Source organism: Crocodylus siamensis, chromosome 1 (assembly GCF_052110815.1).
Source record: "Crocodylus siamensis isolate JL-2025a chromosome 1, ASM5211081v1, whole genome shotgun sequence".
Classification (NCBI taxonomy): Eukaryota; Metazoa; Chordata; order Crocodylia; family Crocodylidae; genus Crocodylus; species Crocodylus siamensis.
In genome coordinates this window covers 252,654,972-252,724,470 of record NC_143395.1, presented here as the reverse complement: position 1 = coordinate 252,724,470, position 69,499 = coordinate 252,654,972, and the positions used below count along the sequence as shown (strand labels likewise).

Sequence of the window (69,499 nt, the reverse complement as noted above, 5' to 3'; positions counted from 1 at the left end):
GCCTTGGTGAATAAATACTCACCAATTCCCTTCTGTGCCCCCCTGACGAACTTATAGGCAGCCACCAGGTCGCCTCTCAACCTTCTCTTGCGGAGGCTGAAAAGGTCCAGTTTCTCTAATCTCTCCTCGTAGGGCTTGGCCTGCAGGCCCTTAACCATACGAGTGGCCCTTCTCTGGACCCTCTCCAGGTTATCCGCATCCTTCTTGAAGTGCGGCGCCCAGAATTGCACGCAGTACTCCAGCTGCGGTCTGACCAGCGCCCGATAGAGGGGAAGTATCACCTCCTTGGACCTATTTGTCATGCATCTGCTGATGCACGATAAAGTGCCATTGGCTTTTCTGATGGTTTCGTCACACTGCCGACTCATGTTCATCTTGGAGTCCACTAGGACTCCAAGATCCCTTTCCACTTCCGTGCCACCCAGCAGGTCATTTCCTAGGCTGTAGGTGTGCTGGACATTTTTCCTCCCTAGATGCAGCACTTTGCATTTCTCCTTGTTGAACTGCATTCTGTTGTTTTCTGCCCACTTGTCTAACCTGTCCAGGTCTGCTTGCAGCTGTTCCCTGCCCTCCGGCGTGTCCACTTCGCCCCATAGCTTAGTGTCATCTGCAAACTTGGACAGAGTACATTTCACCCCCTCGTCCAAGTCGCTGATGAAGACATTAAAGAGTATCGGTCCAAGCACCGAGCCCTGCGGGACCCCACTGCCCACACTCTTCCAGGTTGAAACCGACCCATCCACCACAACTCTCTGGGTTCGACCCTCCAGCCAATTCTCCACCCACCAGACTGTGCAGTAATCCAAGTCACAGCCCCTTAACTTGTTCACCAGTATGGGGTGGGATACCGTATCAAAGGCCTTCCTGAAGTCCAAGTATACGACATCCACCCCTCCTCCTGCGTCGAGGCGTTTTGTGACCTGGTCATAAAAAGAGACTAGATTGGTCAGGCACGATCTACCTGCCACGAACCCGTGCTGGTTTCCCCTCAGCATAATTTGTCCTGCCGGGCTCTCACAAATGTGAGCCTTGATGATTTTCTCAAAGATTTTGCCAAGGATGGAGGTGAGACTGACTGGCCTATAGTTACCCGGGTCCTCCTTCCTCCCCTTCTTGAAAATGGGAACCACATTGGCCCTTTTCCAGTCCTCCGGGACTTGACCCGTGCGCCACGAGCATTCAAATATTCCCGCCAGTGGCTCTGCAATGATGTCGGCCAGTGCCTTCAGTACCCTCGGATGGAGCTCATCCGGGCCTGCCGACTTAAAGGCATCCAGTTCCTCCAAGTGACCCTGCACCACCTCAGGGTCCACGCATGGAAGTCTGGTGCCTTGCTGCTGCCTCCCTACACTCCCAGTGAGAGACTTGTCATGCCTCTCACTTAGGAACACTGAGGCGAAGAACTCGTTGAGGAGTTCAGCCTTGTCCCCTCTGTCCGTCACCAATTGTTTCTGCCCATTTAGCAGGGGTCCTATTCCTCCCTGGGCCTTCCTTTTACTCCCTATATATCTAAAAAACAATTTCTTATTGTCTTTTACTTGGGTTGCCATCCTCAGCTCCATGGTAGCTTTGGCCTGTCTAACTGCCTCCCTACAAGCACGAGCAGAAGAGGTATATTCCTCTTTGGTGATCTCTCCCTGTTTCCACTTTTTATGTGCTCCCCTTTTGGCCCTTAGTCTGCCCTGGATTTCTCTGGTCAGCCAGGGAAGCCTCCTGGCCCCTTTCCCTCTTTTACCTCGCACGGGGATCGTCTCGCTTTGTGCGAGAAGGATAGCTTCCTTAAGGCACAGCCACCCTTCTTGGGCTCCCATCATTTCAAAACTACTACTCTGCAGTGCATCCTTCACTAATCGCCTGAGTTCGCTGAAATCAGCTTTCCTAAAGTCCAGCACGTTCACCCTACTGGTTACCTTACCCACTCGACGCCTTATGTTGAATTGTACTTTTAGGTGATCACTGTCCCCCAGATGGCTACCGATCTGTAGGTCCCCTACTATGTCATCCCCCGTTGCCAATACCAGATCCAGTAAGGCATTCCCCCTAGTGGGACCATGTACCTCCTGCGTCAGGTGGAGGTCCTGTACACAGGTTAGAAACCTGCGTGAGCGGTGGGACTTTGCTGTCTGTGTCTCCCAGCAGATGTCCGGGTAGTTTAGGTCCCCCATGACCACCGCCTCTTTAGCTTTTATGGTCTCTGAGAGTTGCCTCAGGAGCCCCAAATCTATTTCTTCCCCTTGATGTGGGGGTCTGTAGCAGACCCCTACCACCAAATCCTTTTCTCCTTGCCCTCCATGTAGCCTAACCCACAGTCCTTCTACTTCCTCATCCTTTGATTCTGTCTTGATGAGGGTTGATGTATATTGCTCCTTAACATAGAGCGCAACCCCTCCCCCCCTTTTCCCCACTCTGTCCTTTCTGTACAATCTATAGCCCTCAATATGTACCGCCCAGTCGTGGGATGGATCCCACCAGGTTTCCGTCAGCCCCACTAAGTCGTAGTCATTTAGTGCAACCAGGAGCGCTAGTTCATCCTGCTTGTTCCCCATGCTCCTAGCATTAGTATATAGGCACTTGAGCCCTGTGACTGGTGCTTTTGCTACCCCCTCGCTCCAAGTCCTAAAGGGCTTTTTGTCTCTAACCTTCCCGTTCCTTACCTGTGCCGTATTGCTGTCCACCCCCTGTCTTTCACGTTCCCAAAGCTCTCTTTCTTCAGGCTGGGCTGTCCTTGTGGGTGCCACCTGGTTTGGTGGTCCACAGCCTCCCCCACCCTCATCTTCCCCTCCCCCCGACGAGCCTAGTTTAAAGCCCGCCGGAGGAGATCCGCCAACCTGGAAGAAAACACACGCTTACCTTTGGGGGACAGGTGAAGCCCATCCCAGCTGAGCATGTCCCTCGTTGTAATGTGTTCCTGATATCATGATCATCAATGACATGATTTCAGAGATATCTGAAGACAATGCAAGAAGATTGTATCTGGTGTTGAGTATCATCATTTAAGTTTATTTTTTGGGAAAGGTGGTTACCCAGGTAGGAAAAATGCTTAACATTCTCCAAGGATTGCCCTCTAAAATATGTGATGGAGCAGTTGGTTGGTTTGGGGTGGGTTAGTAAAGGATCTTGTTTTTGTGAAGTTGACAGTGAGTCCAAGTATTCTGTGAGCTTGGCAGAAGCAATAAAGAGTGACCAGGAGCTCATCAATTGAGTAAACACACAAATGCAATCATTAGCTTAATGAAGATCAGTAATGGGGACATTAGTTATCTTGGATTTGTAACCGATATGCATGCTGACTCCAGATGGAGGTCTATCAGCAATGAGATGCAGAGTAGCTATGATATAAGTGGAAAAAGAGCACTGGTGCAGTCATGCATCCTTGCTTACATGTTTGCCTATGTTGGCACATCAAGTGGAGTCCAGAAGAACCTCTCTCCTGTTTCTTGATCCAAGGAGGTCCTTGAAAGAAGTATTTACAAGTTTATTAGAAAATGTTAAAAATGATGGTTATGTACATAGCTTTGAAGAGTTGGAAGGCAATATAGGACCCTACGCATAGGAAGACAATATCGGACCCTACACAGGTACATATCTGGTGATATAATTTTGGAAATGCAGATGGTAAAGTGGGTAGGAAATTTTAACACAACGTTTTAGAAAGAAGAGACAAGATGCTGGGAACAGTAGCTGCATTGGTACAAAGTTGTCAGGTCATAAGATATTCTCAGACAATGGTTTTAGTATGCAATGTACAGTTGTTGGAACGGTGAGTATTCAAATGCATTAACAATCTTTGTAGGTCTAAGGCATGCATGTGTGTGTGGGTGGTGTTCAGTCTGTCTGCTCACTCTCTCTTTTGGCGGGTGGTCTTGGCTAGCTGTCTTCATATTGGTGATGGTCTGTGATGTGTTCAATGCAGATGTCTCTCAACCATCAAATGATATTGGACACCATGATGTGCCTCATCACCTTTGAACAATGGGAAGAATACTTTAAAGCAGGGGAGGGAAATGATTTTGTCTGGTGGGCCTCTTGATGAATTTTGGTGAACTGTTGAGGGCTGTGGGGGTAGTCCCACCCCTTGACAGGTGCCCTGTCCCCTGGTCAGCATCTTGGGACTGGAAGTTCTGCCCCTAACCCCTGATCTTTGCCACTGAAAATCCCTCCCCTTGTGCCCTCTCCCACCTCCCCTAGAAGTACTTCTTTTGGGAGGAGGGTTTGCCATCTTGGAAACAGGAAAAAACCCCCCAGATCATATACTAAAAACCAAACCTCTACTATAACATATTTTAATTTTATTTCAAAATATATTTTTGGCCTGATTTATGTGTGCGTGTAGTGTATATAGAGGTGATTGCATAATAGCTCAAAATGAAGTCTTACTCTTGTATATTGTGTGTGTGGGGAGTGTGGGGTATGGCTGGGATGTGTGTGTGTGTGTGTGTGTGTTGGGGTGTGGATGTGGGGTTTGGGGTGTGGTGTGAGATTTGTGGGGGAGTGTAGGGGGTGTGGTGGTATGGGGTGTGTGAGGTGTGGGATGTGTGTATTGGGGGCCCCCACATGCCCCTGTCATGGTGCACAGCCCCCACCACGGGTGGCAGCAGCAGCAGGTGGTGATTCCTCAGGGTGCTCATAGCCTATAGCAGGTGGAGCCCCCTGGTGGCACACGGCTCTGGCCAAATCCAGGACCTGCACGTGGTGACAGGGAGTGAGGCCAGGCTGGCCCAGCTCCATTGTGCAGGGTTCCCTGTGGCTCACATGCACCTCCCAGGACTCAGTCAGAGCCTCACGCTGGTGGGGGAGCCCCAAATGATGGAGCTGGTGGCTTGGCCCTGCTCTCTGCTGCTACATGAAGCTTCTAGGACTTGGCTGGGGTGGCAGGGAGTGATGCCAAGCTGTCTGGGCTTCATTGCATGGGCCTTCTTGCCACTCTCAGCCAAGTCCTGGGAGCTGCATATGGTGGCAGGGAGCAGGGCCAGGCTGCTTGTTCTATTGCATTGGATCCAGCCAAGTCCCACCCAGAAGCTGTGCACGCTGGCTAGGCTGGGGCTGTGGCCCTCCCATGGGCGAGGGTGAGATCTTAGCCCACTGCCATGGTGGGAGTGGGTTAGGCTGAACCCCACATGGAGCACAGCAGGGGCAGCTATGGGCTGAGCTGGGTGCAGTTAATTGGTGGGTGTCTGTCCACAGTCTGGATGAAATCACCTGGCAGGCCAGATGAATTCTATGCCATATTTTGCCTGTCCCCGCTCTGAAGGCTTGCAGGACACTTTCATTCCTTAGGAACTATGGTCCAAGTGCCCCAGTGATCTGTCCTTTCATTGTCACATTGTGCCCCTTTTCTTTCCTTTGACCCTAGCTGACTTCCTGCCCCTGGGGCAGGGGGCTGAACTTGATGATCTTTAAGGTCCCTTACAGCTCTGATGTCTATGAAATCTATGAACTCTTTCAGGGTATAAGTCAATGTTCTGAATTTGGACATCTTCGGAGAAAGCCTGCCACCGGTTCCCAAATGGTGTCTCATTGAACATGAGGATCTTTTTATTATCCTCATCTGTTACAACAGTGTCTGGATGCAGCTAGCTGTCACAGCTCTGGGCAGTGTGGGTCATGGCTGCCATCCAAACTGATACTGAGATGGTCTTCACGAGGCAGCCCTGTACTGTGTTGTGTTGGAGTTGACATGCTCTCTGTAGGGCTTGTAGGTGCACAGGATGTGGGGCAAAGTCTCATTTATGTACCCATACCTCCAGTACTTCTTGTCTCAGTGTCCAGAGTGGATGGTGCTATTGAGCAAGTGGCAGTTTGAGATGGCCCTATGGATGAAGTGCCAGTCTGCAAAGCGTAAGAAATTCCTGCTGGGCTTGAAGTCGTAGCTGGTGTCTCACTTTGAGATGACCTTGAAGACTTTCCCCTGGTCACATTTCACCTTCAGGTAACGGATCTGGTTGGCCCACACAGTATCTAGGCAGGTCCTGGCCCGGGATGAAAGGGGCAACAGTAGTGCAGTTGCCGATGGAGAGTGTGAGATGCCTAGAGACAAGGGGGAGGAGATAGATAGATAGGCGGAACAAGAACAGGCTGATTGTCTTGATAGAGAGCAGCTGGGGTGGCTTTTCCTGACAGAAACGTCTTTGGTTTTGCAGGCAGAAAAACTTTGTCTGCTGTATTGTCCTGGACAAATAAATGTGGTTTTGTTTTACAGCTGGCTGTTTTGCTGTTTATGAATTTGTGTGTGTGTTGTATCCTCAAAGAGATAAAGTCTGTCTCCAGAAGCTGAATCAGAAGGTAGCCCTCTGACAGGGCCAACCAAGGACCAAAAGGCCAGGTCTTAGGGTCCAAAGAACCAGACTCACCTACTCTGGAAGCTACTTTGGAACTGGCTTTAGAGGGGAAGAGACTATACAAGGTTGGGGTCCCAAGTATATGCTTGCCTGGAGAATTTATAGTAGGAGGTGGCATTCCAGAACGTAACACAGTGGGGCTTTTAAATAGCTATTGTACCCAGAGAGCCACACTTGGCCAAAGTCACAACAGAGGAGTCAATGTACCACTGCCACTCTAAGGAGAGGCTTAGAGCATTATGCCAAGAGAAAGTTTCAGTTTTGGGGAGCAAAAAGAAGACAGGGCTGATCAGCCTTCTAGGACAGAGTGAGCAAGCACAGAACCTTGAAACAAGTACAGAGCAGGTACCAGGACAGCAGCCCAATATGCCCACGCAGAAGATGGTAGCATCCAAGGAGGGCAGTGCGGCTGGAGACCAAAGGAGCTGGAACATTAGGAGTATCAAGTGGTCAACAGTTAAGTCTTGACCCTACAAACCCAAGGGATCAAGGACAGACAAGCTCAGGAAAGCAAGGGTCCCAATTAGTCAGGTGATCAGGAGCAGATGAGTCAGAAGGCTGAGGTTCCTAAGGAAGTGGACATAAGTGGGAGAAACACACTTTTGGGAGAAACACAAGCCACAGGGGTTCAGGAACAGGAATCAGTGATCCAGACCAAAGTCACCAGCCAGGAGGTCCAGAGCAGGCAGCTACAGTTATACAGGAGAAACAGACATGCCAAACCACAAGCCAGGAGCTGGCCATTAGAGGACAGAGATCTAGATTGGAATGTGGAAGCACAAGGGATCAAGGAGCCATCAATGCAGTCTGCAACCACAAGGCACCTGGGCTGGAGTCTGGAACAAGGAGTCAATGGGTAGAAACCAGGAACGAGGATGAAGCCAACAAGCAGGACCCAGGGAAAAAAAAAGAAAAAGAAACCAGGATCAAACAAGCAGGACTTAGAGTCTGGGAATCTATGAGCTTGAATCAAAGGTAAGAACCAGAAAACTAAGACCAAGTAATAAGAAAACCAAGGCTGGATAGAGAGGCATCTGTTCTAGTAAGTTGCCTCTTAGGCATTAAAAGATCTCTTGCTTAGTGGCTCTGTGAGGAGGGGGCCTTCTTACTCATTCCACTGGGGAAGGAGGTACTTGGGCATCAAAGCTTGACTCCATAGCTGAGTCTTGGAATCTAAAGAGGCCGGGACTCACCCAGTCTAGAAACTGGGCCTGAGACATTACGCCAGGCTCCCAAGCAAGTGCTCCCTGGGAGAATCTGAGACACCAAGTGAACACAGAAGTTAGTGATAGAGGAGATTCCCAGATTTTTATTGTTAACAGTTTAGTTCATGTTCCTCTGAAGATGGAAAACTCTCTCTCACTGAATGGTCATTCATTGTAACTGTCAGTGTTTTCTAATTTTACTTTTAAAAAGGTGGATTTAGGTATAACAGTATGTCCACAGTAAACCCACATGTTTTAGCTTCTGAAGGAGTTAATGTCAAAACAAAAGTTTGATGGTATTCTCATTACAATTTCTTTCCAATCTGGCTGAAGATTTGTCATCATCAGCAAAATTGTAATAAACCAATCTAAGCTGTTCAAACACATTTATTTTTCATGAGGACACCATTTAGACTGGTTCAAGTCTTATTTTTGTGGGGTAAAATTTTTTGAGAAGCTTGTGGTGAAAGATCTCCATTTAGTAAATGCAAAGTAAAGCTAGAATGGTGACTGCTGTTTTTTGCAGCAACCATTTAAAATTCAACGTAGACCAAGACCTTTGACATAGTTACACATCTTTGTAAACTCAGGGTTGGATATATGTGATGTGTTAAATCTTAAAACCATTCAAAAATTGTAGTTGCTGCAGAATGCAGTTTTCTGCTTATTCAGCGAGACTGCATGTAGGAAGAAACTTGCTGTCCTTCACTTCAATAGTTATGAATGCATTTTTGGAGGAGGTAAAGGTTTTGTACTTGACCTATGTAGCCTTCAGGGGGCTTGATGGCCCATTTTAGCTATGTTTTTTTTTCTGGGCTGGTTCTCTTGGTGCTTTCTGAGGCTGCATGTGCATTTGACCCCTGCTTCAAAAAGAGGGGTTGCTACCTTTGCTTAGGAATTTTATGCCCTCTCTATAAGGGTCTGGAACTGGTTACTCAGCCCATCAGCCCAACAGCTTACACAGTAGCTTGCTTTAGGATAGGGTGTTGTAATTCCCAAATAATTCTTTCTCACGCTCAGCTCCTGCTTATATTGCAAATATTGCCTCATATCAAGCCATCCTTGGTCAATATAAACATGATGAACAGCTGTTATGAACACGTGGAAATGCCAAGAATTTAGAAGCTGGCACAAAAGAGTTACGCCTGCCTGAATGACGCACCCTCTGGCCCTGTGGGCCCCTCAGCAACCCTTGTATATCAAAGTTATGTGACTAAATTTAAAGATCCTCCTCTCCCTCCCCCTACATGAGGATAAAAGGGGCTGCTTGGATGGCACAATTATGTGTGCTTCACTTGACTGGTTAAAAGTGACTCCTTCCTTTTTCCCACCCATGGGGTAGGAATTGAGAGAAAGGGAGAAGTGAAAGTGGGAACATTTGCTGGGCAGAAATTCACAAGCCACTTCTGATATATTCACATGCTTCTGCTCCCAAAATGAGCCCTGATTTCATTGCTGTTTCAAAACGTTGAGACACAGCATGGCAATGCAGTGATGTTGTCTCATGGCATAAAGACAAATATGTGGCACAGTGCGAAGCCTTACACGTAGCAGTGGGATGATGCAATGCTAGGAGGTCTTTTAACTGTTTTATACATTGATGAGGCCTTTTGAATTTACTCTGAAGTGGCAGGCACACTAAGTCTAGAGTCAGAGAGGAAACAAAAACTGGATTAGAGGGAGAAGGGGGAAGGTCAGGCAGAATGCCTGCATTTCGGGGCTTGGTGTCTTAGGGCTGGAAGTGGCTTGGATCAGATTTTAGACCTCACCGGATAAGACCTCCTCTCCACGGGCCCCTCTGCTCAACCTCTCTGGCCTGCAAGCCAGAACCTGTGCATGGGGGTTAATTAGCAGGCCAAATCCAGCACAGACATGTGCAGGTATAATCTGGCTGTGCAGTAACCCTGTCTCCCCATCTTGGAGTGCCCATGTAGTATGAGGCAGGGCCACATCCTGGGCTCCACCCGACTCCCCATGGGTCTGAAAACTGGACAGCCGCCAGCACACACCACCAAAGCTGTGGCCCTGGGTCAGCCACAGCCGTGCCCCACCAGGGTGGCATCAGACAACTGTCCCACAAAGCATGCTACTCTCATGCCGTGTCAGTGTTGCCAACTCTCATGATTTTTGGCGTTGTTCTACACTCTGGGAATGTGAAAAACGTAGCTTACTTCCATATATATTTATATTTGTGTGTGTTCGTATGCACACACACATATGTAAAAGAAAGAAGCTAGAATGGTGTAAAAGAAAGAACTAAGGTTTTCACAATCCCGAAACACAGACTTTAAGAACAACCCGAAAAATCACGAGCGTTGCCAATACTACTGATTGGACGCAGCACCTCACGTCCCAGGCTCTGCCGCCGGGGACAAAGAGGCGGGGCTCAGTGCCATGCCAGAGCCGTGACGCAGGCGCTGGCCAAGACCCCAGGGGAGGGGACAACGTAACCGGCAAAACGCCGCTGGAGCCTGCCCTCCCATCACGTCAGGGCGGGGCCCGCAGCGCGCGGGCGGTGACGTAGCAGTCCCCAGCTGGCGAGGCCGGAACTCGTGCGCCACCAGCGTTTCCGGGGTTGCGGAGGCAGCTGCGCCGCCCGGAAGCACCGGCTGAGCCATGGCGGCGCGCTGGGCGCTTTGCAGTCTGGCGGCGGCGCGCGGCAGTGGCTGCAGTGAGTGGGACCCCCCCCGTCCCCGGTCCTGCGCCCTGGGGCGGGGGGTGTAGCGCATGCGCCCCTTCCATTCCCCCCGGGAGTGTCTCGTCCACGTGTGTAGAGCAGCGTGTGCGGGGGGGGGCGGGTAGGGACGTGCGTGGGTGTGTAGGGGGGTACGGGGTAGCGTCGATGGGAGTGCAGGCGTAGGTGGGGCGTGTGTGGGTGTCCATAGGGGTTGGGTATGTGTTTGCACAGGGGCGTGTGTATGTGTGCATGTTTGCCTGCGCCTCACACTGTAGGGTAGTTTGAAAAACAACTGCTTAAAACTTAATTGAGTGAGTTTTAGTGACTCCTTACTTAACACATTTTTTTACTAGCTATTCTCATTACATTCCCCTCCATGCTCCCGTCTCATCTTTTGACTACAGCTATCTGCATCCCTTTCCCCCCCCACCTGTCTTTCACCCACTGACCACCTCAATTTACATTTTAACTGAGCGGCTTTCTTGCCTTGGCACTGGCCTCTGGCTGCTTTACTGCTTCATCCAGGAACAGCACAGAGCATCTGCAGATGCTTCCTCAGCCTGACAAAGGGTGTTTCGGCCTCAAAGCTTGCTAAGAAGATTTTTTTCCAACTATTTCAGTTGGTCTAATAAAAGATATCAGATTTACTCAAAGAACCTTGTCTGCCTGCATTTAAAACTAGGCAGGCAAGGTTTGTTGGATAGATGTGATCTCTTTTCTTGGACCAATTGAGTCGTTAAAACAAAGCTCTTGGCAAGCTTTTGGGCACAAACACCCTTCTTCAGGCATGTTTAAAACTAAGGAGATGAGTAAGAAAACTAAGAAAAAAAATAAAGACTCCAACTGTCTTTGCTGCCGATTGATGGTGACTTGCGGCATTCCTCCCCTATGAGAGGAATAATTTGTTGTGTTTTTATTTTTTTCACCTTTCAAAGCCAAGGCAATGCAGGGGTGCTGGCTAAGGGGTGTGTCGAGTTGGTTTTTCCAAAAAATACCCAGTAATTTCTATGGTGGCTTGGGAAGGTGGCAGTAATGCAGTTTTCTGGACTCACCTGGAGCATGTAATAGCATAAGCAGAGATGCTTGGTTCTGTAGATCTCAGAGTGTTGGGGTTGGCTTCCTAGTTTTGCTAATTGGTTAAACAGTGTGGCTGAATAGTATGGTTTGGATAGGGGTGATCGGGCCTCATGCCGGAGGTTGGACCGAATCAGCATTTCCTAACCCATGGGTCACAGGAATATATGAAAGCGTCATGAACAAACTTTAAAATTGGATTCTCCTTTAAACGAGAACAGTATGGGAAACCGTGGCTTTTCCCTTGCAGGCTGGCAGAGTTCCAGCCTGTGAAGGGCTGCTTGGGACCCCCTATGCCCAACACACATTCACCTCTGTCCCACACACTGGGGAGCCGGGGGGGGGTGGGGGATGGCAGTGCAGGAAGCAGGTCATGACTGGCTATCAACATTTACAAATGGGTCCTGGTACAAAAGTTGAGAACAACTGGACTAGATGACCTCTGGAGATCCCTTCCTACCCTGTGTCTCTGATGGTATAATTCAAAGGGAGAAATGGTGCTGGCTGGCAGTGGGCAGTAAATTGTATTGACCTACAAGTAATCAGACTTCATGGTGTAAGGTAGGTTGAGCACCAATCGCTATCTGGCTTTGCTGGCTGGGTAGGCAGCGTGTGCCTGGGCTGTAGGCCAGACTCTGTGCATGGGGTTGGTTTGCAGGTTGGATCTAGCACAGAGTTAATGTGTGGGTGTGATCTGACTGCAGAGCGACCTACATTTCAGCCCAAGCCCCACAGGTTCAGAAATATGGCAGCAGTATGTGTCAGAGTGACTATTAATGCTGCTCCTGGTCCCTGGCCACCAAATTTCTGGACCATGGGAGATGCAGTTCCCAGGGTCAACAGTTGAGCACCACTGGAAACATGGAGAAATACTTTCTTATGCACATCATTGTGTAGTTAAGCAAATGGTGCTTGGGATCTTGTTCTCTTTCAAGCAAGTCATTAGCTCTGTGGTAAACCTTTGCATTTAAAGAATACAAAACACATTCTTTAAATGTTTGAACTTTTGAATATTCACCTGGGGCATTTTGCAATACAGTATAACCCCATAGATTTGGCGTGCTCGCGACCGAGTGCTTGCTGGAAATTTGAAAATGCTGTATTTTTTAAACTGGTGCAGCAGCGCAGGGTGGTGAATGGTGGTTGCAGTGCAATCTTCCCCCTCCATGTCCAGCAGGGTGTCGGGGGGAGTGGCGGCTGATCCCAGAGTGGCAGGGGGGATGTGCCAGATTTTGATAATTCCGGATTTTTGGTATCTGGATTTATGAGGTTATCCTGTACAAGGAATTGCTATAAATGGTAAAAGCAAGCTGAAAATGAGTGCCATTGCAGTATAAATAGATAAAAGTTCGTTGGATTTATAGCTCAAGCTCGTAGATTTGTTTTTGGGGTTTTTTTATTGAGGAAGCTAATTACCTTATAATCCATTTATAAGAAATCTTGGGAAGCCTTATATTACTTAACCAATTAACTTGTTTTGCCAGGGTTTGCTTCAACGATGCCTGTTCCTCTATTGTCTTCTGCCAAGATTTTTCAGATGCGCAATGAACTGTTTAACAAAGAGAAAGAGAGACAGTTGGCTCTGTATCCACGAATTGAGAAGATTGAAGTAAAATGTGTTGGAGACTCTCACACTGGCACTTTGTTTGTAATGAACAAGGGTTTGTCCACACCATACAATTGTGCTATGCGTAAGTAAATTAAATAAAAAGCTATGGTTGTTTCCGTGGGTATCAGAATTACACCATTGGTAAATGTACTTACTGTTCAATTTGAGAGGTATTAAAACTCACTGAAGCTGTTATAAAAGTACAGATAATAATATTGGCCTGAGGTGTTCAAAAGGGCTGTGCAAAGCTTTGGTAGCTGATTCGATTCAGAGGAATTTGGCCCAATTTGGGAACTGAATCTCTGAACCGAATCTGGAGATCAAGTAAAAGCTCTGAATCTATTCGAAGCATCTGAAAAGATTCGGCCACTTTGCAGATTCAGCCATAGACTAAACAGGCAGCTGATAGTTGCCTCCAGCTGGTAAGTTTGTTGGAGTTGGGGGAAAGGGGAAGTAAGGAATGTTGGGGAGGTAGGGATTGGGGCTGGGACAAGGATTGGGGCTGGGGGAGGGGGACGTGGCAGTGTTGGGAGCAGGGCCTAAATTGTGCCTCTTCTGCGCTGGTCGGACAAGTGACAGCAAAACAGAGCCCCTGTGGCTCTCCCCACTGGTGCAGAGGTAGGCACAGCTGGAGGAGCCGTGGGAGAAGCCCTCATGGCTGCCCTGCCTGGCCCCAGCCTCCTGGCACTTAAAAATACCCAAACAAAAAACCCAGTTCTGCCAGAGCTGGTGACTGCAGGGCTACTGGGGCTTCTGAGGGCTTGTGGCAGAACTCCCCCAAGCAGAGGGGGGCAGCGGGGATTGCCCCCCCCACTTGGGATCTGCATGGCAGCTGCCCCATGGCACAGGTACAGCGTGGCTTGGCAGGGTCCTGCATGCTGTCTTGGAGCTGGGGCAGCTCTACGTGTCAGCCGGAGCTCAGCCGCGTGTAACCCCAACCCCCTGCCGAGCTGGGCTGCACCTGTGGCATGGGGCAGCTGCTGCACTGGTGCCAGGCAGGGGGGGCTCAGCCACAAGCACCTATTGGCCCCAGTCACTGTTGCCTGAGCCAGGGAGTGTGGGGCACCTTTATTTATTTATTTTTTAAAGTGCCAGTATGCTGGGGTGGGGTGGGGATTGGATAGCGGAGGCTATGTTGGGGGAGCTCTGCCACGTGGCCCCAGAGCCCCCACTGCTACTGCCGGTGAGTGTGTTGTTCTTTCTGGGGTTTTCTGTGTTCCCGCACTGCTGGGGCTGGGCAGGAGGGGGGCAGTCGGGGAGCGGGGGATGCATGGGGGGTTCTGCCAGGAGGCCCCAGAGCCCCTGCTACAGCTGGTGAGTGTGGGGGTTTTTTTGTTTTGTTTTTTGTTGTTGTTGGGGTTTTTTTGAGTGCTGGGTGTAGGCTGGACTGGGTGAGGGATACGGCTGAGCAGGGCAGCCGTGGGGGCTTCTCCCACAGCTCCCCCCACTCGGGGAAGGGCAGGCACAGCTGGAGGAGCTGCTGGAGAAGCTGTAGCCTCCTGGCTGTGCTTGCTTCTCCTGTACTGATTGGAATATCTCTGAATCGGCACCGATTCGGCCAGTTTCGGAAGAATCGATTCAGGACAGGGATCCGAAACTCTGAATTGATCACTGTCCTCTGAATTGGCCGAATCTGAACCTGAATACTTCCTTATTTGCAGAGGCCTAGTGTTCAGCCCTGGGTCTGCAGGCCAGATCTGTCCTGCAGAGCTATATCATCCAGCCTGCAGGGAAGTCTAGGGTCAGGGGAGCAGTGGCAGTATTATTTGTCACTCTTCTGTTGCCAGTTTTCCAGTTCTGTGGGTGGGGGAGCCCAACGAGCCAGATAACATGGCCCCACATGTCAGATTGTGCTGGCGTGGGGCTGATCCTTACGCATGAGTTTAAGCTGGCAAATTAATCCTGTGCCCCGATCCAACCTGGTGGCCTTTTACGATCAGGTCACCAAATCATTAGACGCAGGGGTTGCTGTGGATGTAGTCTTTTTGGACTTCCGGAAGGCTTTCGACACTGTCTCTCACCCTGTCCTCATCAAAAAGCTGGGAGACTGTGGTGTCGATGCCCACACGGTCAAATGGGTCGCCAACTGGTTGGAGGGCCGCACCCAGAGGGTGGTAGTGGATGGGTTCTTCTCGACCTGGAAGGATGTGGGCAGTGGGGTTCCGCAGGGCTCGGTCCTCGGGCCTGCACTGTTCAACATCTTCATCAGTGACTTGGATGAGGGGGTAGAAAGCACCCTGTTCAAGTTTGCTGATGACACTAAGATGTGGGGGGATGTGGGTGCACTAGAAGGGTGCAATAGGCTACAAACTGACCTTGACAGGTTGCAACGGTGGGTGGATGAGAATAGGATGGGGTTTAACACTGATAAGTGCAAGGTGTTGCACATGGGGAGGAAGAACCGGCACCACACTTACAGGTTGGGGAACTCCCCTCTTGCCAGCACGGAGACGGAAAAGGATCTTGGAGTCGTCATTGACTCCACGATGAACATGGGCCGGCAGTGTGGGGAGGCAGTCAAGAAGGCCAATCGTACCCTGTCATGCATCCACAGATGCATCTCGAGCAGGTCCAGGGAGGTGATCCTCCCCCTCTATGCGGCACTGGTCAGGCCGCAGCTGGAGTACTGCGTCCAGTTCTGGGCGCCACACTTCAAGAGGGACGTGGACAATATGGAAAGAGTTCAGAGGAGGGCCACTCGTATGATCAGGGGTCAGCAGGGCAGGCCTTATGAGGATAGGCTACGGGACCTGAACCTGTTTAGCCTCCACAAGAGAAGGTTAAGGGGGGACCTTGTGGCCTGCTACAAACTGGTCAGGGGGGATCAGCAGGTATTGGGGGAGTCCCTGTTCCCCCGTGCGCTGCCAGGAGTGACCAGGAATAACGGTCACAAACTGGCGGAGGGTAAGTTTAGATTAGATATTAGGAGGCGCTACTTCACAGTCAGGGCGGCTAGGGCCTGAAACCAGCTTCCAGGGGAAGTGGTGCAGGCTCCTAGCCTGGGGATTTTTAAAAGGAAGTTAGATGAGCACCTTGCCGGGGTCATCTGACCCCGGTGCTCTTTCCTGCTAAGGCAGGGGGTTGGACTAGATGATCTACCTAGGTCCCTTCCGACTCTAGCTACTATGAAACTATGAAACTATGAGATTCAGCCGGTGGACCAACCCTACACCACTCTCTAGCCTGTAGGGTCAGAAGGTTGGGTACCCCTAAGGGCAGTGGTGTTCCAACTTCTGTCCCCATAGGCCACATGAGTGTTGATCAAGGTCAATCCATGGGTTGGATTTGGCATGTGGGGTCAGTCCATGGCTATGATATGGCATGCTGTGCATCAGCCTAACACCACATGTGGTCTGATTTTGTGGGCTGGATGCAGCCAATTGCCAACTTGATTCTGTGTGCCAGGACCTGCTGCACACTAGCACAATGTAGCATGTAGGGCCACATCATCCAGCCCATCGGTCTAGAAATTTGGCAGCAGAGGAGCTGCATTAACGCTGCCACAACCCCCCCTGCCACCAAATATTTAGACCTGTGGGGATGACAGCCTCACAAGATGAAGGTTGAGTACCCTAGTCTAGACTTTTTTTTATATACAGAATATTTTAGTTTTCATGTTTAAAATAGTAGGAGTTTAATAAGCAGTTGCTTAATACCTTCAGGATCTATTAGAGATTGCTTACCTACATGGAGGTGAAATTTGCATGTTTTCTAAATTTGAAACTTTGGCCATCATGGAGTAAAGCTGGGAATTTCATGGGGATTCATTTGCTTTTTTTAGACTTAAGTGAATGGTATTGCAAAAAATCAGTATTGGCACTTGTGGATGGAGAGGTCTGGGACATGTATCGGCCCTTAACCAAATCATGTGAAATTCAATTTCTTACTTTCAAAGATGAAAATCCAGAAGAAGTGAATAAGGTAAGTGACTATCTTATTTTTTTTCTCTGATTTTTTTTTTTTCTTTCATAATCTTGATTTTTTTTAAATTCCATTGGTGTCTGCTGAGAGATGAACAAGAAGTAATTACAGCAGTGAAATAGAAGTGTAAGGCCCAAATTGTCTAACCAGAAAGGCAATGAGTAGAACAGGCTAACAAAGGATGTTGTGGAAACCTCTTTCACAGATTTAAAACAGCAGGTTAGAAAAACAATCATCATGGTATACTTCTATTTAGTTTATCACCTTTGCATTGAGGCAGAAATTTTTGATTCCTTCATGCCACATATTTATATGATTTTGTGTATGCAAGATCCATTTATTTATTTTCCCCTTGGTTTATAAGAATGAAAAGTAAAATCCTGGCTTTTAACACAGGAATATTAACTTTTGTTAGTTTGTTTTTTTTCCTTTGTTATGTATTGTCATAGCATGTAGGAGCCCCAGTTAGGAAGTAGGATTCCATTCTGTCAGGTTCTGAATAGAAAGATGGCCTCTGCCTTAAATATCTTAAATATAAGACAAGATACAGGAAGTGACTGTGTAAAAGACTGGAACGGTGCTGTGGACTCTTTTTCTTGGTGGGTCTTAGACTTTGGGGAGACTTAACTTTCAACTGCTTTGAAAGTGGAGGGGCCTGCTATTACAGTGTAACTTGTAGCTGCATATCATTGTGATATGAATGAACTGTGCCATTAACTTTTAACTCTGTTTCATTCAGAGCTGAAGTTAAAATTAGGTGTTCACAAATACATAGGTCCGATATCGGATCGGTACCGATATGAAGCAAATTGTCTATATCAGATATCAGTCCTATGGGGCTGATAAATGGTAAGCCCCCAGCTGGTAAGTCAGAAGAGGAGGGAAGGGTCGTGTGGGGGCAGGTGCTGCCTGGGTGGGGTGGGGACAGGCACAGCTCGTGGGCTGGGGGTGGCTTCTGCTGCTGCTTGTATCCTGGGAGGAGGAATGGGGGCTGGGGGGGGGGTGCCCCCAAATCTGGGCGGGGTGGGCTGCAGGTGCAGTGGAGCCAGAGATGGTGCTGTGCAGCTCTTCTTGCCAGGGGCTGGGCTTGGAGTGGGCTGCGGTAACGCCGTGAGGAGGCTGCAGCCACCCCAGATTTCGCCACAGCTCTGCTCCCAGCCTCATACCACCACGTGGTACAGTCCGGTTTTTCCTGGCGCTTGAGTGGAGGCAGGATGTTCAGCTGGGACTGTGCCAGGTGGTGGCACAGAGCTGGGAGTGGAGTTGTGGCAAAATTTGGGGTTGCTGCAGTCTACCAGTGCTGCTGGAACCTGCTCCAAGCCCAGCTCCCGGTAAGAGGAGCCCTGCACAGTTCTGGCTCTGGCCTGCTGCTGCTGCCTGCTCTGTGCCATCCAGATCTGGGGGCACACGCCTGTCCCTGGCAAGCAGTGCCAGGAGCTTTCTGTGCACGTCTACCCCCCCCCCCCCCCCCCACTGGCTGGGCAGTGCCTTTCCCCTCCCTCACCATAGGGGTGTTGATCTGGCCCCCAATGCCCCTTCTCTCTCCACTCCCCTTCCACCACACGACTTACCACCTGGAGGCAGCTGTATCCGATATTGAATCGGTATTAGCCAATATGCCTCCTTAAATTTCGGCTATTAATATCAGCCCCCAAAATCTCTATTGGTGTACCCCTAGTTAAAATGGTTTTGTTATTGCTTAACTAGATGGAGATGCAGCAGTTATGTGATAATGCCTTATGCTGGTATCATTTGATACTGCTATAATATTGCTGTCTACATCCCAAAACTCTTCTCTGTTTAATTTACATATAAAAGGACTTGAGTAGCATTTGCCATATACATTTCCACAGTGGGGCAGATGAGGGATGGTATTTGTTCAGCACAATAAAAAATGATAATGCTGTCACTGACTAAAAATGTAAACTTCAGTTTAAAAAAAAAAAAAAAAAGTGTAATGACTAAAGAGGACCTGAACTGGGTTAGTCCTCCTTCTTCCTTTAAAAAGATGATCTAGTGCAGGGCCAGATGAGTGGCATGGGGTTGGTCTGTGGGCTGGGTAGGGTTTTTTTTCCTTCCCCTCCCACCAGCGTACCTGATCTGTCAGCTGCTCCAGCTGGTGTGGGACCCACAGTGAGTATGGTATGTTGTGAAGCTAAACTTGAAAACTTTAGGGTTACTGTTTTAACTGTTTCTGAATAAAAGTGTATTCAGGAGCAGAAAATTTAGGCAGGTCACTGTGTGTTAATGCAGTTTGACCCATGCTTTGGAATATTTTAAACTTGCTTTGGTAGGCCTGAAGATAATGTTATACATATAATACCTCCTATTGTGCCACTCAACAGTGCCTCTGTTTCCTGGTGGTTCTTTCCTTATTATACTGCTTACAGATCTTTTTCCTTGGACTTTGTTTCTCTCTCTTATGCTTTAAGCTTCACACCTTCTTTCATGCTGTCTCCTCCACTTTTAAAAGTTTCCATATTTTTATTAACCAAATACTCTTTCAGTATATCAGATACCTTCAAAACTTTGTCTTCCAAAAACGTTTCCTACTTTGATTTCTCACATATAATCTTTTGCAAGTTTTCTTTATCTGTTCATCTTGCGTGTGTCTTGTCTTGTTTCCTAGACTTCTGTTTGATCCAGGTGAGTGGATTGCTGAATGGTTAACAGTAGGGATGCACTGATAAAGATTTTCATGACCAATACCAATAGCTGATGATTAACCAACCATATTTCCTGATGCCGATATGATAACTGATATTAAGCAATAGTGCAGGGCATTTTAACCTACTGACATAAATAAACCTTGTTTGTTTGTTTGTTTTTGTGTTCATAATATGCATGCACGCCTGTTCCCTGCTTCAGCCCTCAATGAGGAAGGTGCACATTGTCCCTTTGCCCACAGCTACTATCTGCAGCTCTGCACTTTGTGCAGCTCTTGCCGCCATCCTGGGTGGGCAGGCAGACACTTGTGTGGACAGCAGCACCAGGCTCATTTGGAGCCTCAGAGCACACCACTGCCTCAATGCCACCAGGGCCTGCACAGCCGAGCTCCTATGGCTGCTGGGGAGAAGCTGCTTTTGCAAAGGTGCCCTGTGGACTTGGACTGTCCCTTGCAGTGGCACCCGCACACAGCCCAATGTCTCCACAGCAGCCTTGGAGCTCAAGTCCTTGCTGGGCACACGGCATTGACTTGGCAGCAGCAGCAGAAACCAGTAACAGTCCCTTTGTTGCTGAGTGTCATGTCCTGTGACCACTTCCCAGTGCCCTCTTTCCCCTTCCCACTGCTTGCCCAGATCTGTAGCCTGCTGTGGTCTTGGGCTAGTGGTGGGGTGTGGAGACTGGACTGTGTTCACCAGGGTGCTCTGGGCACACGGCCGTAATTATCATCTACAATGACCAAAAAAAGCCAGTGGCTGATAATGTCATTTTCTCCTTTTTTTTTGTTGCTGATTTGATAGCCAGCCGATACATCGGTGCATCCGTAATTAAGAACTTTAAATTTAGAATTTTTTCAGGAAGGATTCTATGCACTCTTCGTACAGTTTGTCTGAAGTACTATGTAAATGATTAATGCAGTATGCAAATATTAATATGAATACACAAATATTTATTAGAAATGCAAGTGTCAATGAAGACCTGCTGTTTATATCAACATCTGAATTAAAATCTGCATGGATTAATGGTATTGGTATAGTTAAACTTGTGTGAAATTCTATTTACAGGCCTATTGGCGCTCCTGTGCCATGATCATGGCATATGTGCTAAAGCAGGCATTCAAAGATGACTACTCAGTGAGTCTGGTCAGAGCTCCAGAAGTGCCAGGTAATATATAGGTTTTACAGATGACAAGCGTGTTTAGGCTGTTTTATGGGGAATATTTGGGAACTAGTACTGTGGCACAGCTAGGCACTCCTCTTCCTACTTATTGGAGCAAGTATCATTCATATGTTTCTAAAATGTCTCCCTGTAATACATAGTGCTCTATGCATGCAATTTAAAGTCAAAGCAATACCTACACAGGGATCAGAATTTTATTACCACTTTCTTCCCTCTCAGATTTATCCCTTCAAGGGTTAATCAGTCAATGAAGGTGGGGTGACCTGATTGTTATATTAGTAAAAAATGGAAATGGGAATAGATTAAGGCTGAGCATTTCTGAAATCCACGCAAAGTGCTTTCTTGAAGAGGTGGTCTTGCCCAGTGTCCTGATGCTGACAATAGGCAGGCAAAGTTCTTTGAGTAGATGTGATATCTTTTATTAGACCAACTGAGTAGTTAGAAAAAAGTTCTTAGCAAGCTTTCAGGCATAATCACCTTTCTGCAGGCATAGGGAGTCTCTGCTGTTCTGATGCTTATAAAACTGCTCCTTAATTGCTGCTTGCAGCAGGCTCTACAACTCTGAGTCCTCCAATAAGAGGATAGTAACCCAGGTTAATACAAGGTATATCTTGGCCTCTTTCAGTTCAAGCAGACTTGGTGAATGCAGGTCTTCTTTCAGTGCTGAGAAGGGTGGTCTCTGAGACAGCTTGATCTCAGTCCAGCTGAGGCTTTGCAGTCCTTGAATTTTACCTGATGAATAGCCAGCATGAAGTAGGAAGAACTGATGTTTCTACATTTTCTCAATTATTCCTTGCTTGTATAATCACCTGGTAGTTTACTAGAGAACCACAATATATAAAAAATTTAAATCATACGAGGAAACAGTTGCAATAAAGAAACATGCCAGGGAGGTTTAGTGTCAATTTGTATTCCAATATAGTCTGGCGTTTTAGGATTTTAAACTGAAAAAAACTTAGATGAGACCTTTTTAATGGTAAGGAGAGAAAATAGTAACTTCAGGAGAGGTTGCTTATGTAGTGAAGCCTGAAAACATTTGGATGCATGACTAGGTATCTAGCCATAAGGGTGTGGCTTGTCCTGTTTTACACATCATAACATGACACCAGCTGACAATTCTTCACTATTCTTCAGAAGTCAAGGATTGTGAATACGTGGGGATGGAATAAGTGGATATGGAAACCCTGCTTTGGTACAATGGTAAAATTAGGCATCTTGCATTGCTGCTAACTGTGATACACTGCCTCTGTGGATAAATAAATAACTTTGCAGTTATATGCTGTTTGACTGGCACACCTAGGCAATAAGATCCTCTTTACAAATGGCAAGTACAAAAATGCTCTGAAGTAGGAGAGGGTCTTAGTTTGGGTCTTATACTTTGAGGGAGAAAAAGGGTTGAACACATTCCATAGGAAATATTGGAGACTTGATGTGACTTTGGGAGAATTGATACAGGCCATAATGTATGTATGCAGACACTGTTACAAAAATGATAATATCCTTAGCATTGATCTATCGATATTGCCATGGCAACTTTTTTCAAGATGCATTCATAATCTCTGGTTTGATTTCTATAAAACCCAAACACTCCAGCTCTAATCAACAGATTTCATTTTGCAAGCCTTGTTATATTTCTGTGACAGAAACAGCTGTACACTGGCTGTTGTTTATTCATATAGCACAGTAAAATCTCTGTTATCTGGCATGAATAGGAAAGTGTGGGGGGTGCTGTTTATCTAAAAATTCTGATTATCTGAGAGTTATACTCAAGGAAGACAGTGCCATACTTGTAGTGCAAAGTTTCAAGAATTCGTGTACAATACATTACAGTATAACATACTGTATAAAGAGTAAAATAGTACATGGATAAAAATGCCATAATAGTTAGCCACCCCAAATGCCAGGGCAGCCTGGCCGCAGGCTGCTGCTGCAGCACGGGGAGGGACACATGCACTCGGGTACCCTCAGAGCGACGCAGCAGGCAGGAAAGTGGTGCAGCGCGATGTGCATACTTGGATACCTTCAGAATGGCGCAGCAGGAAGCAAAGCAAATAAGTCTTGTTTTTTTCCCTTAATATTGCCTCTTCAGTGATTTCTGGAGCTTTCTGCTATGATGTAGTTCTGGACAGTGCACTTGATGATTGGAAGCCAACAGAGGTAAGTGTAGCTTCCTTCTGTATTACGTGTTATAAGGTAAAAACTGTCCAGTTTAGTCTTTCTTTGCTTCTGGAACCTTTCAAGGGAGCAGGCTTGTTTACTAAAGATTGCAGGAGAGTGCAGAAATTTTTAATCTTGCTATCTGACCTTTGTAGGCTAACTCTGCACCTGTGAAGTATTGTGAAAATCAATGCGTGTGGTTAGCACACTTTTTTCTTCCACTGTGGAGGAGGCAATATATGCTTACCTAGAAATACTGAGTATACTCAGGTGAAATTCCCTTTGTTAGCTTGTGTGTATCACTTTTTACCAAAGGGTCTCAGACCTATTAATAACATTTTAATCGGGCCTCGCAGCCTTTAAGTGAAATTAAATATAATTCACTGGGCAGGTACTACTCTATTAAAATGTAGATAAATATGGAAAGAGGGGACACTGTCAAAATGCGAGTCTTGCTTGTATGCAATCTGTTTTGAATTTGCTTACTTTAAAAGTTGAAAAATTCTAAAAAACAAGTTTAACTATCTTCAACTTCTCAGTCCAGTAAAAAATGTCTTTATTATTGCCAAATACTTTTGAGTACTAAGGCCTGGTTTTGTTTTATTTTATTTTAATTTATTTTTTGGAGAGGGCAGTAAGATTGTCTTATCTGTATCGCCCATTTCTTTTAATCTGTCATTGCAGAAGTCACCTGTAGGTAGAACTCTGATCGGTTCCTAGAAAAGTATTCATGAAATAACAATGGCAGGATTTTATATGGTTAAATGTTAGTATGTTCAGGTACTATGTTGGAAGAACCTTTAAGGCACTTCACATTAGAAAGAATTCTCGAGTAATAAGTAATTTCTGGGGGGTTTTGGGGAGGGGGGTTGTTTGTTTTTTCGGACCTCATGAATTACCCTTGAAGGCCATTGGTTGTACAGTACTGGTGATTGCGTCCGAAAGCTTGCTAAGAACTTTTTTTCAGCTACTTGGTTGGTCTAATAAATGATATCACATTTACTCAAAGAACCTTTTATGATCAGGTCACAAAAGCCTTGGATGCAGGTGTTGCTGTGGATGTAGTCTTTCTGGACTTCAGCAAGGCCTTTGACACCGTCTCCCACCCCATCCTCTTTAAAAAATTGGGCGACTGTGGCATTGATGCCTATGCAGTCAGGTGGATTGCAGATTGGCTGAAGGGTCGTACTCAGAGGGTGGTGGTGGATGGGTCATATTTGACCTGGGGAGAAGTGGGCAGCAGAGTTCCCCAGGGCTCGGTCCTTGGGCTCGTGCTGTTTAATTTCTTTATCGGCAATTTGGACAATGGAGTGAAAAGCAACCTGTTTAAATTTGCTGATGATACCAAAATACCAAAATTTGGGGTGAGGTGAGCACGCTAGTGGGGAGGGAAAGACTGCAGCAAGACCTGGATAGGTTACAGGGGTGGGCTAGCAAAAATAGGATGCGCTTCAACATTGACAAGTGCAGGGTGCTGCACTTGGGCAGTAGTAACCAGCAGCACACTTATAAGACGGGAAACTCCCTTCTTGAGAGTATGGAGGCAGAAAGGGATCTTGGAGTCATTATTGACTCCAAGATGAACATGGGCCAACAACGCGAGGTCACGGTTGGCGTGCATCCACAGGTGCATCTCTAGCAGGAACAAGGAGGTGATCCTCCCCCTCTATGCAACACTGGTCAGGCCACAGCTGGAGTACTGTGTCCAGTTCTGGGTGCCCCACTTCAGGAGGGATGTGGACAACATTGAGAGGGTCCAGGGGAGGGCCACCGGCATGATCCAGGGACAACAGGGCAGACCCTACAACGAGAGACTGCAGGACCTGAACCTGTTCAGCCTTCACAAGAGAAGGCTGAGGGGGGACCTGGTGACCGTCTATAACCTCACTATGGGGGACCAGAAGGGTTTGGGAGAGACCTTGATTCCCCTAGCACCCCCTGCCATAACAAGGAATAATGGCCACAAGTTGTTGAAGAGTAGGTTTAGATCAGACATCCGTAAGAACTACTTCACAGTTAGGGCGGCTAGGATCTGGAACCAACTTCCAAGGGAAGTGGTGCTGGCTCCTACCCTGGGGGTCTTTAAGAGGAGGCTTGATGCCTACCTAGCTGGGATCATTTGAGCCCAGTTTTTTCTCCTGCCTAGGCAGGGGGTCGGATTTGAAGATCTACAAGGTCCCTTCCGACCCTACTTGTACGAGTCTATGAACCTTGTCTGCCTATTGGTTGTACTGGACATTTAACCAGACCTTGTTAAAAGTAATCATAATGAGGTCACCAGGGAACATTTGTCAAGTATGTCACTGATAAATGTATCTGTGGTAAGAATTTGTATATCAATAGTAGTGTTGGAGTGATGTTGTAGCCATGATGGTCTAGGAAATATGGGGAGAAGATTTTTGTCACTGGTACATTTTTATTGGACCAACTGCATGGTTGAGAGAGACTTAACCAAGCTTTTTAATGTATTGTTGCCTTCTTCTGGTGACCTGAAGTAATCAGAGTGTCTGTCTTCAGGTAACTTACAAAAGATTGCACTGCATTTGAAAGTTTAAGTCTGTTCCCAAATCTTTGCCTCTTGCATATATCTACAGTAGTTATCCTGGTCCTTTACTATTTGTATAGTTACTTATACATGGAATGCATATTAAAGAGCAGCTGAAGAATAGTGGTAACAGTCTTATTTTTTGCTTTGAAGGAATCCTTCCGTTCTTTTACACAAGAAGCATGCAAGCTAATTTTCAAAGATCTGCCATTTGAAATGCTGGAAGTTGAAGCAAAAGTGGCATTAGAAATGTTTCGGCATAACAGGTCAGTAAAGATCTAATTGATTTCTAAAGGAAATGCAATCTTTAAGCTAGTAATGATTAAAATATGGTGGGCGTGATCATTTGTTTGGGTAAATTAGTATAGCTCTGACCTCATTGTAGTACAGCAGTTTATACTAGCTTATATGTCCCTACATTTTTTCTGTCAGTTTGTACACTAGGTGGTACTATAATGTACTTCTGAGAGAGGTTTAAGAAATGGAACAGGCTTGAGATTTTATATTTAGTACTGGGGCTTTAAACATTTCATTAGTTCTAGGTTTCCTTCAGCTTACTAGTGATTACATGCCTCACAACACATGCATATAATTTCTGACAAGATATAGCTGCAAGCTTAAAAATTGGTCAGTATATTCAGTAATCTATTTTATTGCATATCATTAAACTTCACCTTGGTTAAAAAGGTCACTAACCACATATCCTGTTCCATCCCAGGATTTATCTTGGAGGCAGTGTGTTTAGTAGAGCGTGATTCTATTTCTTGCTTGACCACTCACCTATTTTATGATCTTGGGCAGATCATATCACTTCTCTGTGCCTCTGTTTATTAAAGGTCTCCATAAATCTAGCAGAGAAAGGTATAGAAGAGAGAGTCCAGTGGAGGGCAGTGAAAATGGTTAGGGAGCTGGGGCACATGACTTCTGAGAAGAGGCTGAGGGAACTGGGCTTTAGTCTAGAGAAGAGCAGACTAAGAGGGGATGTAATAGCAAGCAGCCTTCAGTTACCTGAAGGGTGATTTTAAGAGGATGGAGCTAGGCTGTTCTCAGTGGTAGCAGATGACAGAACAAGGAGCAATGGTCTCAAGTTGCAGCAAGAGAAGTTTAGGTTAGATATTAGGAAAAACTTTATCACTAGGAGAGTAGTAAAGCACTGGAACATGTTACCCAGAGAGGTTGTGGAATCCCCATCCTGGGAGGTTTTTAAGACCTGGCTAAATAAAGCCTTGGCTGGGATGATCTAGTTGGGGATGGTCCTGGTGTGAGCAGGGAGTTGGACTAGATGACTTCCTGAGGTCCCTTCCTAGCCTAATTTTCTATGATTCTATAGTAGTTACTGTGGAGGTTGAAGTTACATTAAATATTAAAATGAGAAAATAAGCAACGCTTTTAACAGAGAGACTGATTAAGCATTGGAACAAATTACCGAGGGAATTGGTGGACTCTCCGTTTCGTAAAGTTCTCAAATCAAGACTGGATGACTTCTGAGAAGGGAGGCTGTAGTCAAAGATGGGTTATTGAGCTCTGGGGAAACTGGTCGCAATTGTACACAAGAAGTCAGTATAGGTTATGTTGTGGTACCTTCTGGCCTTAATATTGGAAAGGTTTGTTTTTATTGATGGATTATGTTCTCTTTTATGGCTGAAGTTGTTTTAAGATAGTTGATCCTCTGTGAAACTTGTCAAAATCATACTCAAAGATGAATGCTAACAATATAAAACTGTGCTATTAATAATCTTATAACTGCCAAGCATTTTAGAAGATTATGTTCCTTCAATGCATCCCTCAAAAGTTTTCCCATTTCTATTTGTGTAATCTTAAAGTTGTGTTGTTAAGAACGATGAGCAGGAATCCTTGTTTTCTCTGATTTAAAAATCACGAATTCTCTGATTAAAACCCCCAAAATCTGCAATTTGTAAGCCTACCAGTGCCTCAATCACTGTAATAAAATAAATTTTAAATCCCTATGAATTTTTGGTATTTGATTTTGGGGTTTTTTATCATGGAAAATCAGAACACCTGTGGCTCTGTCGTACTCCCTGCTGGAGGCCTTACAGCCGCACATTCTAGTCCCAGGCCCCAAGCCTCATGCAGCACTTGGGCTTGGCAGCAGCCCCAGCCATAACCTACCCCTGCCCAGCACCCTCCATATTTTTCTCGGTTAAAAGGGAAAACTGCATTTTTCCTGTTTTTCTGTAGGAAATGGAAAACCCGGATCCTTAATGATGCTGTAATAAAAAGGCTTCTGTTGACATTGAGTTTTTGCATCTGGTGCTTTAGAAATTACTGAAAGGATATGAAGCCACGTGACTGTTTTCCCTCCTTTGCATCTGTAAACTTTTTATCTAGTAAATACTTAAGTATGCTTTTTTTCCTGTTTCTTTAAGGTACAAAGTGGAGATGATAGAACAGAAAGCTTTACAAAGCCCTGAAGGAACAGTAAAGTTACATAGGTGAGCAAAGTTCTCTATAGTGACTCACAGGAAGATCTAATTACTTTCCAAAATTGTGAGCAGTTGAAAAAAAGATAAGTGAATTGAGACGTATTTTAATTAAACTTTCCTTTACTCAGTCTGCTGGTGCTGTCTCAGTTAGCTATTTAGATTCTTCCACAACACCATTATTGTGGTATTTATGGAACTCATTAGATTTCTTATGATCAGAAAGTTTTTAAGCTGGTAAGACTTCACTGATCGTTTACTGAAGGTAAGTACTGAAAAAATCCATACCTTTCAAAGCTTTATAGTGAAGATCTAAAGATATTTGTCCTTATTTATTAAACTGGGGTAGAAGAAAAATTCTTCAAAAATAAAATCCACTTACTGCTAAAATTGCCAGCTTATCTCAATTTGGCAGATTTTACCCCGTTTAGTATTCCATTATCTGCAGTTATGTTAGACTGCGGTCAGAATGGAGCAGACTTGGGGATGAAGAAGCAGAAGAGTGGTAGGAACTTGAGTATGTGAAGGATATTTCTTGGGTGTTACTGTAGACCATGAATAATAAAGGTCTTAGGTAGATGCAGCATATTTAGACCACTTGTCTAAATGTTTCCATATGGAACTGTCTAACCCATGAAAAAAGAAATGCTGTCTTAAAATATAGGTGTAGAGGCATATTCTTTCTTAGTGTGTGTGACAAGACCAGGCCCCAGGAGTGGCTGTGATGCCCCCTGGTGACTGCACAGCTCCTGCCCCACTCTGGCTCTTCAGGGTGCCCTTCCCTCTTGCTCTCACCTGCCATGCCTTGATGGAATTATTTTCTGTTGTAGAAGGAAGGTTGGCTCAGGGTCCCTGAGTGAGCCCTAACCTGTTTTGACCAGTGGGGGCGTCCTGTACCTAGCTGCCCTCCAGTCCTGTTCTTCAAGCCCTAAGTGGGGTCCCCTTGGCTCCATCAGTTCTTTAGGGCACCAGTCACCTTGAGGGCTATTTGTGGTTTCCTTCTGCCCTAAAGCCATGCCTGTGCCTTGTAGATGTCATTTGATCACCGTTTGCCTGCTGGTATAAGCTTTGGCCTTCTTACCCTCAGCTTTCAGGTTACTTTGGTTGTTGACTGATAGCCTGGGCCCACTGGCTCTGGACTGGCCTTGCAGTCTCAGCCTTTTCTTGGCCCTTGGCTGCCCCTTTTGTTCCCTGTGGGCTCAAACTGGTCCTTTTGGTCTCTGGCCTCCCCCGTCACCCTCTCTGCACTCAGGCTCTGGCAATCTCAGCTTCAGGCCACCTTGATTGCCCTACTCTTAGAGTCAGGCTCTGGCCCCTCTGAGCCTAAGCTTGCTTTGGCTTTGCATCCCTGCCTGTGGCAGGCCTAGACACCCAGTGTCCCCTCTCGGCACCCATGTGGCTTCCTTTTCCACCCCTACAGCCTCACCCAGTCCTCTGTCATCCAACTAGAACAAAAATTCAAACAGCCACTTCAAACTTGAAGCACTTAGTACCCCCGTCTGGGTTATCATAGCACTGCCAAGCCACTTCCCCATTAACTGGCCCTGGGAGTACCTGACATAGCTTGCAGCTCCCACTTCTCACCAACCTGAGCTTGCAGGAGCTCCTTTCCCTGCAGAGTTCAGGTCTGAACTTTCTGTTATGAAAGTGAGGTGTTTTACCCAGAGTGGCACATAGCAAGAGTCTGTTCTCTGGCCTCTAGTTCAAATTTCTTAGGTTCTGGATGGGCAGACATGGAAAATTTGCAGTTTTCAAGAGTACTTTTTTTACTTGATATAAAGAATGCTGAGCTATAGGTAGGGACCACTGTAATTCGGGCTTCAGGAGATTTCAGGGGAAATCCTGAAATTTAGCATTTTCCCTAAAGCCCTTTAAAACTGCAGTTTGGCCACCAATGGCCTGAAACTGTGGGGGAGCGGGTGGCAGGGAAAAAAGTAAAAAAAAAGCATGGAGAAAAAAAGCAGAGCCCCAGAAAGATTGTGGAAGCCCCACGTTTTTAGAGGCAGCGTAGTATAGGCTAAGCTCCTGCCACAACTAGGCCAATCAGGTTGTTTGATTCCCTGCTTCAGTTGGGAGTTTAAAAGCCCTGCCCAGAGCAGAGCAGATAAGTACCTCCTGCCCTAGAGGCTGGGCATAGGCATGCTGGGTGCCTGCCTCTGCCCAGCACGGCTTCCCTGAGCCTGGCTTTACTTTGCTGCCATGTGAGAGTGGAGGGGAATTTCCCCTTCCTCTTCTCTGCTGTGCTCTCCCTCAGCCATTCAGAAGCATGGGAGGGCCTGTCCTGAAAAATGCCTGAAATTGGCTCTCGCGAGCCTGCAGGGAGCCCACTTTTCCCTCTGCTGGAGCCTGAATTGCAGTGGTCCCTAGCTATAGGCTATGGACAGCAGTTCATTTGTAGTGCTGCAAAGTGTCTCAGCAAAGTGTGGGTGAACTGGCTTCAGAGCAGTAATAGTAGCTGTCAGCCTGTGGGGCAGTGCCTCGAGCTGGCACCCACACTGCATGAACTGGGGGTGCTATGGCCAAATACTGATTCTTACCCATGTTCTGGCTGCAGGATGGGGCTTGTCACCATGTCTGACAGAGGTTGGATAAGCAGGAACTCTTGCTTAAGTTGCTGTGGGCGTGACAGAGCCTACCCTTCTCAGTCTCATCAATTAGCTGATCATTGGCTGAGCTACTGGGGAGCCAGCTATTCTTTGTCCCTCTCTCTCTCCCCCCTTGGACATGGGGGAGGGAAAAATGGAGGACTGTGGTATATTGGAGGTTCTAGGGCTCCTTACTGCTCTGTGTGTAACTTGGTGGCTTTTTACAGATGGCACTAGAAAACTTCACTCTCTAGAAAAATTGCTGTTAGAAAAAGCTAGCATTTCCTGGCGGAATTGAATTGCCACTTATTTTTCTGCCACAAACCACTTAGACTTGTGTGCCTTCTTGCTGTGGTGCCAAAAAGGCTCATTTCTTGCTAAAAATGAAACACCTCTCTGTGGTCATTGTGGAATGTTTGACTTGAGTTCTGTTTGACCTTTTGGTCTTTGGTTCTTTGGGTCTGTAAGGTGGTTTATTGCAATATCCTGTGGTTACGAATGAAGAGAAGAGCTATATTTGTAATGCCATTAAAAATACATTCATCATAAGCTTTATTTGCTTCTGATCAGGTTTGGTGACTTTGTAGATGTTACTGAAGGCCCACACATACCAAGGACAAGCTTTTGTTTCCAGTATCAAGTGACAGCAGCCCACAATCTTCAGGCCAGCCAGTCTGGATTGATACGACGGTTCCAGGGTGTTTCTTTGCCAGTACATTTAAAGGTAACTAATGTATTCTTTTCCAGTGCTCTTCACTCAGGAGGGGGCTTTTAAGATGCCTTTAAAAATCTTAGTTTGAACAATGTATCTATTTTCCTGTAATTTTGTGGTGAACAGCAATTAGTGAATTGGAGATCTAGGAAGAATGGCTGCTCAAGGTGAGTCAAGGTTCTAGTTTCTTGGTACTATGTTAGAGACCAAGTTAAAACTGTTTCCAACACAATCTAGGATCCTAGATTTTTTTTTTTACAGTTTTAAAGAAAAGGATTTTCTTTAATATGGTACACTTATTTTATACATACTTCTTGGACGTTTATACATATAAATATTTTTCTTTTACATCTTTCTTTTTGAAATGTGGCAAGTGATAATTGTTCTGATCTAAAGAAATACAAATTTATATGGCATTCCAAAGTGAGCAGAGGAATTGTTGTGAAGAATTACAAAAGTGATTTTTTTGTAGTCGGGTATTCTGCCTGCAGTTGTGACCTGCAGTAGAAACCTGTAATGACAGTAATGGAATATTCTGACTATAGAGGAAAACGCTGCTTAGCCTTCATCAGTTAGTTTTCTAACCTGTGTTCCTTCGTGTGTATGGCCATATGCTGAAGAAGTGTCAAGTACATTCTATTTTAAAAAGATTTCCTCTTTTCTTCTCCTCTTGTCCCTAAGCTTTCTAAATGCTTTAGTACTTTGGGGTTAGCCTTTATTCATGTATAATTGTGTTTTCCTCCTACAGTTACCAGTAGAGTAGTATAGGAGACCTTGACCTCATTGAGAGCCAGATTCTTTAAATAAATAATTTGAGATTTTATTTTCAAGTAAATCTAACAGCAGTGGATACCTTAAACCTTTCAGTCACAGTGCATGGTGTGGATAACAGACAATGTGATTCTGGATTTGGCCCTGTTAAAATGTATAAACAGTAATTCTCACTCAGGGTGTAGTAGCATTTTGGGGTGTCTTGAGAGCCTTTCATGAGTGCTGCAGGGTTCCACATAGTGGTATTAGGTGTGCAGTTGTGATTTACAGGATAAATGCAGCGGTTTCAAATAGAAATCCATAGTGTTAAAAACATTGTGGTCTTTCTGAGCTCTTTGCATAAGGAGAATTGCTCAATTTTCTTTTCTGTAGTCAAAAAAACAAGTGAAAAGCTGGCATTTTCCAAGTGGGTGCCTTGAGGCTAATGAGGGGTGCCTGAGTCTAAAAAGGTTGAGAATCATTGATATCAATTCTAAGCAGAGATTAGCTACATCTCCATTGTAATTCCCTGCTTGTTCTCTTATGCTGATGGTAACAGAAAAATGTAAAGCCTAATCCTACCAAAGTTTAATTGCTTAACATTTGTGCTTGAACTCCCCATTGAGTTCACCGGGGATACTTGTATATGTGAGTATTTGCATGATTCCAGGTTGTGTGCTTGTGAAAGAGAGAGAAAAATGGATAGAAACTGGTCTCTCTCCATAAATGTGGTAAAATGAACTTGTTTTACGTGGCGCATCAAACTAACTAGTCAAGTCACTAGAATGCTGATTTTTCAGTTTTGTCAAGAGGACTTTGCTATTAGTTCCTGTCTTTTTCTTTCTTCAGGCTCATCACACTATATGGAACAGGTTGCTAGAGAGGTCTCGGAGACTGGTAAGCATAAGTAGTAGCTAAATACATATTGTCAATTTATTTTTCTTAAAATAAATCATATATTGATTTAATATTATAGATGTTAAGTAATTAATTAAAGATGGAGAGTATTTTACAAGAGCCACAGGTTTAAGGAAAAAAATCCAGGACACATTAAAATCTATAGAGAAATTGAATCTAATTACTGTGTAATAAGAAAGAAAAAAATGTAGTATATCTAATTGCTTTGTAATGGGGAACAATTGGTAGTATTTGGGAGTCTTAGCATCATAAAAAAAAAAAAAAGACTGTAATGCAACAGGTAATGCAACTTGATTTGGTATTTGTAATTTCTCTAGTATGCAATTCAGGAAAATATGTCAATAATATTTTAATCTGTGCTTTTTTAATAAGCCTTTAGTAAACAACTACTTAGTTGGCACTTCCAATTAATAAGGTGAGACAGTAGTATTAGCGTGCTGTTACAGGTTACCTTTAAATCACCATAAAGGCACTTTAAAATTGGACCATTTACCAGTTAAAGAGTGTTAACCTGTTCTAAGTACCCTCCAAATCAGTGGTTCTCAACCTTTTTTTGTACCAGAACCCATTTGTAAGCATCCGTGGCCGGTCCTGACCCAGTGCCCCTCACTCTTGCCCCTTCTCCCATGCCCCAGCCCCCAAGTGTGTGGTGATGGGGAGGGGAAAGCAGTCCCTTGCAGGCTGGAACTCTGCCAGCCTGCAAGGAAAAAGCCACATCTCCTCACATTTTTCTCTTTCAAAGGAGAGTCCATTTTTTAAACTCTATTGATCCATTTTAAAGTTCATTTACGAGCCTTTTATATATTCCTGCAATGTGTGGGTTGAGGAATGCTGCTCTGAATGTTTTAAAGTTATGCTGATTCAAGCAAGAGTTCTCTTTGATCCCTTTTACCTGAGTTTTTTCAGGATATTATTAGTCTTCTCTGGGGAGATTAAAATGCTCCATTTTTCATTCCTCCAGCATCTCAGGATGCATCATTCTCAGCTCTTCCCAGTCCTTTGCTCTATTGGCAAACTTTCAGCAACCCTGAACTCTGGTGACCAGGGCAGTTGTTCTGGCCCCAAGCCAACACTCCCTGCTGCCCACAGCAGGTATGATCCCAGCACACCTTGACCCCTCTGAGCACCCAGGTGTAGCTCACAAGTTTGCTGCTTCCTCTGGCACCCTAGTGCAAATAGCAACAGCAATGCCACTACCTACCTCTCTGAAGAGAATGAACCAGAGAATGGAAACTATGAGAGAGGCTGCAATTTGGACAGGTGCATGTATGTCAGGGGTGGGTAAAATGCAGCCTGGGGGGCTGGATGTGGCCTGCCAGGCCATTCTATCCGGCCCGTGGGGCCCCTGCAAAATTTAGAAAATTAGTATTCATCTGCCCCTGGCTGCCTGTCATGCAGCCCTCGATGGCTTGCCAAAACTCAGTAAGCAGCCCTCTGCCCAAAATAATTGCCTACCCCTAATGTATGTGTTGAATGTGCAGGCTGTCAGCCCTGCCCCATTGTGACATGCATTGAGCCTGGTGGGTCTCAGCTCTGCCCTAGTCTGAGTACTAAACCAACGCCCCACCCTTGACCCAATTCCAATTCTGTGAAACAAGTCATTTATTATTATTATTTTTTTTTTTTCACGCCTTCCTCTTTACTTCTCCCTCCTGCTCATTTACTTCAAACAGATTTCTCTTCCCCCCACCCCAAGACTTTTCCCTGTTGGCTGACAAATGAGGAAAGCTCCAGTCCCCATGGTTTCTTCACCTATGAGCTACATGTTACCTTCTCCCTCCTTTTCTGCCCAAGTTCAGTGGGTAGAATGTGGGCTCCTGTCCATGCCTCTGCTTGCCAGGCCCTCTAGCAACAAGTCACAGTTGTGAGGATCTTAAGCCATAACCTGCGACTGCTCGGAGACTCTTCTAACTTTGACAGCATAACATCCTACAGACTTAAAATGTTTTAAAGATCACCTGTAACAGCTACCTTAGCCTTTTTATATTTTTATTTTTCTAAGTGTTTAAATTTAAAATTGGCAGTTGGAATATAAAATGGACATTTAGTATGAACCTGAAATAGTTGGAAGACCATTGAAAATAGCTCCAAACAGCAAAATAAATAAATCAAGTTATATGGTAAATAGGAGGGGGAAATGTTAGGAAATTCTTGGGATATAATATTAAAGGGCAACAGTGAAAGCATCTAAAAGAATTTTAAAGTGACTGAATAAATGCAAAAGGTGTGTTTTTTGGAATAAAGGAATTGGAAATGCGCTGAAACATACCACATGTGTGAATACCGTATTTTTCGGACCATAAGACGCACTTTTTTTCCCCCCAAAAGTGGGGGGAAAACGAGGGTGCGTCTTATGGTCCGAAGGTGTGTGTCCCGGGGAGACGGGGCGGAGCTTGCCCGCGGAGGCGGCGGAGCCCGAACAGGATGCCCGCTGCTTGTTTATGCCGTGTCCCGGGGAGACGGGGCGGAGCTTGCCCGCGGAGGCGGCGGAGCCCTAGCGGGAGATCTGCCGCTTGTTTACACCGGAAGCCGGCGCCTGTGCCGGTGGCCGGGAGCCGGCAATAAAAGTGGCCGGCCACCGGCACACACAGTCTCTCCTGCCATAAAAACTGGGTGCGTCTTATGGTCAGGTGCGTCTTATGGTCCGAAAAATACGGTAGTTTCACTTTCTAGGAATAACTAAATATGGAGAGAGATTTAATAGTGACGGTTTCAGACCTTCAGGGTGCATCTACACGTGCAAATGCTCCTGGGTGGGTTTACTCTAGAGCAATTTACTAATTTATTCTAAATTAGGAAATTACTTTAGAGTAAACCCACCCTCTAGAGAGTAAATTAGGGGGCCTACACATGCAGGGAAGTGGCAGCATATTTGTTGCTAATGGCAGCAGTCTGTTCCCACTCCCACTGGCCCTGCATCAGCCTTCTGCAGTGGCCAGAACTCCCTCTGGGTGCTAGCCAAGGGGCTGACAGAAGGGGCCAGGAGACAGGTGTCTTCTGGTCGGGGCGGGGATATTGCTCGCTGGCCCTAGGAGATGCCTGCTGCTGGGGTGGGCTCCACCCGTGGAGCCTGGGTGGAGACTGTCCTCCTGTCCCAGCAGCAGGGAACTCCCAGCCTTTGCTCTGTGATTGCCAGGCCAGGGATGCGAGATTCTTTTCTCTCAGACCTAGCTTCATGGTTGCGGGGCCTGACTTGGGAGATTGTTCTCTCCCGCAGCGCCAGCTTTTTGGTCAAAGGAATCTCCCAGTCCTCACTCCATGATCACAGTTGCAAAGGGGTGAGAGCTCCCTGCAGCTGGGGTAGGGAGACATTGTCCCTGCCTGGCCTGTAGAGGTAGAATCTACCCTGGCAGCAGGCAGCTCCCATGCCCTGTTGCTCAGCTGACTGGGAGCACATTTGCTCCTGGTCAACTGTGTGTGTGTGTGTGTGTGTGTGTGCTACTGTGCAGCAGGTAACCAGGAGTATATTTACTACTTGTATTTATAGGTAGCAAATTTATTTATGATTAGAGCTAATTACTGCACAGTAGTTATCTCGAATCTTAAGTAAAGTGTTTCATGTAGATGTGCCCTTAGATCCCTAAAAAGACTATTCTGCCTGCTTGTATAGCAGCAGAGAGGAAAAACATAATGCATCTACTGGAGTCCACTCTTTATGAAACATGCTAAGAGCTGAACTGTGCAGTGTTCTTATATGATTACAAAAATTTTCAAATTGGTTTATTATTATTATAAAGACATATATTTTTGCTTTGATAAAATTACAAAAGGCAAAAATGTACTGTTTGGACAGAATGGAACTATATTTTAAAAACAAATGTGTTTTGCAGGTCACTGAAGAGGGGAGTCTGCGAGCAAAAGATGCGGATGAAGAAACAAAAATGCAGTAGTTTAATATCTTTTTAGTTTTCCATTTGTAAATTAAAATGTTTTTGGCGCTGCTTATATGTGTTGTATATGCCGATATCCTTGATACCTCAGTTGACTTCATTAGAATTAAATTAGAGATTAATATGATTTTCAGTATTTCAGATCTCAGTCTATTGTCGTTTTGATTTTTTTTTCACTTTTATTAAAGCTGTTGTTAGGTTTGAATTAAACTTGCGAAAAAGTGAGGCATGAATGATGAACCTGGTGTAAATAGCAGTTATAAGGTCAGAGTTACATGTTCTCAGATAGCCAGCTATATTCTGAGAGTAGTGAAGTCTGATCCACAGAAAATAACACTGATCTCTGAACTATCTGCTGGCAAGAGCTAGTCCACTTTCATAATACTATGCCAGCATTCTGAAGCAGAAAATATTTTGGTAATACTCTATTTGCCTTTGCAAACAAAATTCTGTCTTGACCTACATAGATGTAGGTCTTTCACATTTGACAATGAAATAATATTTGTGGAAAAATGATGGGGCATTTTGGTATACAGAAAGAGTTATTTACTTTACAGCAGAAAAAATAAATATTAACAAAAACTGTCTTCCACATTATTAAATGAACACATCAAATTAAAGCAAATAGATTTCACAGACATTAGGGCTGGAAGGGACCTTGGAAGATCATCGAGTCCAGCCCCCTGCCCCAGGGGCAGGAAGTCAGCTGGGGTCATAGGATCCCAGCAAGATTAACATCCAAATTTCTCTTGAAGGCATTCAAAGTAGGTGCTTGAACCACCTCCGATGGCAGGCTATTCCAAACCTTGAGGGCTCAGACAATAAAGAAGTTCTTCCTTAAGTCCAGCCTGAAACGGTCCTGGAGGAGTTTATAACTGTTTGACCTTGTCATCCCTTGGGGCGCTCTGGTGAACAAACATTCCCCCAGGTCCTAATGAAGACCCCTGATAAATTTACAGGTGGCCATCAGATCGCCCCTGAGCCTGTGCTTTTCCAGGCTGAAGAGTCCCATGTCTCTCAGCCTCTCATCGTAAGGTCTGTTTTCCTGACCTCTGATCATGCGCGTGGCTCTTCTCTGGACTCTCTCAAGCTTCTCCACATCCTTTTTGAATTGTGGAGCCGAAAACTGGATGTAGTACTCCAGCCACAGCCTCACCAAGGCCGAGTACAATGGGAGAATGACGTCCTGGGATTTGCTTCAGAAGCATCTGTGGATGCAAGCCAGCATTTTGATCGCTTTACCAGCAGCAGCATCACATTGAAGGCTCATGTTCATGTTCATATTGTTAATGTTTGTATCATGCCCATTAATAGAAAGGTTTAATGAAATGTGCACAGGTTTAATTAAGTGTATACATCCTGAAGCTAGTGTCAGGATCTATGACTGCAGAGATTAGAATTGAAGGAGATTGAGGATCTCCAGTGTTTTCAGTGTGAAAACACTGAGAAGCAGCATTGGATGCTCTTTTCATGATCAACTTTTTAAAAAAGACTACCTGCACAATGCAAAGCTTTAGAATGGTGTTTAACAGTCAACTGGTCCATGTGTGGTTTTTTTGTTTTGTTTTGTTTTGTTTTTTATTATTATACTAGTAATGTCTGTATCATCTTGAATGTTTTTTGAGGCAGTGTTAGTCCTCAGTTCCTATACATGTATCCATCCATGCATACATGTATACATTGTAAGAAGAATCTTTATTGAATCTTATTTTTTTATAAATAGTATTTTGTGTTGCTAATCTTATTGGGTTATACACTGAGAAGGAGATTCTGCTAGAAAGGGCTTTCTCTTAGGCATAAAAAATTTGGGTCATGTTTACTGTAGCACTGTTTGATTTAGCAAATTGTTGAACTCTCTCCCACTTACGTCTTCACCATTAAGTAAATTTTTGAAGTTTCGCTTGCTTCTTTAATAAACAGTAGTACCACAAATTGGAAAAACAGCAGTAGCCGTTAAATAAAATGTATTTAACTACAACTACTTTATCTTAAATTGATGCTGTTGGTTTTCATTGATAATCATCATAATGTCATTATATGTAGTATATGTATAAAAGCACAGAAAAGGACAAAACATGCAAACAGACATATAAAGTAACTTGACATAAAACTGGTAGGTAGTTTCTGTGTGGCATATTTACAGAGTTCTGCCTAAACGTGTTTTTAAGAAGTCTGTCTGTATTTATGCATTCAGGTCTTTGCCACTTTTAGTTATTAAGTTTACTGACACTGTAGCAATTGGTTCCAAGAACTTTAGATAGTGTTTCTTTATACAGCATACCTTTGATTATCTAGATATTAAAGGGGAACTTGCTGAAGGAACAGGTGTAGTATTACAGATAGCAGGGGATGTTACCTTGTTTTGGTGTAGATAATTATGGGCATTTATAAACATGGTTCAGGAGGCAGAGGGGAGGGTGCTGTAATTTAGTGCAGCTCCAAGAGCACCTGGAGCATCACATGCATCAGCATCCCTGTGCTGAAAAATTGTGGCAGGGTGCTTTGAAGCACCCTGCTGCCGTTTTTCAGCATGGGGATGCATGTGATGCTGGATTATGCTGTAATTACAGTGTGTCCAGAGCAGCCTCACTGCATGTGTATAGGAGCCCTAAGGTTTTAGTTAAAGCAGTTTATGTTCTGGTGAGGAGGTATACTTGGTTTTCTAACTGTCTACCAGATCTAAAATAACATTTTTTTTTTTCTTTAAGACAACAGTTCTCTATCCTTAGAGGGTGCCTTTACTTGAAAGCGACACATCATCGCTCTTACGGAAAAACCAGATAGAAAGGACCAGGTTCTGTGCCATCTATTAGGTGTCTAAAGTGTCATCCTATTCTACTTGCTTCAAGCCCCTGAAGAACTATAAATGCAAAAAGTAGTTAGGTAAGCCCTCCATATTTCCATGCTGTCTTAAGACATAAGTCTGAGGTAGACAAAACATAAACAGTGTTTTCCGGGACACAGGCAGGATGAAATTGGATCACAACTACACTCATACCAAAGTGTTAGATGGAATAGGATCTGGAGCAAAGTGTTTCATCACGGACAACCAGAAATTGAGGAAACTCAAATTTATGAATAATTCTTCAAATTTGGCAGTCTGATCTGCCCAAGGTTACAGAGGAAGCCTAGGCACAGGTTGTACTGAGCCTAAATTGTGTAGGTCATAGTCTGTTGTAAGAACCACAAACCCATCCTTTATTTTTTATGCCTCTAGATTTTAGCAAAAAAAATCTTAGCAATAGGACATCTGTTCATCAAATTTAGTGGTGTTCACAGCATGGCAAGAATTTTGCTTCTTTATTTAGACTTTCTAAAGATTGGCTGAATTTTTAAATATTATTTTAAAGGTTTTGCTTTCCCATTTTTTTTTTTTTTGCTTCCCCACCATTTTTAGGACGTTTTAATGACAAAATTGGCTCCTATCAAAAACTGCTGTGTATGTTGGGTTTTTTATAGGGTTTTTTTTTTTATGTAAAATAACCTAAAAATAATATTTTGATTTTTTTTTTCTAAAAATTAAATCTTCCGAAACATTTTTTTTCATTCAGTTATACTAATTTTACACCATTGTTAAATGTTTTTTTTAGGGAGACCACTAAAATAACTTGAATTAAATAACACTCAATTGGGGGAGCATTGGTCTGCCAATCAAAAGGTTGTGGGCTCAATTCCCACCTCTAGCAGGCTTTACTCCTACATTTTACTGTCCTGAAGAAGCTATTTCCTACCATTTCTTGTGTCCTCTTTACCATTCAACCTCAAGCCCTGGGTCCTATTCAAGTGGAGAGAGAGAGACTGCGAGCCCTTTTGGTAGGTGGCGGAGTACGGCTTGCCTCAGCATTGTGCCGTGATCTCCTTTTTCCGCTTGAGCTGGGCAACACTGTTAGAGAGGGGCTGATAAGGTGGTGGTTGTGTTAGGATTCTGATTAGTGGTGGGGCTTATAGTTAGGATTTAGGCAGAATTAGGCATAGGTTTGTTGTTGTATTTGATGGTGCTGGAATATATCACTTTGCCTGAGATCATCTAAGGTAGTAATCTTGGGACTGGATTTTAATGAAGCTGTTAATCAAATACAGCTATTGAATGAATCACTTCAGAAACTTGACTGTGAATACATGCTCCAGTGTGTTCTCTCCCTGGTCCTAAAATTCTCTTGGGATTTTTTTTTTTTTTTGATGTACAGTAGCACTGTTTCAACAGGAGGGATGGACGGTGAGCCCTTATCAGGTTCTTCAAGAAGGGATGGTAGGGACCTGCTCTCAAGGGAGAGTTTCAGGCTGCGCATCCCAAAAAATCCATGGGTTTTGAAGCCCAAGAAACGAGCAGGTTTTTAGGGACACCTCTGTCACAGCTTGGTTTTCTAGTTGGTAGGGGGAAGGCACTTAACTCTCCTCCTGCACTACATAGGGAGCCTAACAGGTGGGTGTATATCTACATTGCAACCTGTTTGATGTACAGAGATGGTTAAACTGGCTCAGAAACCAAAAAATCAGTTTAGCTGTGGAGCTCTGTGCTGCTGCAGCTAGATTGCTTCCAAGTATGCAAGCTACTTTGTTTACAGCTAACTTCAGTATTCATTAGAGTGCAGGCTACACTGTATATGCAGCCCCAGGAGTGAACCTGCTTCCAGCTCTGTGGAGGAAAAGGAGATAAGGAAATACTACCACTTTTCCTGTAGCTACTGCCCCTGTTTCCATAAACTCCAGGGGAGCTCAGTGGCCTTTTTCAGCTCACCCTTCACTTGGGACACCTCTTCATGAGCTATGGGAGTGGAAGAGTGAGTGTAGGATCAAGTGAAAACATGGAAAGAAGGCAATTAGAAGGGACACAGTGGAATACGCAGAAAAGAATGGCAGATGGTGGGGAAGGCATGGGCAAAGAATTGAAGTTGCACGGAAACAACAGTGAGTAAAGGTGAGGGACGTGAAATGGAAGAGCTCTTCCAAAGCACAGAAGTTGTAGGAGATTTCAGAGTTAGCCATGGGGAACATGTCCATTCTGGACCTTCATTTGGTAGCGCTAACCTCTGTTCTGATTCTCTGTTCTAGTCAAATCCAAATATTATATTTTAGGAGTGAAGGTTGGGGGTGCTAGGGATGTGCCTCCTGTCAAACTAACTTTGCATATGCACTGTGACTGGGTAGGGCCTTCAGAGCAGTTATTCCCTTTCAAAAATGTTTTAATCCATGCATTCATAGCTCTTAATAGTCTTTTCTGACTTTGATTTCAATTTAACTGCATTATATATGGGCGATAATTTTTTTCTGTCAGGTGTTATTTTCCTTTTTATAAACTACTCTGAAGAGGTGAAAGCTGTCTTCCTTATTTTGCATCACTACCAAATCTTGAGTGTTGTGGATCATGGCTAGTGCTTCCCAGTCTGTTTTGATCTGCAGTAAGCAACGGTAAGAAGCAAACCTTTTATTAATCATCAGTAATTGTGTCAGTGCTGTACAGTTGTACACAATGCAACCATTATTTCACTTCGAGTCAACAAACTTTTTGGAAGTATGTCTTTTTAACTTTATTCAATTTTATGAGGAATCCATGCGTAGGAGCTCAATATAATGCATTTGGTATGTGGTGTTTGGAAGAGGCTATATAATGGATATTTCTTGAAGAGCAACCACCATCTGAAAATGGGAATGCTATCATGCTGTGGTCTTTTCATAAGATTTAACCCCAGTCATGGACAGCATTAACATTTTTCAGAGTAAAAAAAAAAAGAAAAGCATATTCAGCTCCCACTAACATAATAGCTAACCTAACATGTTTCTCAACCAAGGAATTGGATCTGCAAAGAAAGAGATATAGGCAAATGGTGTAGTGCTCTTATTTATATCTGCAGGACCAAAAATACTTGACAGAGAGAAAACAGCACACTGTAAGGTGTACATTAGTCATAGTCAGATCAGTGAATGGGAAGACCTTCCTCCTGGTTAAGGAATATTTATTGGCATATAGATGAGAAGGCATGCATATTATCATAAACATTTCTGACTAATGAGCTAAGACCAGTTGTAAAATCTGGACTGGGAGGGATAAGTGGTTAGCACATTATCTTTTAGCTAGCCTGTTAATTGCAGAATACTTCTTCAGGGTCAAGTCAAAATACATTAATTAAGGTTAAGGTGCTTGGATGTGATCTTGATGAAAAGTCTATAAAGAGAAACTATTCCTTGCTTGCTGCAGATTTTGACTGCTGGGCAGTAAAGAAGGCACAAAGAAGTGTGTTGCTAATCAATAAGGATGAAAAGAAATATTGAATTGCTGCCTCTTTCAGTGAGCCCTATCAATTAAGATAATAGAACATGATTGTGTAATACAATACTGTAATCCAGTCACTGGGGAAAATTGAAATTGCAGAGATGGCCATAATGCTGCTTTGTGATTTTTGGACTGTTTGGCTTTATAGTGGAGTTTTTCTGAATGGGATACAGAATCTGTATGGTACTGGGGGATGGTCTAGAAATGTCACCCAAATTCAGCCAATTTGCAAGTTTCAAAGCAAAGTGGACCCACAAGTGAAGGAAACAATGAAGAATGCTCTCAGGGAGAAAACATGAGATACTCCACTTGCTTGCCAAAGGGGCCCAGAAACCATAGTTGCTTTTGGAATAGCAATTCTTATATTTGTATAGGGAATTGGACTCAAATGACCCTTGAGATTCCTTCTACCCTTGTGCTTGTATGATTTTATTGTATCACTAAAATTGCCAGAACTCATCTTTGTTTCAAATCTGATGGGCAAAGAATCTTTTGTTCTATAGGGAAAAAAATGTAGGTTCATTGCTGCTCTAATGTAAAATATATGTACACAAAAGTTCTAAGCAATGAAATAGGAGCCTGAGCATGGGGTAGCAGGGACATGCTCCAGTCATCCTTGCTGCAGAAGTGGAAGCATGGACCTGAAACACTTTGCATCCTTAACTGCTCTGGTATTAATGACCTCTTTGGATTGGTTTCCTGCATCACCATCTTTCTGTCATTAATATGTAAGAGGAGGCTGTTATGTAATTTCCCCAAATCTTAAAGTGAAAAATCCTAAACTTCCTAATGACCTCTCTCTCCCTTTCTCACTTCCTCTAATAAAACAACTTAAATGTCAGATGAATAATAGGGGCCATACCTGACTTAAAAAAAAATTAGAATCTCTTCTGAGTGTTGTGGAGAAATCATATTTGACTACTGTCCCTGATTAGCATTTTAAACATTCCCACCTATCCTGTAATCTTAAACCTCACTTCAGAAAATGTTTGCATGTATGAGATACAAGAGGAAACACTGAGCTTGATGAAAGTACTTTCAAGGGCAAGGTTATGTTTACAAGTGTGTGCAGGATCAAGGGCTTATTTAAATATTGTACATGTGACATATTTCACAATAATTGCAGATTCACCTTTAAATGCTACTTCTCTTATCTCTCTGTCAACACTGGGCATGTTTACACATGCAATTAATTTGAAGCAATAAACTCTGGTGCAGTTTGTGTCATAGTTTATTGCTCCTGGACACTTCAGCTGGGTGGAGCAGCCTGTGGCTGCTCCCCCAGTTTAGCATGCTGCAAAGAGGCTGGCTAACTAGTGTGAAGGCTAACTAGTAGGCAGGCCCTGCACTGAAGCCCCCTTGTGTTCCAGTCAGCTCTGTCAGCATCTACATGTGCATTGCTGTGCATTGCTATGCATGGAAAAAACTCTGCCACAGGATTAGGTTTGATTCCCTGCCTGGGAACCAAACCCAGGTCTTCTCTGTGGCAGGGAAGGATTCTACCACTGAACCACAGGGAGCTTCTGGGGCTGTATTAAACTAATAAACTTTGCAAGTATTAACCTATGGGAAAGTTTATTAGTTTACTGCAGCCTGATAAGGTCCCAGGAATCCCCTGTGGTTCAATGGTAGACTCTTTGTCTACCACACAAGACCTGGGTTTTATTTTCTGACACATGTACAGCTACAGCCATGAAGACCAAATATTTGGCCTCAGTCTGGTCTTTGGTTTCTGTCTCAGTGGCCTAAAGGCAAGATGGAAGGTCTGGGCAGCCTCCACTGTTCCAAAAATTCCTTCCCAGGCATATGCATCAGAGATCTGGATGGCACTCTTAAGTACACCATGATCCAGGAGGACTGATAGTTGCTACAGTAGAGCCCCATGTGTGGATGTGGAAACTTTATTGCAGAACTAATTAGTCAGCTCTGCAATAAATGTCTCATGTAGATGTGCCCAATACATATTTTTGTGGGGTTTTAATCAGGTTCAGTAAAACTGAGACTGGGGATTAAGAAAGACTGGTTCTGTCACTCACTCTCTGTGTGACTGTACCTTTAACATATCTGTGCCTCATTTTCTCCATCTGCAAAACATGGTAATAGTGGCAAACAAACAGGTTGGGAGGCTCCAATAAGGTTTGAGAGCAGCTGAGATCCCAGAGTAGGTGTACTTCATCCCAATGTTCTAAAAAAAGTAGCTCATTTTGAATATTCAACAGTAAAAGTCAAGTTTAAAGTATTTTTTGTTAGTCAAATCTCCTGTGTGAACAAACATTTCATAAAATGCGTAGAAAGCACAGCTGGGCATGCCAAAGGTTGAATTCATCATTTTTTCTGCCCTGGAGAAGGGGAAGATTAAGTAATGAAATGTCTCGTGTGGGAAGAAAATGGAAACATGAATGGCAGTAGGGTAAAATTAAAAAGTATGTTGCTGAACTTTAAATGTAGTTCTGCTAAAGATTCATTGATGCATGAATCTGCTTTTTCCTTTTGTTCCAGTATTTCTAAACTGATCTATTTTAGCAAACATGCCTGTATTTGAAACGACCCTTCTTTTTACATACAGAGGAGAGATGTTCCCAGCATAGTAGTGACTCATTCATACTTGCTGCTTCCCTCCCACGGTGGCAGGTTTTTTTGTTTTTTTTCCATGTGAATTCTGGTAAGAGGCATCATACAGTGCTAATGCTAACATGTAGGAGTCAGTCAGAGGTAAAACCCCTATCACGATTAGCATTAACAACATACAGCCTACAGAAGAGCTCCAGCGTGAGCCACAAAGAACTGAAACCACTGCTTTTTTCCCCCTTGATTTACCTACAATACAAAAAGAGAAATGCATCTAATAAATTTTAACACGGAGAAACCATGTACAGTAATAAAAAGGACTATTGTTAAATTCTAAAGAAACATCTCATAAAAAAGTCTTTGTGTTTAAAGTAATTTTTCCAAAGTAGAATAAATAAATCCATTAAATGTTCTGAGTTCTCTCTCCTATCTTCTCTCTCCTTCTATCTCATCACTTTCCTTTTTTTGTCATCTTTTTTCTGTTAAACTTGCATTGTGCAAGAATATTAGTAATGTAGGACTAAAGAACAAGATTCAGGTGCTATACTACTTACCCTGTCTAATTTATTTTTGGGTTTTTTTGGAAAAAAAGTTGAGAGGTTCCTAGCATGCATTGAAATGCTCAAACTAATAAGCATCTAGAATAAGCTTATGATCAATGATTGGCTATAGTGATCATAACTTTAATATTGATTGTTTTAATTTAAGTGTATAAAGATGACTATTGCAGGTTCTAAATACAAGAAATACAGCTATAAAAATTATCAGCTCATCAATATGCACTGATTCCTGGTTAAATAACAACAAATAAAGCCCTTATCCACATAGTCCCTAAAGTCATTAGGCAACAGACAGATTCAGACCACTGTATGGATCCAATTACAAGTCTAGGATTAATATATCTCTGAACTAGACTTTCATTCCCAGTAGGAGGAAAAGAGATTTACAGTTAGGTGGAAAATAACCCCATTATTTTCTGTTGCCCTTTGTCCATTGGAGGCTTGTTCTAGGCTTTCAAGATGTTCATACCTTGATGCTGAAAATTAATAATGGTAGGAAGGGATAGAAAACTATTTACTAAGTTGATTGTAATTGTTATGGCGCTTTATGCCTCATACCCATCTATGAACAATCTGAAAACTAATTATGTTGCAAAGATAAAAATTAGGAATAAAACACTGTATAATAGGTTATAAACTACTGTCAGAGAAAGTGTATATTTAACTGTAAATTCACCTACTAAAGAGATAAAAAAGATACTCTTCTTTTGCTCCTGGCATGATTTATTGCACTTTTCAAAGGAAGTATTGTCTCTTGGGTGGAGGTCAGGTGTAATTGATTTGGTATTTTTTTTTTTTTATTCCAGCCAATTACCATTTTATTCCAAAATCACAATAGATCAGTAAAATCCTTTCTATAAAATGCATAGTTTTGGAGATCCTTTTCAATATGTTAGCAATACTCAACTTTCATACACTTACTAACACGAGTGGTAAGGGGAAGTTAAAATGTCATGGTAAGAATCTGTGACCTAATTTAGATATTTTAGGGAAATTACCTTCTGCTTTATACCACTTTAAGTGAAACCAGCTAAGATTATTTGTGATCAAGTGAGAGAGGCAATAAAAATTCCAAAGTGAACATACATGTGTGGTGGGCAAAAAGCAGTGGTTTGGAAATTTCCAGTCCAAGAATTAAAACTATGATTAAGGTTCTATTCTGACTTCAGTAGGAGTTTTCTCTGAATGAGACTTGATGGGTGATATTTGCACTTACAGGCAATAAAGAAAAAAATTCTAAATTTCCTGTAATATGTCGGTGCCCCCAAGAGATGGGGATCATTGGTAAGCTTTTCAATCAGGTCTTTTATTTAGGGCAAATGATCCACACTAACTGATACTTCAAATGTGAGGGCATTCTAGTAATTTAATTTCTGTATTGAATTCCCTATTTCATATTTACCTTTGTTGCCCAACATGCACACAAAGCTATTGACATCCACAGAAAACAAATCAATATCGTGTCTCTGGCAAATCTCAACAGCTTGTTGAAATTGCTTTTCCTTTTCCAGCTTGTCCCTTAGCTTACTGAATCTGAAGAAATGGTGAGACAGTGAACAAGTTTCTTGGGACAGGTTTCTTCAGTAGCCTCTGAAGGCTGCTAAACTACAAGTACATGCAAGCGTGCACATCCTATACCACTGCTTGGTTGTAAGCAAAGCTGGAGAAAAAAGGGAGCGAGCTGGATCCTGAGATTAGTGTAGGTCAAGGTCAGATCTTCCAGCCTGTCACTGGAGGGCAGGCTACTGTTGGCCAGCAGGGAGTCCCTCTCTGCCGTGCTCAGCTGCCCCACTGCCCAGAGAATGTCAGTATGGGACTGATCTTGGGCACTCACATCACAGAATGGAGATCCCAGCCATTTAAATATTGCTTGAGAAACTGCAGAGATCCTATTATGTTGTTAAAGGTTTTGCCTTTGCCTCTGAAGATAAATTATCTTGCTTGATGAGGAAGTGGTCAGAAATGACAAATGCTTCCTCTTGCTGAGCCTTTGTAACAGCCGTTTGCACAGCTGTCTGATTTCCATTACATGAGCAAGCAAGTGAGGATGTCTTCTTGCTTAGCCATAAAAACTGTGGCCTTTCAGGTAATGGAAATAATGATCCATTCCTTTCACCCATGCTTAAATAAAATTAAATATTCTACTTCCCTCTCCTTCCCCCATACAGAATTTCAAAGAAAAGATGAATAAAATCTGGTGTGACTGTCATCATCCTTTTGTCAACATCCTTTCCTCCTGCTAGTGACACCAGAGTAATTGGCTTGTTCACCCTCTAATCCTTTCACCTGCCTCTTTGACACAACCACTCCAGCTACTAATCTCTCCAGTCACTATTTCCCCCTCCAACTATCTCATTCCTGTCAAAAGATAGGTTTTACCTCAAGCTCAAAACTTCACAATTGAATCAATTCTCCTTGTTATGGCAGGTTATTTCCTTTACCTCTAAATAAACATCTGCAATTTACAGCCTTTGTTTTTACCTCCTTTCTTTCAATTTTTACCTGCATCCTCTGTCCACTTCTGCCATGACAACTCAAGAAAACTGTTGGTGCTTAGCAGGTAGGTAATTGAGCTAAGTAATTTAATAAAAAACAAATAAATATGAAAATAAAATTAGCAAATGCATATGAGATTGTTTCCCCTACACATACATGTATGTAGAGATATGTATGAAACTATGTTTAAATAGAGAAATATACATACCTGTGTGAATCTGAACAGCTTATATCCTTGTGATAACTTAGAAAGGTACCTCATTTACACTTTCTTCTATATATAGTGAAAACCCCATCAGCTTCAAGGAAAGTTTTGCCTGAGTAAACATTTTAGGATTGGGACCTCTGCCATTGACTAGAAAAGCCAGACTTAGTGGCCGTATTTCATTACTGCAGTTACAACTACACAATGCACTGCTGTAACTAGCCCGGTGTTACTCACTTGCCTACTAGAGCATTATACATTTTTCTATGCACTTGTGAAATATTCAATTCCTCAACGTTTAAACTGCCTCCTCATTTCAGATGCAGCAAAGGACTTTTCCCTTCTAAAATACATACAGCTGGACATTTAAGATGAGTTTGTTTAACAGCGGATGTATCACAAGCGACCAAATTCATCATTGACGTAATTCCACTGAAGTTACTCAGAACTGCAGAAATCACAGAGGAGTGAATTGGGCCCATTTTAAAAAAATTATTATGGTTTGTCAGCTATTTTTGTATTCAAGAAAATAACTTGTTATTCCTTTACCTGATGCCTTTTCCTTTTGCTAGCCTTCTCTGTGGGGCCAGTACCTCAAGGGAACAGCCTTATTCCATTTTAAGACCAGAAGCACACAGTGCTTCCAACCTGAACATTTTTAACTCAAGGAGGTCTGATCTCTGTATATTATATAGGCTGTACATTGACAACTGTTTAACTCTGTCCACATCCCTGCTGTTTTTGATGGGATGCAGTCAGCTCTGATTTGCCCTGAAAAATTAATTGATCTTAGCTACTACTCGATACTTTTTAAAGATCCCATGCTTTCTTTTCTGTATTGTATTAGGACTTTCCTGTTCCTTGGTTTGTAAAATTCAAGTATTTAAGCTGATTATGTGTAAGTTTCAGATTAGTATTATTAAGCATAGAAGCAGAGAAATGCAAATGCTTTGGGTTGTGTGTTATTACTTTGATTTGCCAAATCCTGATCCCATTAAAGTTGAAATAAAACTCCCATCAATTTCAAAGGAGCCAAGTTGTCACCTACATAGTCTGTAGCGTAAGGCAAAGATATTTAGTCTGCTGGCACATCTGGGCTGTGTGCAGTTTCAGTGCTTTGTGATGGTTAAAAAAAATACTAATACAGTCAACCATAGGAGATCAAATCACAATCACACTTTGCTCTGAAATTAATGAGTTCTAAACATTATAAGAAAAATCTTAGGCCCCCTGAAGTCAATAGAAATTTTGCCATAGACTGAGATGGATCATAATTTTACCTCACATTTTCATGTAAAATCAGTTATGCTAAGCCAGTGATACACATCCAGAGTGCTGCAGTACTCTGAGGTGCCACCAGGTCATTTGAAGGGTGCTGAGGTGTGAAGAAATAAGGAGGTGTGTGGAGATGAGCACAAACTCAGATACTTTTGTGCCTGGTCACTCCCCTGCCCTGCCCTTCTACAAGGAAGTAAGCACTGCAATAAATAAATTAGTTTTTGAAATGAGATACAACTCAATTCCAAAAATTTATGGAGGGGTGCCTTGAGTGTAAAAAGGTTGCATACTATTGCCCTAAACCCAGAAATTGAGGGTGTTCTTCTTTTGTTTTAAAATATTTAAATTGACCAGTTAACACTCTGGAGAAACTCAAAACACTTTGTATCTTATGTCTCTGATGTTCATCTTCCAAATCTCCAAAGCATTTGAGTCAGGTTAGAGGTGAAACACGTTTGGCAGAAAATGTGTTATAGCATTGCCTGTGGTGATGCTACTTTAAATGGTTGACCAATAATTCTGTTTCAAATCCTGTTTTCAATGGTTGAATGTGAAGGGGTAAGGCCAAATTGTGAAAATACATACACAAATAGCTTACAAATGTGTTTGCAGGTTCAGACTCACTGAAGTAAATAGAGGCACCCATGAGCTCGGTGAATTTTGGATTCCTAAAGTATGCTGGGTTTTTTTGCTTCTTCATATCTGAGTTCAAATGAGGGAGCAGTCACAAGCATGACCTTAATCTACTACTTTTTTACTATGCAGCAGAGTGTTTTTCCCACTAAGGGGAGAAAAACAATCATAGGAGTTTGGATACTTGGGATGAGATGTGTTGGCAGGTGCAAAAAGCTTTCAGAGGACTTGACACCCATGACTAATTCGATCAGCTGCTGCCAATTTCTGACTGTCATTAATATTTACAATTCAAAGGAAAAAAAATTATAGCCCTTTCCCAACACTTCTCTCCTCTGCCAAGCTTGGCAAGCCCAGGACAAGATTCCCCCATTCCTAATATTCAGTTATACCTTATGTCTGTCTTTGCGGAAAAGTAACTTAACCCAAGGCCCTATCTTATGGTGTCAGTTTTTTGTCAAGGCTAAAACTTAATGCAGTTTATGCAAGTACATTGTGACTTAGTACCCCCCATCTGTTTGGCAATAATTGTGTGTGAAAAGTGCCAGTATCAGGGGAGATTTTTGGCTTAACAACTTATATTTGGGCCAATAATTTAATGATCATGTATTCTGATATAAACAGTTAAGAAACTTGAAGTCCTAGTCATATCAGCATTTAGAAAGTGGGCATTAAACTTGCACAGTGACTCTATTCTTTGACTTTTTGGGTATAAGTTATATATATCCTCCATATATATATTTATAAGAAAGACTGCAATTTTTGATTTAGAGAGAATATAGTACTCTTTAAAAATCTTCTGCAAAGTATTTAATTATATATATTTATTCCTTTCTCTTGACTAAACATAGATTTACTTCAAACAGTGGAAAAGCTTTAAAGAAAAATGTGTTAATGGGGAAAAGCCATTTGCCTCCAGAGGTTAATTTTCAAATATTAAATACACTTCCTTGACCATCTGTTTAACCTTATGGAAAAATATCTGAGAATCATTTAGAATGTATTCCTATAATTTTTGTATTTGGATTTTTATAAATAAAAATTATCATGTTAAAAAAGTAAAATAAGTGAGTGGCTAAGTTGAGGGACTGGATGCCACACTTCAGTCCAGAGCAAATTTTTATGGCTGAGTTGTAAACATCAGAGTTTTTACAAGATAAGGTCTCAATGCTCGGCATGGAACTGCTATTTTGTTAATGGATATGCATATTGAATGAGTTGTAAACAGTTCCTGTATAAACATACTTTTCAAACATTTATATTTAAAAAATGAAAAAGGTCTTACCCAAATGACACAAGCACACTTGGGTGTATGAAATGAATCATATTTTGAGTGTAATGTTTGTAAAATGAGATCCAGAATTAATTCGTAGCTATTTACCTCTAAAATTTAAAAATTCAAAACATCTATAAAACAGCTATTTTCCCCCACATATCAGACTCTCTTTTACTAAATGTAGACCATAAGGAATACTTGTGTCTAAGTCATAAGCCTCTTATAAAATGTCAGTTATAAGCCCATATTATATAACCTGGTCACCTTTGCACATCTAAAAATGAGTTAAAAATAAGTGTGAGTGTGGAAAGCAAAAAGGAGTTAGAAAGCATCAAAAAAGTCTTTCATGTGGCTGCTTTGCCTCTGTCTGATATACCTTAAATTAGCAACAGAAATGAATCTATTGCCAAGTCAGTGATGAGACTGAATACATGTTTCTGTAAAGTATGCATACCTGTGTGTGTGTGTTTCTGGCTATGTGAAGTTTAATCCCTGTACTGATATCTGTATGTGTGCGTTTGTATCTGTTTCTGAAGTTGAGCCTTGTGCCAACTATTTAAGCTTCTGAACTCTCTCCCAGGGTCCCCTCCCTTGGCCTGCTCCACATCTCCTATAACACATGCTATTTTCATAAGGGGGAAAAAAAAAAAAACCTACCTGCTGAGGCACAGATTCTTTGCACAAAGATGCAAGCAAAACCAATGCAGTGAGGAGGCCACAGACTTCCTTTGTTCTATCGCATATGTTAACCAAGGTCACTGGGCTTGGTTTTTTTTTCTGAAGAAGGAGGAAAAAAAAGAGAGGGAGAGAGAGAGAAATGAAACAAAGAAGGAAAAAAAAAGCAACTGAGGCAGCAGCAGTTGCCATAGCAGGTCTGTTGGTCTGGCTGGTCGCCCTGATATCCTTGCAGCACAAGTTAGGTGAAGAAAGCCCGTTCCAAACAACTTGAGACCCTTTATAAGTCATGAAGGTGACTCATAACCAACGACTTTTAGTAAATTCCCCTCATTTTCTTTTCTCAGAATATAGAGCATGCTTAAGAAAATAGCCAAGGAAAACAGAAAACTCCAATCAGACTGGATTTTTTTTTACACACTGTACTTTCCTTCCTTCAGATAGCTTGGCTTCGACATTTGAATCTACTACTAATAATAATACATGCAAATCATCATTTACTAGTGATGGAAACAAGAGGCAAGGGGGACAGAGAGAGAGAGACTGACACACACACGGCATGATCAGAACTCTGTAACAAGACTAACCAGAAAGGGAATACATTGTGTAGAGCTGCTATTTATTCTTCTTCATATTACTTTTTTATCCAGAGCTGAACTGCTTGGATATGTCTTATTAAAATTAATCCCAGGAGATCAGTGAGAAGAAAGTGGGATAATATTCCTTCTGTTCTTCCACAGACCTGCACAGAGACCTGGCAGCACAACTGGAAAAAATGCTAATCTGTAGAATTAGGGATACTATAACCAAGGTGGTGGAGAGGAACGACAAGACAATTGTGGGTTGTGTAGACTCGGTATTTAATCTGTTGTGAAGGCTGTCAGGCTTTTTTCATTTTGCCTTTCCCTGTTTGTAACTGTACTGCAAGTCATCAGATCGTGCTACTGCAGATGATTTTTAATCCATTAATTCTGTTGAACTGGGGAGGTATCTAGGAAAATGCTTATTTTCAAAGTTAGTACAGTTCTTTTAAGGCACTGAAAATATGGTATCACCAGCAAAGCATGCGTTGTCTGAATTTCTCCCTGATCAATTTCCTAGCTGTGGCCACAACCCGTATCAATGAAGGGTTATATGATCCAAAAGTATTATAACTCACACCAGTGAAAATAGATTGTCATCTGGTTCATTATTTTGAAAGCTCCAGTTATATTTCTAAAAGAATGTCTCATTAAAAAAAAAATACTAAGATCAGCTAAATGACAACAATGCAGTTCCACATCCAAAATATTTAAGTGTAAGGAAATGAATACTTAATGATATAGTAAGTCTTCTGTACACTGGTCCCATATTTAATTTGGGGCATATAAATAGAAAATAATTAATTATCAAAGGCACTGAGTACTTTTATCTTCTAGGTATTGGTCCTCAGATCCTGAAACCATATGATTATATAAGACTCTTGGTTTGAAAGGGTCTTTAGCTCTCAAAGGTAGGGAGGGATAAAAACTTGAAGATGTGTGGTCTGAGTATAGCAGCTGCCTTGATGTTTATGGAGGAGATGGCTAAACAGTTGAGACATTTAGCTTTGGCTCCAGAGACTTCGAATGTTAGTAGATCTGGCCAATCCAACAGCCGAGGTGAAAGCAAGAGGTCTACTTTGTTGCTACAAAGATGAACCCCATTCTAGTCTTGCACTACTTTACTGAGCGCTGTTCATGGATGACAAAACATAAGAAAGATGCCATTTAAACAGACTTTAATCTATAGAAAGTACACAATTTATTCCGACGTGTCTAGATGCATTCTAATGGTAAATCTAATGAACAAGGAATTGTGAAGGATTTACTGTTTTCCTTTTTCCCCATACTATCTCTTTTTTGGATTTACAATAGGGATCAAAATAACAGTTAAGTAGCTATATATAAGTGCAAAGTTGATGTTCCTTTAGTTCTAAAACTGCAAGCGTTAGGAGCCCAAACCCCAGTAAGATGCCTTCTAATATGCAACCTTCCAATAGAGGCAACAGAGTCATATAAGCACATATGGCTTGGTCCAAAGTACACTGAACTCTATGGGAGCTTTCCCATGATCTCATATGCTGTGATATAATGTCTGTTCCTGAACTTACTGTAGTTAATGGCCAAAAATTACCGCTGATATTGATCGGAGCAGGAACAGAAACATAATGTGATTCTTCCTCATGGCCAAAAATGAATATGGGGATAGCATTATCAGAATTTCTTCATAAATTTGTTTAATAGTTTATCCTCTTCATAGAGAATAATAGATTTACTGTTCACAAGTGATAGAGGTAATTTAACTATCTGGACATTTTAATGGAGTAATATAAGCTAGAGGAAGAAAACAATCTTAAAGCAAAATCAGTGTTTTAAGGCATTCTCAATTAATTGCTTGCAATTTTGTTCAGATTTTCTTGATGCTATACCTTTGGTATAAATCTAGTTTGTTTTTTTAACCACTGAGTTTTAGTTATTAGAATTTGACTTTTAACTGAAAGCTGGTTGTAACCTCTTATTTTAAGCCTATCTATAATCTCAGGAGATAATTTTTATTGAAACTGAAAAGATGATAGCACAAGATATTTTTGAATGATGAGCCTTGAAATTGAAAAGCCTTTTTTATTTTAAAAAAATGATTGTACAATTTATTAGTCCGTTGATAATGGAAATACTTTCAGAATGTTTTGATGAGTCCATGTTGAAAACCAATGATTTGGGCTAACTTCATACTTTCAAAGTCTATAAAACTTTGCTGATTCGTTTTCTAAAGCCCTCAAAGCATAGCTGAAAGGACATTTTTCTTTTTTAGTGTAGTTGAAGGGCTCTCGCAGTTTGTAGTTATTCTTAAGGTCAAGGCAGACTAAAGAAAACTCAAACCATACTTTTTATTAGTTTTGGGCATCATTTTTAACCTCTTGAAATTGCGTCCAAACATGGTTAAAACACCTTTTAAGTTTGCTTCCTAAATGATCTTTTCCGATTCTGATCTCTCCAATAATTCTGAAATATCTTCTCTAAAATAGGTCATTACTATTAGAAGAGAGCTGGGAACTCCTTTCCCAGAGACTGAGTAGTTCTACTTGCTAGCAGGTGCTAACTTTTTATAATTTTTAATATCTTTGATTTGTCTGCTTTGCTGCTATAGAGAACTTCAATAAAATATGAACTAAAAATCTTTTTGACTTAGCAAATCTCTTTTCCGTAGTTTTGGGGACAAAAACCTGAAGTCATAATTCATAAACCATACTGAAAGCTAGACTTTAATGCACAACAGGCAAGTCTAAAGATCATATTCTCCAACCTAATATGCTTCTTAAAATGTCTTGTATGCTGTGTGGAAAGAAACATTTTTTTTATGGTAAAATTTAAACAAGAGCTAAATATATAAACAGAAATTACCCTGTTCTGGAAGCAGTCAGGTTTCTGCTATCCATCAGCTGAAACAGGTTTCTGGTTGTGGCAATTGCTAATAAGAATGATTTTGACCTTTTAAATTCTGAAAGTCCAGATTCTGATTAATTCATTCTCACTTGATTCCACAAGTGGTCTCAGTCATGGGGCACTCTCTAGGAAAGTGTTACGCAAATCTTAAAGGGGAACAGAATCCAGTCTTGAACAATTACTCAGTTTTCTAGTGTTTGAAACTACGGAGATAAAGGAAAAATGGCCTTGTGCTTAAGGAACTGGAGTGGAACTCAGAGTAATTGGTTTTATGGCTTAACATGACACTTCCAATGTAATCTGTAACCAGTCACTTGGTCTCCTCTATGTTAACCTGTTAATTGTGGCATAAATAGGGTGTTACACGTGCACCTGATTTAAGGTACCATAGAATGGGGAATGAGCCATGAAAATGTTCAACATTGTATGGTGCCTTCAATTTAACATGCAGGCGGTGGCTGAAAGTCACCTGATTTTTGGCCTGGTCAGAAGCTGGGTAGGGGGAAGTCAAAAGGCCTGGCCACAGCTACTGGGCATGGAGCTGAAGGGCCCTGGAGGTGGGGGAGTAGGGGAAGCCTCTGTTCCTTTGCATTGGGACTTTAAACTGTGCCAGGAAGCTCTGGTAAGGCTGTCCAGTGTAAGGAGGCACAGAATGCTGATGGGAGCAGGTGGGGGAAGCCTTCAGCTTATGTTGCTAGGACTTTAAACCCCATGTGCAGCAGCATTGGCTATGCAGCTAAGTGCCAGCAAGCAGAGGCTTACAGCAACTGGGAACTCTATACTCTGTGTTGAGCAGTTTGGGCTAAGTAGCTCTGCTTGGGTAGCTCGGTGCACTGTGGAGGAGGCTTCTCACCAGGTTGCCAGGCCAGAAGTGCTCAGCATAGGGCTTAAAGTCCTGGGTGGGGGGGACCTCTGTATCTTCCCTGCCTGGGACTTTAAACCTTAAGCTGAGCTGCTCTGTTTGACTGGGTTGAGATGCAGCGGGGTCTAGAAGTGGCCCCAGTATGGTTCCAACTTAGCCAACAATCAGCTGAGTGTTGGCCTGGGGGGAACCGCACTGGGGCTGGTTCCTCTTCTGTGTTGTCCCCCCAGCTAAGTGGACAATCAGCTGATTATTGCGTACCTGGCCTTCAACTTGCAAATGTTTGCCTGCAGTGGCAAATATGGCACATTTGGGATCTAACACTTGACCTCAGAATCATGCATCCTGCTATGCACGGTTGGACTGTCAAAACTGGAGCTCTTCTAGCTGTGTGCACAGGCACCTGGGAAACATTATGTTCAAACAGGGAGATGCATAGGGAGTTTAGGAACTATCCAAGTTTGGCAACAAGTAAGTGGAGAGTTACAGGATTACAGGGTTGGACATTGGCACCTGAATTCACCGAAGACCAAATTTAGGCACATAGGCCTTTTTTGAATCTGACCTAGAGGCCACTGAGACTTCATTTAAAGGTGTAATGGGATCTGATCCCCACAATCATGCTTCCTGCCATGCCAACCTTGCTAGGCTCTAAGATGTTACTGCAGCTTCTCAGCGCACACATCAAATGTATCAGGATTCACAAAGTAGGTATACGTTTGGGAGGTGTACTTAGAGCATACCTAATGCACATTGGCCATATTCCGTTTACAAAGTGACACAACAGCTGCCATTTCTATTAAAATACAACTGTTGGAAGAACTACCATGTTCTTGCTTTTCTGTCCCTGAGCCATCCCCCACCCCTGCTACAGTGATTATATAATAACATCCTGGTTAGAACAGAACTCTTCCTTTAAAAATGAGAAACCTTGGTTGCATTCATTCCTCTGTCTGGGAGTTTCAAACCTTCACCTTCACATCCCTGGAGAATTTCCTAACCAACAAGTCATTGGCTAGTTTGTGCAGGGTACTCTCCAAACTTCCTGTTGAAGCTGAGCTAGAGAGACAGCAGGACCGAGCCTCTATAGTCTTGTGGACAGGGAATTTGCCCAGGAGGGGTAGTCCTGTATTCTGTTCCTTGCTCCCAGCACAGCTTCCGTATTTTATTCAATGAAAATTAACATTGAATCTTTCCATTCTGTGTGTAGAGAGTGTGTAGTCACCTCACAGAGGATTCTGGATCATACCCCAAGATGTCGGTACCTAACTTATTAGGTATCTAAATCTTTATGGGATCTGGCTTTTAATGTGCATCTCATTTTATTTATGGGGAAAATCCTTCTTTGTCCTGTCTTTAGATTGCAGGCTCTTCATGGCAGGAGCTCTTTCAATGCATGCACTCATTGAGACCCTGACCTCAGCTTCACTTGTAAAGAATCCTGACTTGCCATTGCTGTACAGCTTGTGAACATAATGTGCATATTTATTAAGTAATGAAGTCGAAGAGGTAAGCATTGCTATGGTTTCCCACAAGCTTTCTTTTTTTCCCATTATACTATCAAAGATTCCCTTTGCCCATCATAGTCAAGAATTTTCTGATTAAGTGAAGCACTATGTATATTTTATTTGTACATTTTATTTTATTCCATTTTTGTCCCATTTTATTTTTTGTGTCAATAAATTAGATCTTAAAGGAGCCACTTGAAGAGATCTAAGCTATTCCAAGGCTTTTTGGAAATCTAAAGCAGCATGAGTGTTCATAAAGATCTACTGATTTGTAAACTGGAAAAATATGGGATTTCAATTTAACAGTTTGTTGGGTTAATTTGATTTTGGAAGTCCTGGTTTGAATGTTATATTATATACTCATAATTTTACTTTACAGATGCTCCATCAAAGTGGCTTGAGGAAAAGGGAAAGGGAGATTTGGAGAGAGTTCATTTAAATCACATTTGCAGAAATCCTGATGGAAGGGCTACTGCTTGGGTGTTGTGGAAATGTAGTGAGAGGTAAAAAAGCATAACGAAGAAGTTGCTAGTTCCTTTTTCAGACTGGCATCCTTGAATTTCAGGAGCTCTGGAGGTGGGCTCCAGAGGAAAGGTTCCTGGGGAACTGGATCATTGTATAAGTTTGAGTAATTATAACTTCTATGAGTTTGTATGTCTTACATACTTTCAGACTGCCACAGCACAAACACAGGTTTGTCAGGTATTAAAACATGACTTCCTCTAGACAAGGGTAGAAGCCACCGTTTAATCCACAGACTTATTCTCTCTCTCTTTCCCCATCCTCCATATCTTTGATCAAGATACTTATATAATACACAACCATATATAACACATTATATTTTTTATTCCACAGAAGAAATCCATGCTAATGGAAGGAAGTAACAGAGTCCCATTGTGGAGTCAGATCCTGGATGAAGGACAACTAATACCAACACAACCTACATATGATTAAAATATGTTCTATAGCAGGGGAATATGTTTCAAGTAACATGGCCCTCAACTTTTATATTGAGCAGGTAGATACAAATCCAAAAGCATAATGAAGGTGAGGGGGTGGGAAATAGAAGTGGCTGTGGTGCTGGGCTGGCTCCCAATGTGCCCTGACAGTGCAGTCTGTGATACTGTTCATGCACTGCTGCAGCCCAGGGCGGTCACAAGCCACACTATGCCTCTGTGCAAACCCACTCTTCCATTAAAGTGGCAGGAGGCCTCAGGGACTTATTATCAATATGCAGCAGTGATGCAAAAACAGCAAATTCTGTCTTCAATCTGCTTGTAAATGTTATTGCTTATTCCATCCTTGCTATGAAGTCTTAGTTACAGTACCATAAATACTTATGGAGTCCAGATTGGACAGACTTGATTACTATAACTCACTGAATTTGGAAGAACTGCTAAGATTCCAGCTTGTACGAATCGTAACCACTTGCCACCTCAACACATTGGGCTTCTGTGAACATGTTTCTCAACTTATGAAGTCATTTCAAACATCGGCTCTGATTGTTAAAGTCATTAATGGGCAAAGACACAGGCAGATCTGGAAGTGCAACTCCACCCATAACCTGCTGAAATTGGACAATACAGAGGAACTTGAATTAACCCAGAAGTTACCTATCTTTAAAAGACTGCTAGAAGACTTTGACTAAAAAAGCTTGCCCGTCTTACTTGAGAGAAACCTACTGCCAGGGAATTCAGGAGATCTGAAAAACTTCACTTTGGACTTTACCATGAAAACTTGTTTAAAACTGGTTTAGATCTTATTACTGGTGAATGCTATAGAAAATACAGAGGTAATGGTCTGTGACATTACAATTTACTATATTCTTGTGGAATTTACCACTTCTCTGTCTGGATTTCATCTGGTCCATACATCTCTTACAAATGCCTCTATAATACCTTGTCCTGATCAAATAGTTGAACATTTTTTTCTTAAAAGCTCCTTTCTGGTCATGCTTGCTTTCTCTCCCTAAGAGCTGCTAATGGTTCTACATGCTCTTTTCATCTAGTTTCACCTGTAAGAATGCTGTCTCACCCTCACAGCAAAAAGGTGCTGTAACGAGAAACCCCTGCCCCTGTTACTCACGAGGCTTAAAGGGATAGGAAACTCAGGGCCAGGAAAGGAAGATAGGAGTATTATCTCAGGTGGACCAAGCCCGGGATTAATAAAACCAGCCGGCTAATGGAGCAACTTAGCTGCACCTAGTCACTGGGTGCAGCAGACCCTGTCACATGGTAGGAGGGAGACTGGGCTTGTGGGATTTAAGCCCAGCCTCTGACTATGCAGGGATAGCACTGCCTGCCTGCTGCAGGGAGAGGAGCTCTTGGGAATGAGGGGCTGTTGGAAATCAACCAATCAACAGACTGACTGACAACAGACCCCCAGGGGACCTGGGGATGAAGGCTACCATGAAGGTAGGGCCTGTGGGCAACATTTACCCCAAGGAGGGAGAATATTTGTTTTATGAATCAGCTGGCTTGTGTTTTTGTTTTGTTTGAACTTGTTACTGGAAGACTGGGTGGTGGCTACAGCAGCGGAGCAGGCCATGGACAGAGGTGCCAGGGTGTGCTCCCCTGCTATGTGGCCAAAGGGGCAGAAACTGGCTTACTGAGACTGAACCTCCTTGCTCCCCAAAGGGGCTGCTGTCAAGGCAAGGCCAATACCCAGGAGCTGAGGTCTTAACCAGTGGACCAAAGTGGAGGATGTAGCCAGAGGGAAAAAGGGGCCCCAGATTGTGATAGCTGGAGCTCTAACAAGCTCTCAGAAACCTACAGGAGGACCTTCTTAGAGGGAAAGCACTGTAGGAGGGCAAGGGACATAGGTAGGAGGCTGGCCTGACCAAACAGACCAGGCTACTGTCTCCAAGAGCCCATCCCTCACAACAAGAAACAGCATCAGCGTTGTGGCAGGTGAGAGACAGGAGGTGAAGGGGGGCTGGGAAAGATCAAGCAAGCGGGGCGGACCTATTGGTCTTATGGATGACTGCCTGGAAATCTCCTAAATTTACTAAGCAAACCTATTCTGCTAAATTCATGAGAAAAAAAGTGAATGTTTCTTAATACTTTGCTTCATCAATTTCCTTTCAGTAACTTGGAGGAACGTGGGGATCTATAATAGTGAAAGGAGACACATAGGAAGACAAGGGTCATCTATGCAGACATTCATACTTCTATACATTAGCGTTATCCATTCAGAGAGGAACCCTTCCGTTTGTTCCCTTAGCAATATAGTGTCTTTGGCCCCTCCATGGCCCTGTGGTACAAGTAACATAACCTTTGCAGTGCTTGAAGAATGGGGGAGACAGAACCACTATGTCATTTCACCCCCACCCATCTCAGACCCATTTATTGCATCAGTTCTTTTACTTTCCCCTACAAAGATCCCAATTCAAGATCCTTCTGGTGGGGTGGGAAGGGAGAGAGCTGAAGCCCTTTTTTCTGTGGAAGTCAGCTGAGGAAGGCTGGATTTACACATGAAAATAGAAAGATTAAGACAGCGGTTCTCAACTTGGATGCCATGGCATCTGCACAGTAAGTCACTATACCTACAAACATGAAATACGCTTAGCAATTTCAAAAAGCATTCTGGCCTTGCTATGGTCTTTCTGAGTTATTTACAACAGAGGAATTGCTCTATTACATTTCCGTAGTCAAGAAAGGAGTGAAAACTAAAAGCTGGTTTTTTCGAAGAGGTGCCTCAAGTCTAATGAGGGGTGTCCTGAGCTGGAAATGTGGAGAACCACTAGACTAGGGGAATTCAACTGGATCCTATTTGTTGTGAAAATTATGATGCAACAAAGCTCAGGATACTTGACTTTGTATTTTCTTCCCTTGTGGTTTGCCAAGGATTAAACAATTAAAATACGCATTTTGAAAATTAAAAAACAAAAAAGCCAAAATATGTGTGTATTTGTGTGTTTGGGGGCAGGGAGAGGAGGAGGAAGGAGAGGAAAGGAGAAGAGTAGCAGATTCTTTACATGTAACCCTCGTTTCCAAACCTCCCTGTGAGTGACAGCACTGATGAATCATTGTTCTTTGGTAAAGGTGACTAGTAATTAGACAATAAATTTTCAGAAGCTGGAGTTTTTGGAGAGTGGGCTTGTTTTCTGCCATGGGTTCTTTTAGTTATCAATAAAGCGACCATGTTAATTTGTATAAACAATACACCGTGAATAACTTTTTCCATCCCTCTGACACTGCTGTAGTGACTTGAAAATGGAGAACTTGGGGGTTAGTGTTTGGAAAAAGTACTCCTCCCACCCACCACCTGTTATTAAGCATGACAACCATAAGTAGATAGGCAGCTGTTTTATATACAATACCAGTGTCTAATTAATATAAGCTATTTCTCCCTGTTCTCCCCAAACTCTATTGCTTTCGTTGAAAAATACAACTTGCTCAAATATTAAGCATTCCCATTAGCGATGAAAAATAAACAAATATTTCAATAGTTGAATAAATCCCCAAATAAGGTATCTTTTAGAAATAAAATCAGTGAGAAAAAATTCTAAAGTACAATGAACCTAAAGCATATGCAAATACTCTCAAATAAACCTAGATTAGCAGATATATTTTCAACAGTAGTTCTTGCCAACAACTTTTTTTGTGTTCATGTGTTAACTGAACTTTATCCACGTGAAAAGTGTTGTTTTGACATTAATAAAGACAAACATTCTGTGGATCCATAGATTTTGTTTAATATAAAGAATAAGTGTCTTGCCTGGTCATTATTTTTCAGATTTTGGTCCCATTCCTGTCTGGAAGACCATATGGGTGAGCATCTTTATACCTATTCAGAGTTTAATTTAGAGTCGTTTGATGTAAGTGTAGTAGTTTTCTTTCTATACTCATATAATTAATGAGCTGTAATTATTGCCAATTATCATTTGTTATATGAACACTTGTCTCCATCTACTTCTTATTGACCAGTCAACCAATTTCACATAGCTATCATGTAATAACTTTTGATAATTGCTCTCATATTCTCAAAAATATGACTTGTATTCCATTTCCAAGTCCTTGAATTATGCAGTCTTATTATATTTTTATTTTTTTAATATGTAAGCATTTTATTAAATGCCAGCAAAGCTTTACTCTGCAATACTTCTTGCACTTCAGTGTTTAAGACAATATGTTCATAATTACCTTCACTTGGCACTTTTTATGTGCTTTTGTAATACAGTTTAGTCAAGTTAGAATTTTAAAAAATATGCTTAATATTTTTTCCCCAGGAAAAAAGCTCTCTTTTTTTGAACAGCTCCTAGACTTATACTATGCATTGACCATTGTAAGCAACTAACTCCCAAGCTAGCCATGTAGGTTGGTGAGAGAATTTTTCCTCAAGCACATGAACCTCCCACTCCTGTCCCTGAAGTTATTCAACAGGTGGCAGTACAGTAGCAGCTGTGCGAAATAGCTGCTGAATTGTACGGATACAAAGCAGAGGATGGTGATCAAATTTCTTATTGTAGAGGGCCAAATACCTATTGACATTAGTGAACATCTGAAGAAGGTATGGTGACTACCATTCATGTTGGTACTGTCAGGTGCTGGGTGAACCATACAAAAGGCACTGAGAAGGGAAGAGCCAACCTTCAGGGCTAGCCATGCAGTGGTCACTCTTCTAGAGTAGGTACCCCCAACATTGCTAGGAAGATGGTTGAGTTCATTTGGAATGACTGCCACATCACCACAGATGAACTGCGTTCAGAATTGGGAATGAGCAAAGGATGAGGTCTCAAACATTGTCAATGCTGGATACCTCAGAAATTCCAAAATCTGTGCTCAGTGGGGTTCTTGAATGCTGACTAACACCAACAAAAAGAATCAGAATACAATCTGTGCAGAACTGGTGAGGCTTTCATTTCTTGAACACTCACAGGAGATGTGATATGGGTGCGCCATTTTGCACCAGAGACAAAGCAGCAGTCAATGGACTGTCACCACAAATCATTCCTGAGGGAAGAAATTCAAGAACATGACCTCTTCTGGCAAAGTTATGGTACAGTGTTCTGGGATATGGAGGGTGCTCTTGCTGATGTTTGGCCTAAGGGAGCCACAGTAAATTCAAGAGGTCTACAAAAAAACTGAAATATCACAGACCCTGTCTTAACAGAGACATCTCTGAGGTGTTGCTTCTGCATGACAATGCTCAGCCATACACCAATTTGCATACTAGAGATGTAGTCTTATCGTTTGGATGGACTGTGGTTCCCCAAACTCCAAATAACCTGGACCTGGCACCCTCAAATTGCAATCTTTTTTGGTGCCTTGAAGGATGACGTACAAGAGTAAAATTTTTGGGATGACATGGTGGATTCATAGGTTCATAGATTCATAGATGTTAGGGTTGGAAGGGACCTCAATAGATCATCGAGTCTGACCCCCTGCATAGGCAGGAAAGAGTGCTGGCTTCAGATGACCTCAGCCAGATGCCTATCTAACCTCCTCTTGAAGACCCCCAGGGTAGGGGAGAGCACCACCTCCCTTGAGAGCCCATTCCAGATTTTGGCGACTCTAACTGTGAAGAAGTTCCTCCTAATGTCCAGTCTAAATCTGCTTTCTGCTAGCTTATGGCCATTATTTCTTGTAACCCCCAGGGGCGCCTTGGTGAGCAGAGCCTCACCAATTCCGTTCTGTGCCATGATGAATTTATAGGCAACAACAAGGTCGCCTCTCAACCTTCTCTTGTGGAGGCTGAAGAGGTCCAGGTGTCCTAGTCTCTCCTCGTAGGGCTTGGCCTGCAAGCCCTTAACCATGTAAGTGGCCCTCCTCTGGACCCTCTCCAGGTTATCCACATCCCTCTTAAAGTGTGGCGCCCAGAACTGGATGCAGTAGTCCAACTGCGGTCTGACTAGTGCCCGATAGAGGGGAAGTATCACCTCCTCGGTTCTGTTTGTTATGCATCTGGTGATGCATGGTAAAGTGGTGTTAGCTTTGCTGATGACTTCATCACACTGACGACTCATATTCATCTTGGAGTCCACTAGGATTCTGAGATCCCTTTCTGCTTCTGTGCTGCTGAGCAGGTCATTTCCCAGGCAGTAGGTGTGTTGGATATTTTTCCTCCCTAGGTGCAGCACTTTGCATTTCTCCTTGTTAAATCGCATTCTATTGTTTTTTGCCCATTTGTCCAACCTGTCCAGGCCTGCCTGTAGTTGTGCCTTGCCCTCCGGTGTGTCCACTTCTCCCTACAGTTTTGTATCATCTGCAAAGTTGGACAGAGTACACTTCACTCCCTCATCCAAATCACTGATGAAGACATTGAAGAGTATTGGTCCAAGGACTGAGCTCTGCGGTACCCCACTGCCTATGTCCTTCCAGGTTGATACTGACCCGTCCACCACCACTCTCTGGGTATGACCCTCTAGCCAATTTGCCACCCACTGGACTGTGTAATCATCCAAGTCACAGCCTCTCAATTTGTTCACCAGTATGGGGTATCAAAGGCCTTCCTGAAGTCTAAGTAAACAATATCTACCCCTACTCCCACGTCCATCTGCTTTGTAACCTGGTCATAGAAAGAGACTAGATTAGTCAGGCATGATCTACCTGCTGTGGAGGTCATGCAACAGTGGCTGAACAACAAGGACAAGGACTTTTACAGTGTTAGATTACATACCTTATTCATTGGGGAAAAGAGGCCATTGGCAGAGAAGATGATGCTGATTAAATAACTGCATGATCAACAATGATGTACAGAGTTTCCATGCAGTTTTAATATTTTTTTTCAATAATATTTGGATGAGAAAAAAAAATTGGAGGCATTACTTTCTGACTGACCTTGTACTAAACTTTTGCTAACCCCTTGGCATAGAAGACTTCTTTTCTTGTTCTCCCATAATACTTTTTTCCTTTAAAAATGCTTAGAGTTCCTCACATGAAGACAATTATCCCCATTCTTAACTTTTAAAAAATATTCTTTTTGATTTTTTTTTTTAAATAATTCCACTGAGCTCTCCTGTTTCTGAACCATGATTTCTCCCTGCAGCTAATACGGTGAAGTGTTCTTCTTTTCTTCCTTCATCTTCATTCTTTTCCCACGGAAAGAAGTGACCAGTTACATGTTGATTACAGTGTTATTTAAATCTGTTCCATTTTCTTTCTGTTTATACTGGGTCAGCAACCTGTGGCCAGTCAGGCATATCTAGCCCATGGAGCCATTTATTCTGGCCCATCGACATGGGGTTTTGGCAGCGTCACTCTCCTGAAGCCACTGTGGGGAAGAGCAGTAGCAATGGTACCTGGTTTCTATTGCCCATCCTCTGACCTGAGCTGGGTCATTACAGCCCATACCCTGAACAAGTTGACAACCATATGTACCTAATTTTGTAACTTCCTATCCCATATGTTCCCCACTGGAGGGATGCTGCACAATAAGGAAGATATTTACTACTCATTCTGGTCTTTCCTTTGAATTATTCCATGACACCTCTAACTGAGTGCATTCAGACTCTGAAGCAGCAGTGGGCAAAATGGCAGATCCAGCTGATGGCCAGATTCCATTTCCTAGCAACCCCTTCCTGTGCTACTGTGGCCCATTTCCATGGAGACCCCAGGAGCAGCAGGGCAGTGATAGCGCAGGGCCAGGGTTTCCATGGAGACTGGCTTAAGCAGCGCTGGCAGGACATACAGCTAGGTTGGGATCTTGCAGCAGTGAAATCATGGGCAGGAGCCAGGGCAGAGCTGCGATCTGCTGCCTGCAGACCCTTGCATGTGGGTAGTGGACTGCAGCTCTGCCCCAGCTCTGGACCATGCGGTCACTGCTGCAAGACCCCAGCCCCAGACCAGCTCCCCACCCAGCTGTGCACCCTGCCAGTGCTGCTGGGCCAGTCTCCATGGAAAACCTGGCCCTATGCTGTCACTCCTGGGGTCTCCATGGAAACTGGCCACAGTGATGCAGGCAGGGGCCGCTGGAAAATGGAGTCCACTGACAGCCCAATCCGGTTCATGGGCCAGACTTTGCCCAGCCCTGCTCTAAAAATTAAGGGAAGAGATTAACTCAGAAATGTGTTCGGTTTGTGTTTTAAGGAGTTAGAACTGTAGGAAGAAAAAGGGCCCAGACACTAAACTTCCCTACCTGGTGTGGATAGGGTTGAAAGTGCTCACAAGGACCCTGTACTTAGGCATTCTTTTGGAGGGACCCTATTAAAGGTGTACTATTGGAAAAACCCTGGCTTCTAACAAAAAAGACCTCTGAAAAACTGGCTCTCTTCTTATCCTGTGTCTGAAACTTGTTGCTTCAGAGACAAGTGGAAAGAAATCAGAAAGTAATGATACTTTCTACCAGTGTGCAACTTTTCTCTCCTTTATGTGTCTCTTCTCTCTGATTTAGGCACAGCAGACCAGGCAAAAGAAGACCAGTTCTTTTGGCAGTAAAGGGTCACCTGAATTTCTCACAACTGAATAATCCTAAGGATGTCTTCATGTGAATTATAGAGGAAAATGCAGTGAGCATAAACATTTCCTCAAACACAGGCCAGATTTCAAATCTAACAGTTCCCATTTCCTCCCAGAAAATCAGTAGTGCATCTTAGGAACCAGAGAGATCATTTACTTAGCTTGGCTCAGGGTACTGCCAATTGGCTTTGGAACTAGTGTTTTTAGTGGATTCCTTTTATTGTTGAAGGTGTCAATATTTCTTGTTGATGGGATATTATTGTTTGTTTTCTAGCCTTGTTCTTTCCAAAGTACAATGCTGTTGGTGGATGAGCTAATGGAGAATTGACTATGGACATAGTCACTAACTGTTGTGTGAAACTTTGCAGAGGGCACTATGGTAGGATAACGTGAATTAGAATGGATTCATAATTTGGGATGGTACCAATGTGGGGAAGGGGGAACCAAATGAAAGGTCAGCTAAATGTGATGTTTCCATACATGAGAGGAATCACAATGCTTTACAGGCAGTCCTTGGACTTACGACACAATTGGTTCCTGAAAACCCACATCTTAAGTCGAAATGTTGTAACTTGGAACCAATTTTCTCATAAGAAGCAATGTTATAAATGGGGGATTGGTTCCTGAACCAAGGCCTGATACCCTGTTTTCACAAAAAATACCCCAGAATTTTGTACTCGATCAATTATAGATGAGTATAGCTACATTAATGTATTTATATTGTAAACAGCAACCTTATTGATTTAGAAGGAGTTTTTTGAGGTGATTTTGCTGGACTTTTTGAAGGGCTCTTGGCTGGAGTCTTCTCAGGAGTCTTGGTTGCAGGTTTTTCTGGAGTCTTGTCAGCTTTCTTAAAGAAAGTGTCCAAGGAAGTTTGGACAGAAGTTTTCCAGGGAGATAAGCTACTCAATGAACTTGTTTGCTGGCATGGCATTGCATCGGATCAAGCATTGTAAGCTGATACTGATGTCATAAAGTTGAAACAGGATGTCAATTTATAAATGCTGTAAGTGTGAAACATTGTAACTCAAAATGTTGCAAGTCGAAGGACTGCCTGTATCTGTAACTGATCTACATGCCAAAGTAGTTGTGACTGTCCTCTCTCAGAGAAACAACAAAACAAAAACTTGTATTACCCTTTTTTCTAAAGCCTGAACTGTAACATCCTGATTTTGAAACCCTCTGCTCCCACACTGCATTCAAGCTGTCCTTGCACATTTGTTAATTGTTTTTATTATTTTGTTGTACAATTTGATCAAGTGAAATTCAGATAAAAAAAGAAAAATTAAAAGACATATTGTGTTTGCACATGAGTATAGAGTTGTATTCACCATGAAGGAAACATGAATTAAACTACAAATACCAGAGTTGGTATTGAATCAGAGGATATCCAGACTCAGGATTTGAGTTTTGCTCATTATTAAAAGAAATGTATGGGGAAAGAGTCAATATTTTTTGGGGGGAAGAATCCAAATTTTGTAGCCAGAAGATACCTCTTTGGCTGGATAGAGCAAATGGATACACTTTATGGAGTCTGAATCTGGGTTTCAGTTTCAAACTTCTCTCTAATTAGTTTGACCTTAAAGTCTCTGTCTTCTTTAGTTCAGTATGAAATTCAGAAGAATTATTAATCATGAAAC

At 43.0% G+C, this 69,499-nt stretch overlaps 1 protein-coding gene across 1 annotated transcript; it reads left to right on the top strand.

Moving 5' to 3' along the window:
- The first annotated feature begins 10,024 nt into the window (after positions 1-10,024).
- MRPL39 (mitochondrial ribosomal protein L39) lies at positions 10,025-49,793 on the top strand. The gene is made up of 12 exons (XM_090060252.1): positions 10,025-10,214; positions 12,779-12,985; positions 16,685-16,824; positions 20,553-20,652; positions 22,757-22,824; positions 25,523-25,635; positions 27,757-27,822; positions 30,966-31,119; positions 32,707-32,754; positions 36,606-39,548; positions 41,941-42,074; positions 49,086-49,793. Exons 1-10 carry the CDS (start codon positions 10,160-10,162, stop codon positions 36,663-36,665), a joined length of 1,011 nt encoding a protein of 336 aa, XP_089916378.1. The 5' UTR covers positions 10,025-10,159; the 3' UTR covers positions 36,666-39,548; positions 41,941-42,074; positions 49,086-49,793.
- The last annotated feature ends 19,706 nt before the right edge of the window (positions 49,794-69,499 follow it).

Coding starts and splice junctions, on each gene's coding strand:
- MRPL39 (XM_090060252.1), top strand. CDS start 10,160: ATGGCGGCGCGCTGGGCGCTTTGCAGTCTGGCGGCGGCGCGCGGCAGT. Junction 10,215..12,778: donor GGCGCGCGGCAGTGGCTGCA/GTGAGTGGGACC, acceptor TTGTTTTGCCAG/GGTTTGCTTCAACGATGCCT. Junction 20,653..22,756: donor CAGAGCTCCAGAAGTGCCAG/GTAATATATAGG, acceptor TTGCCTCTTCAG/TGATTTCTGGAGCTTTCTGC.